This window comes from Panthera uncia (assembly GCF_023721935.1).
Source record: "Panthera uncia isolate 11264 chromosome A3 unlocalized genomic scaffold, Puncia_PCG_1.0 HiC_scaffold_11, whole genome shotgun sequence".
Taxonomy (NCBI): domain Eukaryota; kingdom Metazoa; phylum Chordata; class Mammalia; order Carnivora; family Felidae; genus Panthera; species Panthera uncia.
Window position 1 is genome coordinate 4,244,709 of NW_026057578.1, and position 63,953 is coordinate 4,308,661.

Here is a 63,953-nt window from a genome sequence, read left to right on the forward strand (position 1 = left end):
GAGTGGATCAGAATAAAGCACATTTAGTAAATGCCTACTGCCTCTTAAGCATCAAAGTATGCACCCGGAGGGCTCCTGGTAGATAAGACGCTCGCCATGTGAGGTGCTCCTGCACATGGGCCGACGTAACAGGCGTTTTCTGTGGCCCCTCATCTCCGTGCGTGTCGAGCTCCCCAGCACGGTGCACCGATGTCCTGCCTCACCGACACCGGCTTGATTAACATTCTTGTTCTTGAAGAATTCATGGGATCAAATAACGATGCCTTCCAGGCATCAGAAAAAGAAGCCCACTTTTTCAGTAGGGTACTTCTGAGCTGATGGGAGTTGCCCTTTGCTTGTTTCTGGAAGCTGGAAAGATGCCTTCAGCCTACGTGACCGAGTTTGTATTTAGGGTGTGCGGATTTCATCATGGTCATCGCCAGCTCGCGAGGCCCTTTCGTTTGCTTCTCGCAGTTCGTCACGTGCGGTATTAATCACTGAACGCTGGGCTCTGCTCTTTGCGAACCTGACCACGGAACTGTATTTCCTCAGCTCATCTTCCCCCGCCCTTACCTCTCCCCTTCACCTCCTCGAGAAAGAGATTTATGAACTCCTGATAGCAATTCCTTGTACTCAGCAGATTGCTGTGAAATTCCATTTATGCCGTGTTTTTCTTAAAGGTGGCGATATCAGGCACTATAGAAGATCAGGCCCTCTGTGACCAAGTAATAAGAAATGCCTCAACGCCTGAAATCAGCCTGTTTGGGAGAAGCCAGTAAGTGAAATCAGAGAAAAAGACCTTATTCTTCCAGTCTGGGCAACCGGGGGCAAGAAGGTTTGAAGGAGGTGATTTATCAAGGTGATTTGAAGGAGGTAGGATTTATCACCTGGCTAAAAACCTAGAGCGGGGTAAAAGGTAACGTTGAAGTTGCACCTTTCATTAATTAATGCATAACCCCCGCCCCCGGCCCCCCTGCCCCTCCCCCCCCCCCCCGCCACTGCCATCGACAGATCTTTATGCTCGGGATGCTGTGGTCTGTGCCCCAGACTGTTAACTGCCTTCCAGTTTGTCCTGAGCCCCCCTCCTCCAAGCTGTTCTTGGTCGTTACCACCCCTGGCTGCCAGGCCAGGGGAGTGGTTCTTTTTCTTACACAATAGAAGCGGGGGCCGGGGGGTGTTTGGAAACACCGCGCAAGACACCTCCCGTTGAGGGAGCCAACGTTTAAGCAGCAGACAAAGGGAGAGAAGATTGCAAAGAGGCCGAGAAGCCAGCGTGGGCTTCTAGGGTCTGGGTCTCAGGAGTTAAGCCGGAAGGAGGGGCCAAAGGCACAGGGACTGTCCATTTCCGAGGGCTGGGAGTGACAGAGTACAGGCGGCTGAAAACAACAGAAATGTGTGATCGCACATTCTGGGGACCCCCACGGCTCTGGGGGCCAGGAGTGTGCAATCCAGACTTGGCACTAACACGCCCCCTCCGAAACCTGTAGGGCAGAGCCCCTCCTTGCCTCTTGGAGCTTTGGGATTTGTTGAGAGTGCTTGGCCTTCCTTGGCTTGTGGGTGCAGCCCTGCAACATCCTCCTCCGTCCTCCCCTGGCTTCTTCTCCCCACACCTCTAGTTCACACGGCGTGACCTGAACGACCTCGTCTTAACCTGAGGACATCTGCAAAGACCCTCTTTCCAAATAAGGTCACATCCCTAGGTACAGGGAGGCTAGGACTTTCCCCAGCCTGTTGAGAAGACACATTTCAACCCATAACATGTACTTGGGGGGGAGGGGGGGGAGGATGGAACCGGGTTGAAGTGAGCCAGGCACTCACCCGGGCACAACATGTAAAGGGGCCCCAAACCTTCAGTAAACGAAGTAAAGAGTAGTCGAAGGAAGTATATTTGAAAATGAAAACTAATGCAAGAAATAATCCGTGCTGAACAAAACATCACCCTTTGAAAGGCAGGGTCGGTATCATCGATTTGATTTTTTCATGCAGCCACAGGGTCCAGTGTAACTGCACGACTACCGACCAGCTGGGTCGCCGGAGCTGGTAGGAAAAAGGCCAGGACCTGCCAGTGGCCATTTTTGCCACAACACAGAGAGCACAGACTGAGGAAGTCTAACAGAGATCAGGAAGAACCAAGAGGTAAAAAGCAGCAACTCTGGTGCCAGGTTGGGGCTCCTAGCGTTTCGTTTGTGATTATAGGGACGTATCCCCTTTGCCCTATACGATTAGATAAACTGTGTGGATCGGCTAATGGCAAGAAGCTGACCACTGATTATCATATGTTCTGTAAGAAATTAAAAACCCTTGTGAGTACCCTGTAGGGAAATAGCCCATTTCTGCTTGGGGGACCACTCATACCTTCCCACTGTGCCATTTAATTTTACTTTGTCAGGCTTTGTACCATCGTGAACTTCCTTTGTCCACCCTCTTTTTCGTGTCTATTCTTCCTTGAAGGTGCAGCTGCATGAACATCCACCCCCACCCCCCGCGTGGCCTCACGACAGGTGCAAGGACCTTTTGTTTGCTCGGAAAATGGCTGCGCATATAAATCTTTCCATCCATTTAGCCCTTAACTACGTAATTTTCTAATCTTTGCAAGCAGACTAAAAACGAATTCCATAAATTCACTAAGGTCAAAGTTTATGTCTTAGTATGTTTTTTTTTCCCCAGAGCACCAGAATGAGAACTGGACGTCTGGCGGCTTCTCAGTAAAGCTTTTGTTTGATTAGTATTTGGAGCTTTGATTTTTTTTGCAAGATATGTGCTCTAAACCAATGCAAGCAAACGTGTATAAACCAAACCGTTTATAAGGGAATCCCAAAGCCCTGTTGTTAAAGTGAATAACCACCCTTTAGCTTATATTTTATGCATATCTAAGTGTCCGTACTGTGTTACGTTAGGAGCTTTATACCTGTGTTGGAGTGACTTCCCCAAATGATTTAGACATTTTTAAAACTGTAAATACCTAATTGAAGTATGTAGATCAGAAGACTTTATTCTTTGTTCTCACTGGTAATCTGTTTTCATCAAATATTTTAACTGAACATGTTTTTGAAAAGCAGGTCTGGGAGCACCTGGGTGGCTCAGTCGGTTAAGCGTCCGGCTTCAGCTCAGGTCGTGATCTCACAGTCTGTGAGTTTGAGCCCCGCATCGGGCCCTGTGCTGACAGCTCAGAGCCTGGAGCCTGCTTCCGATTCTGTGTCTCCCTCTCTCTCTGCCGCTCCCCTGCTCATGCTCTGCCTCTGTCTCAAAAATAAATAAAAACATTTAAAATTTAAAAAAAAAAGAAAGAAAAGCAGGTTTGGTTTCCTTAAAATGTTTTGGAAAGGAGCTCCCCAAACATTTACTTCCTCATTTTATTATCTGGGATATTCAAATGAAAAGCCGAAGGTTTCCCCCATATTCTGGGCTTCTTCTGGACACTTCCCCTGGTGAATGCTCTTGAAAATATTGGTAGAAAAAGAAAATCACCTGCAACCATTCTTGTTTTATCTTTTAGGGGGAAAAAAAAGCCTCTTTGGGAAAATTATAATTTTTGAACAGGAGGCTATGAGAAGTTGGTTCAGGTGGGAGTTTGACAGTTCTTGATTCATTTGTTATTTGGGAAAAATAAGCTATGTGTCACATGGGGGGAGCTGGAGAGTGCATGGAGGGTAGAAAGGCATCACTGAGGGGGCCCATTACCAAGAGGGAGCCCAGGGCCCTCCACAGGTGCGGTGAAGGAAAGGGGAGAAAGATCTGTGGCCTTTGATGACTTCGGATGCTCTTAAGAACCCAATGATCTGGAAAGGGCACGAGAACCTTCTAGGGGATGATGTTTATGGCATTTCACTTTAGATCAGGAGGGATGCTTCCATCTCCTGGGGCTGCCATCAGAAAATACACAAACGGGGTGGCTCAAATGACAGAAACTTATTGTCTCACAAATCCTAGAGGCAGGAAGACCAAAATGAAGATGTCAGCAGGGCCACGCTCCCTTGAAGGCACTCGGGAAGGGTCCTTTCCAGGCCTCCTCTTGATTATGTACAAAAGAAAAAAAAAAAAACAATTTCCAAATCAGGTCACGTTCCTGGGAGGAAGGGGCATCATTGAATCCCGATCAGCGGGCAACCTTTTTCTCTAAAAGGCCAAATAGCAGATATGTTAGATCCCGAAGTCCTAGAACTTCGCTGCTCCTTGGGTTATGGAGGCGGCCATAGGGTCTCAGCTACGACGACCCCGCCGTGCTGTTACAGCATGAACGTGGCCATGCTCCATATGGGTGCTACCATATGTCCCAATAATGTTTTGTTTATGGACGAGATTTGAATTTCATGTAATTTTCACGTGTCACAAAGTATTACTGCTCTTTCGATTTTTCCCAGCCATTTAATAATATAGCAGCCCTCCCTTAGCCCTTGGGCTGCACCAGAAAGGCAGCTGCCTGGATTTGGCCTTGGGACCCTGGTTTGTCCACCCATGTCTCCGAGCGTCAGCGTGCCTTTCCCCCCCACCCCACCCCCCGCCACCCCCCGACCCCCACCAGGGGTTGTGACAGGGAAGTTTATTGATTCCAAAACATGCCTGTGGCAAATCAGGAAGCAAGAATCTAATCTCTGTCTGTCGTGTGCCAGCAAAACAACACTCAGAGACAGTCCTGGGCTGGCAGCAGCCTTGACAACCTTTTAAGAAGGGAGAATCAGTAGAAGCCTCTGAATGCTCAGAAAATTGAAACGCTGGAGACAGCCCTGAAAACCAAGGGAATAAACACCCCACTCAGGTTAAAAGAATGGTTCATCATGTTTCCCGTCAGGTAGCAGAAAATGTTTGGGGGGAAACGCATGATATCTTCCATTTAAATGCTGCTCCCAGACAGCAGTGTCTGCAATGAAGAGGAAATTGAAACTAGCGATGAAACGGCCATCAGAAATCTTTTATGTGAAAAGAATTGTTGCAAGTTTGATATCCTGTGCTGGCGCCTCTAATGAAAGCAATAAATGAAGAGCTTCATTGCTCTTGGGGTCACGGGGGTGAGAGATGAAGACACCCCCCTGTCTGGGTTTGCTGGCACTTTGCCTCCTCTGGGTTCTAGTCCAGGCCGAGCCAGGAAGGAGACTGAGTCACCCGTCACTGCCTGACACCCCCGGGGCCAGCCCCTTCTCCCATTTTCAGTCACGGCCGTTACTAAGCTGGTTGCTGACATAAGTAACGGCCTGGATGTGCAGCAGAGATTTTAACAAGTCTGTATTCCTTGATCCACCCGGATAGCTCACTGAATATTTGACTTGTATCACGTTTGGCATCGTGGTGAGACCAGAAACCAACTGCCAGATTTCGAAACGATAACATTTCAATAAAAATATCTTGATCAGAATAATTTTCCATCAGTTTTGAGGTTTCCAAGCAATTACTTCCCGTTTCGTTTACAGCCGATGTCAGGAATAATTTAGGGAGACCATCGGGATCCTAATGCCGCAGTTCTCAGTGACTGAAAAGAGATTAGACTGAGCATTTTGGCATTTTTTTTTTTTTTTTAAGTACAAGATAGAGGTCAGACTCTTTGGGAACAATTTGACATCCAAATAAGAATATCTCCTAAGAAATGTATCTTTTTATTGAGATATAACTTACAGGCAGTACAGTGACTTTAAAGGCACAGCTACAAAAACCCTTTAGTCGACATCATTGCTAAGGCTCGGTAAGGCTAGGAGCAAGATGCCTCGACGACCAGGACCACACTGGTCAGCACTGCGCTGGGACCATAGCCAGTCCTATCGGCTTTTTGATCCAGGCTAATTCATTCTTTTCAATATTTATTATTTACTTTTGAGAGAGAGAGAGAGAGAGGTGGGGGGAGCGCAAGCTGGGAGGGGCAGAGAGAGAGGGAGACACGGAATCCGAAGCAGGCTCCAGGCTCCGAGCTGTCAGCACAGAGCCCGACGCGGGGCTCGAACTCACAAACTTCGAGATCGTGACCTGAGCCGAAGTCGGACGCTCAACCGACTGAGCCACCCAGGCGCCCCGATTTTAATTCATTTTTAAATACCTCATCTTTTCACCCATTTGGTCCACATTTGTCTCTGTGTTCTTTAAGCATATTAAGCATAGTGACTTTGAAGTACTTTTTGTTCACTCCGGTACCTGGATACCCTCTGTCTACTTGTCCTGTTTCTCTGATGTTCCTATTTTTCAGTCACGTTTCTTGTCTTTCCTTTCACGGGGTTATTTTTTAGCATATGCCAGATATTGCGGGCAATCCATTGCAGGGTCTCTGGGTTATGTTATTTTCTTCTAAAGGATGTCTCTTAAAATATCTCCAATTAACATTTTATAATGATGAAGGCAAAAGCATGATTCTGTCATGGAGGTAGGATATTTAACTTGTTATTTATTCTGAATATCCTTGCTGTTTATCCTTTGGTGATATTAAAGGTTGAAGTTTTTCACCTAATAGATAGAATCAATTGTTCAAAAGAGCTTGGGAAGAAAGCAAGCCTGTTTTTGTTTTTGTTTTTTAACATCTCCTTTTTAAATCATTCTAATTCATTGCAGACTCCAACTTGTTCCAATAGAATAGCTGTCTATTTATCATAAATATGTTTTATGCTTCCGAATCCCTTTAAAAGAAAAGGGCAATGACGCTCTTCTACAGTGTGACACAGAATGTGACTTCCCTCTGAGAAGTCATGAGATCTCATTTGAAAAAACAATTATCTTTTTCATCCCCCTAGACCGTTATAAATGAGCATGGCGGTAATTAGAAAATTAGAGTCATAATGTCCAGTTATACAGTCAGATTCTTCACCTCCCCCAATACCCAAATAATTGTCTTTAAAAAATGTAATGCAATCTCAAGTTTTTTATTTCATACTCATTTCATGAGCCCAGCCAAGGTTTTCTTCATATATTTCGTGCCTCTATCTATATAGATGGAGCTGGATTTTTTCCTGCAACCATTTGTTACCAGCCCTTATTGCTCTAAATTATTCCAATGGTACCCAACAGCACAAATTAATACTTGCAGCTATACCTCATGTGCAAGTCGCTGATAGCACTAAGTGCAACGGGAGAAAATCAGAGGTAAAACAAAACACGTTTATTTTCTGCATCCCTTCGCCAGTATAATATTTAATTCTACACTGATGTTTCATCATGTGGATAAAATGTACCTGAAACGAAGGGGGGCTTGGGGGGGGGGGGGTGAGTAGAAATCCAGAGGGCCTCGTTCAAACCTGCCCTCCACCTAGAGCTCACAATTTATGGCAACATCTTGATAATATGTAAAGACTAACAACAGAAATTGAAAGTAACTTTTTTGTTTTTGTTGTAAAGTTGCTTCAGATTATTTTTTATACGCCCTCTAGCCTCCTGTACTATCATTTAAAAAAAATAGAGCTAGCTAATTGTATCAAGAAACTAAAATTTGAAACTCTCCTTTAAAGCAATATGGTGTTTAATTATGGGCCTTGCTTTGTTTTTATAAATAGAACATTTTTTATCCAGTGGGTAAATCCTATAATCACTAAAAAAAGGCAAAAAAAAAAAAAAAAAAAAAAAAACCCACACTAATTCCCACAGGTGATTGTTTTTATTATTAATGTTACAGAATTGATTTTTGAATTTAGAGCCACTGATGCGGTCTGACTCGTTATTTGGAATTTATTAAATGCCAGCTGCGTGCCCGGCTTTAGTGCCGTTGAAATATTACTCTTGTGATTCTATGCTCGTACAGAAGCATCCGCTTAAGAACTTAGCGGCCTCATCACGGAGAATGCACCGAGACTTTCCTTGGGGCGGGGAGGTTATTTGAAGTCGTTGACTAATATATTTCTATTTTCCATCCAAAGAAGAAAACCAATTAAGTTAATGAAAGCTGGCAAAGCTCGGGGCCGACTGAATATCCAGCAGGGGAGGCATGTCCGAAATGAACCACCAGGGCGGCCCAGTCTGGGCACCTTACGTGGTCCCAAAACCTAGATCCCTTTGTGTTTGGGGTTGAGCAAAGAAGGCGCTGCCGTCCGTACCCCCGGATCCCCATCCTACGAGCAGGGGCCGGATGTTTTACGCGTCCTAAGGCAGAAACCGGCCGCCCCACCTGCTCGGGGCACCGCGATGGGGAAGGGGGCCAGGCCTCCTCGCCCTTCCCCTCCCCCGAGCCCCTCCCTTGGCCCGTGACTGCACACAACGTGGCCGGTTCACCCCGACTGCTTCTCCTGAGTTTCCGGACACCTCAGGCGCTTGGGTCTGTTTCCATCTGTAACTTCGGCGCGGCCCCAGGTCGAGGACAAATTACTTGCAGGAAACCAGTAAGACCTTGCGCCGCCCGCCTATTTTCTCCCCATCGGATCATCTTTGATTCACAGAGCATTTCACTATTTTTAAAGTCTGGCTCGCGTCCTGACGTCAGGGTCCCTGACCCGCGCCCCTCCCGCGCCGGTGACTCAGCCCCAGCGCCCGCCCCCGCCGGCGGAGGGGGGTCTGCGGAAGCGCCCGGAGAGGCCTGGAGAGACACGAGTCCCCCCCCCCCCCCACAGTCACCCACCGGAAGGGAAAGCGGGGACGCTGGGGCGGGCGGCAGTGTTTGTGGCTGGGGATCTGGGGGGCTGCGGGGCATCCGCGCCTGGGGGAAACTGAGGCAGGGACGGACAGACACCCACCCACCCCCGCCCCCTCCCCCTGCGCTTCCCGGGCGGGTCCGGTCTTTTCCCACCCAAACTGGGGAGGGGGGGGGGCACAATGCAGAGTCCTAGCTCCAGTGGGATTTTTCCGTGTCACTTTGTGTATCTTGCTGCAGAGACAAGGGAGGTTATATGCCTATTACCTGGGTGGTGTCAGATTTGCAGTTATGCATATTATATGTAATCATTCCAGAGCGATTTTCTTCCATTTGGGCCTTTTAGTGTAAAAGGGGAAGGGGAAAAAAAAAAAAAAAAAAAAAACAAACCTGCTCACATTGTTTGCCTTGGGAAATCTGTCAACTTCCCAATTCCATCTAAAAATGCGAGCGCGATTCTCTGCAGATTTCACACGGTCTAACGTCGCATCTTCCCCGTTAGAAACACGGCGATAGCTTTCTGCAAAATAGTATTATTGTCTGTTAGTTTTCCCTGCACCACTCACGGGTATACAGCAAAGCCCTTCTTCCTGTTTAGAACTACCCAGTTGTAATGTTCTAGGAGTGGATCTGGGTGGAGGTTACACAGATGTACGGGTGTGTGAAGATTCACTGAGGGTACGCTCCAGTGCGCTTTGTACGTTACACTTCAGCACAAAAAGTGAATACAGTCACCTATTCGTTCTCTCTGTACAACAACCATTTTCTCTCCCCTTATTTCATTGCATACCTAATGTTTCAAGCCGTTAAAGGAATTTTTTTTAGTTCACCCAGAATCCCCGCTACTGTAATAAAAGTGTTTGTTCTCAGTATCTGCTTTCACGTGGAGACATAGTTGTAATTGGGAAGTATATGCTGCTTTGTATTCTGCTTATGTTCCCCATGTAATATTATATCCAATACGTCTCTGTCTTTCGTGATCCTCATAATTTTCCATTTTAATGGCTGCAGACTCTTCTGCTGAATGATTGCAACACCGTTTGCTCAGCCACTCGTCTTCTGTTGGGCATTTAGGGGACTTCAGATTATTCATTAAAATAATTACCTTCCTGTAAACATGTATGCATGCATTTGCCCCTCCATCCAATTGGTGGAACATTAATTTGAGCCCCCGTTCTATGCAGAGGACGCAAATAAGGATTGCAAATGCGAGATCTCCTTGGAGGAGCTCTGAGTGCACCACACTCCCAGAACGGCTAATGATAGCACGTTTGTGTTTGTTGAGACCCACAGCATGATCACCACCGGACAAGCTTGTCCCTGGACTCAAGTCCAGTTGGATCACCCCAGTGCGGCCAGCACCTAGGTCAGCACCCCCATGACTACTGGATCCTGGCGGTTGAATGAAAGAATGCGTGCATTATCCCAAGGAACTCGCGAAATAGGTATCATCGTCCCCATGTGACAGATAAGGAAACTGAGGCTTGTGGACAAAGGTGCAAAGTGTCACGGAAATGCAGCACTTTTCAATTTCCATGCACACCATTGCATTTAACCCTCCCTGCAATCCTCTGAGATACATATGATAATTTCACCTTTGCAAATGAGGAAACTGAGGAGGAAAAAGTAAACAGCATTCCCAGGATCACGCAGCTTGAAAATACTAGAATCCAGATTCAAACCTAAAATTCCCGACTCAACATTCCATATCCTCTTCGTGAACTGTGATTTTTCTCAGAGGTAGGATTATAAAGAGGCAGAAACATTTTTATTATTCTATTTTTCATATTGCAAATATATTCCTTTTATTTCTGTTTGAAAGAAAACTATTACATGTAACGTACACAGTTGCCAGTGTAACTGCAGCTGTACCAGCAATAGGCATTATCTTTTTTTTAAGATTTTTTTTTTTTTTTAAGTAATCTCTACACCCGGCCTGGGGCTGGGACTCACAACCCCAAGATCCAGAGTAGCAAGCTCCACTTACCAAAACAGCCAGACGCCCCAAAGATTTTATTTTTGAGTAATCTATACCCCCAATGTGAGACTGGAACTCACAACCCCAAGATCTAGAGTCACACGCTCTACCGACTAAGCCAGCCAGGCACCCAATCTTTTAAAACATTTTGCTGGGGCACCTGAGTGGCTCAGTCGGTTAAGGGTCAGACTCTTGGTTTCAGCTCAGGTCACGATCTGCAGGTTTGTGGGTTTGAGCCCCGCAACAGGCTCTGCGCTGACAGTGCAGAACCTGCTTGGGATTCTGTCTCCCTCTCTCTCTCCCCTCGCCCCCCATGTGCTCTCTGTCTCTCTCTCAAAATAAATACTCTTAAAAGAAAAACATCTTTGCTGATGTGAACTGTTTTAACAGCACCTATAGCTCTCTTGCTTAGCATTTCTTTCATTCGTGTGGAAGGCCAACACCTTTTCGTACGTTTGCTTCATCTCCACACTTGGGTATATTGCTCACTTATGAACTCGGTCTCTTTGGTTTGGTTTGTTTTTTACTTGTTTATGTTTATTTATTTTTGAGAGAGAGACAGACAGAGCACGAGCAAGGGAGGGACAGAGAGAGAGGGAGACACAATCCACAAAGCAAGCTCTAAGATGTCAGCACAGAGCCCGACGTGGGCTCGAACCCATGAACCGTGGGACCATGACCTGAGCTGAAGTCAGACGCTCAACCGACTGAGCCACCCAGGCGCCCCCGAACTGTGTCTCTTTGTTCATTGGACTCTTCATTGTATTGACGTATTTAAGTGGCTTCTTTCAACATTAACCCTTTGTTATATTTGCCTCCCACGTTTTTTCCCAGGTAACTGTTTCCTTTTTTATTTCATTAATTTTCATTTTATGAAAGTGGCATACAATCCAATAGTCACATGTTCAGTTTCCTGTTTTGCTCAGCCCTTAGAAAGTTGTATCCCTCTTCTCAATAACTAGTTAGAAGCCAAACCTCAGGGCGCCTGGGTGGCTCAGTCGGTTAAGCATCTGACTTCGGCTCAGGTCATGATCTCCACAGTTAGTGAGCTCAAGTCTTCATTGGGCTCTCCGCTGTCAGCACAGAACCCACTCTGTATCCTGTCACCCTCTTTCTCTGCCCCTCCCCCACTCTCTCTCAAAAATAACTAAACATTTTTTAAAAAGGAAAAAGAAGAACCCAAACCTTATGTTTAATGTGCTAATACATCCAGAGTTCAACATAGTATGGAATATGGATCTAAAGTGTATTTTTCCCAATTTCCTAATTTAAGACAGAGCTAAATCAAGTTCACACCCACCTGTAGAGTGACACCGGGTGGGAATGGCCAACATGTGTTCTCATGCACATCCCATACTGTTGCCAATATTTTGGCCATCACCTGAGTTGTTACCCAACACCTTATATTAAATTATTCATCCGCTCATCACATTTTTGTGACACTTTCTCATATAGCTAAAATTTACATATCAGTGGACTAATTTCTAGCTTTTTCTTTTTCCCATTCTACTGATTTGTTTTTCTACCCTACTTGGGTAAACTTTTAATTATTGTAGATTTATAACATAATATTTTATCTGGCATGGTAGAATGAAATATTGTGGCATCTTCTACAATTTGAGGGAGCTTAACCAATTTGGAGGATAGAGAAATATAAGGGAAATACACTTACTTTTGTAAAATTTACAGAAACTATAAGAACTTAACTTTCATTAGCTTCGTGGTAAATCTACTTCTGCCAGCTGGACTAGTTACCACTTATTTAAATTGTTTATATTTTTTGTGGTCTTTTTTTTCCCTTCTTTTCTTTTCTTCTATTTATTTGTTTATTTATTTTATTTTATTTTATTTTATTTTAATATGAAATTTATTGTCAAATTGGTTTCCATACAACACCCAGTGCTCATCCCAACAGGTGCCCTCCTTAATACCCATCACCCACCCACCCCTCCCTCCTACCCCCCATCAACCTCAGTTTATTCTCAGTTTTTAAGAGTCTCTTATGTTTTGGCTCCCTCCCTCTCTAACCTCTTTTTTTTTTTCTTCCCCTCCCCCATGGTCTTCTGTTAAGTTTCTCAGGATCCACATAAGAGTGAAAACATATGGTATTGTGGTCTTTTTATCCTCATGAATTTTATAATTATTTTCTTTGGTGGTTTTCATTTGTTTGTTCTGCTTAACATTATCTAGGGATTTTTATTCAACTTGGGGAGAATTATCATCCTTGGAAAATTTCTTCTCTTCTAGAACACAGCGTTGGTCTACATCCCATTGTCTGTACTTTCCAGGAAATTGTTCATTGCTTTCCATAGTCTGTTTTCCTAAGTAAGAAATGCATAATTTTCTTGTTGTAATTTCTTTCTTGTTATAATTAATGAGATGTTAATGCTGGAACATTAGAATACTATTGATTTTAAACATTCCGTGTATCTGACAACATGACACAGCTTATTTACAGTTTTTATCACCTGACATTGAATATTTTGTCTCTATGGGCCCAACATGAATTCTTCTTATGTCTTAATTTTGGTGCTTAATTTATTGAACAGACATTCCAAAACAATGTTAAATTAGGCAGCACCTTAATTTTATTCTGCTTTTAAAGAAATGGCTCTAGGGTTGTCCATGGACTAAATCATTGTCACTTAAAATTATTTTAAAAAATAATTTCATAATATATTAATAAAATATAATTTTAGGGGTGCCTGGCTGGCTCAATCACTAGAGCATGTGACTCCTGATCTCAGGGTTGTGAGTTCCATCCCCATGTTGGGTATAGAGATTATTTTAAAAATAAAATCTTTAAAAAAAATAAGAAAGAAAGAAAGAAAGAAAGAAAGAAAGAAAGAAAGGCTTTTAATCCTCTTGAAAAAAAGTGTGTACTTGGACTATGTGTTGAATTTTTTTAATTACTTTTTAGCATCTATGGAAATGCCTATATATATGGATTTTTATTTAATTCACTGATGTCTTATAAGATGTTGCAATTGAACCATCCTTGCATTTCAGGGATACATTTAACTTTATATTGCAATGCCCACTTTACAGGTTTTATTTAAGATTTTCCCCTCTATATTCATTGCATTTACTAGTTGTTTGGGGTGTTTGTACTTATCAGAAGTTTATTCTCTGCAGGAATACTCTTTGTAACATAGTATTATCTATTTCCTAAAATATTTTTTAAAATTGCCTCAGAATTCAGAGTTTTTTCCTTGACATTGTAATATTTTTTTATGACTTTCTGATTTTTCCCCTCTCATCAATCTATGAAGATTTTCTTTGTTTTGGATCAACTTTAGGAATTTTTATTTTGAATGAAATTACCCATTTCTTTTAGAGTTACAAGTACAATAGCATACTTACAGATAGTTATTTCTTACAGTTATTTCAATACATTTCTATTTGTGTTCTAATTTCTATTTTTATGTGTTGTTTAGTTTTTTCCTGTTAGGCTTATCAGAAGCTTGTCCATATTAATAAAAGTTAAGGAATCATCTGTTGCTTTTGTTGACTTTATTTTTTACTTTCCAATTTATGACTTTATCTTTTTATTTCTTTTATTGTGTCTTTTATTCTCTGAGATACTAAGTTGAATAATTTATTTACTTTCTTTTCAATTTAACAATAAAACATTTAAAACTTTCACTAACATTTTCTCTAACCACTGATTTTGGTATGTAGTGTATTATTATTATTTTCTAAATCGTTACTGAGTTCTTGACTTTCCCATTGTCCCAGTGGCTCTTCAGGAGATTATTTCAAAGTATCAGAATAACTTACAATTTTGTTTGTTTATTCTTAAGACTTCTAATTTCAATTTTTAATTGTATTTTGGTTAGAATGTAGCCTATAAAACCTCTGGTGAAGTTTATTCACTCAATTTTATATAAACTAGCAAGGGATAAGATTAATAAGTGTTCTTCAAGTAATTCTGAAGACACTTTACCTCATGTATAGACTACAGAATTTTGTCTACTTTACTTGTTCTGGTCTTGATTATAAGGAACTTAATGCTCCGCTGTAACTGAATTTTTCCTAGTTTCTACAGGAAGTTCTTACATTCTTTGCTTTGTGTGTTTTGTTGCTATGTTATTAGGTGCATATAAATTGACAATTATTATTTCCTAAGTATTGACTTAAGTGTTTATCTTTCTATAACTACCCATTTATTTCACTTAATAGTTTTTATCATGAATTATTTGATATGGTTATTGCAAGCTTTGCTTTCCTGTATTTATTATCATTGCCATATCTTTATGAAAATTTTTGATTTTAGGTTGTCTGTACAACTTTTTATAAGTATGTCATTCTTGAACTGCACAATGTTGAAATATCTTTTAGAATCCCCTTTGAGCATCTTTGCCTTTTAGAGAAATTTCCACACAGTGTTTGTCTTCTTATTTTAGTTTTATTCTTTTTCCTTCTACAAAAGTTTTTTGACTTTTGGTTGAATTTGATGCATCTGAATAATCATTTCCATTGCGATTTTTTCCTTTCTTCTAAACCACATTGTTAGTATTTTAAGAGAATTAAAGGGGAGAGGATCCCTGGTCCTCCATATAGCATCATTCCAAAAGATCACAGCATTGTCTAATGAAATGTAAGCATCTTTAAGTTTCCAAACTTCCCATCACTACAAATAGCTCTTTTTCTACTTGGGTTGTGTTTTCTTGAGTTCTATACCTGGTCATTTGTCTTCCATCAAATGCTGATTTCTATTTCTTAGGTTTTGATATCAACACTAATTATTCTGGTACAGTATTTTTAGTTATCATCTTCCTATTATAAATTTACCATTCAAGTTCCTTTCTGTCCCCAAAAATGCCATATACAAAATCATCTTACTTTCCCCTCAATTCTTCTACACAACTCCACAGTTTTCTGTCCTTTTTTTTTTAATTTCAATAAACCATAGCATTTTATTAATTCTGTTTCATGAAGAACTTTAAGGGGAAAAAATGTTCCAAAAGCCAAATCTTTCTTGTTAATGAACCCTTTGTAAAATATCCATTCTCTAAAGGTCACTATTATTCTTGCTCCAATTATAGTATTAGTGTTACCATAAATCATCAAATTATCGCCTCCATTTTTTTCTAGTCCTTTCTCACCTATTCTGATGGAAAATTTGTCCTGAGTAAATGACAAGCACAATTTAAGCCCTCCTCCTTTTACCACAATTTCTTAAAAATGTCACATTTACTTTTAACAACTGTAATAAGTAACAATATTAGATTAACTCTTTTTAAAACCAGTTTCATAACTGGTTGTTTTGAGGCATTACATATCCACTAGCAGTGTGCGTGACAGCGAGAAATGAAAAATTGTGGGGGATAGTTAGCAAGGAGAAGGGTGCAAAGGAGGTAAATAGCACCCAGGATGAAAAACCATTAAGATTAATAAACAAGCATTATTCTTTATTAGTATTGGAATTTCCAGCATTGGTGCACCCCCTACTGACTGAAGTCCAAATGAGTCTGTTTTAAAATATCATTTAAAGCATGTCATAAAAAAAATGAATCAATCCAGTTACTCAGGAAGAATCTTTATTACTTTTCTTCCTAAGAAACCCTGCTGGATCTTCATTGGCTCTAGAGTAACCCCAGAGCTCAATAACATGTAACTCAAAGCCACTCAAGATCTGAAAGAAATCTATTTATTTATTAACTTACAGACGTTTATTCAGCACCTAGTAGAAACTGGGGAGGACGTATAAATGACCAACACAGAATCCCTGCACCTTAAATTCTCATGGGGGAGGTGGACAACTCCAGAGGAGCTTCTGAGCCTCACTTTCTCCCACTCCCCCTACAAGCCCCACCTCAGCCATGTCCAAGCACGCTGCCATCTCCAAATTGGCCACACAGTGAATTTTCACACACCCATGTGAAAATTTCACACACACCTCACCCATGCTCTTCTTTTTCCTGGAACTTTCTTTCACCTCCTCCCTCCCCTCGAAAGACTACTTCTTTTCCTTCATGACCCAACCGGTAAATCCTTCTCTGAGCACTCGAGTTTTTCCAGTTTTACATTACTGCAAATAATTCTGAGATCTAGATCTTTGTCCAGATCCCTGGATATTTGGCTACAGTAGATTTCTGCCTCGGGAATCACCAGGGCAAAGAGGAATGCTTAAGGTTCGGGATAAGATTGCTAAATTGCTCTCCAGAAGGATTGTACCAATTTGCACTTGCAACAGGAGTGTATAAAAGTGCCTTTCTCACTTCACACTCACCAACTCTGAACAAGAGCTATATTTTAGTTGTTGCTAATTTAATAGGCCAAACATTTACATGTGTTGGATCACCAATACAGTTGAGCATTTTTCAGACCTATTAACCATTTGCACCTCTTCTATGAATTGTCTGTGCATGGTATTCTTATTTTCTAAAGAGTTTTGAGTGACTTTTTAATAGTTCTATGGGTTTTTAATGCATTAGGAAAATTAGCTCTTCATCATATTTGTGATAAATATTTTCCTACATTTTCTTCCTAATTTTGTTTTTGATGCTTTTCGGTGTTTGTGAATCAGTCCTATTTATTCAGTTGAATCTGTATGAATAATTCGATTTTTAACATTTATCTCTTTAGTTCATCTAGAATTGGTTTAGGTATGTAGCCTGAGATGATACAATTTTCTGGGTTTGTTTTTTTTTTCGCCCAAATACTTAAGGGACTATCCTACCACAATTTATTTGCTAATCTATCCTGTCCCCTTGGATTTGAAGTGCTAATTTAAATCAAATGACTAAGTATCATATATCCCAAGATTAATTTTAGGACTATCCATTTCCTTCTCTCCATTTTTTTCCAGTATCTACTTTTTAGGTACTTTTATACTTTTACATTCTATTTTCCCAGTATACTATTTTAGCTACCGCAGCTGGATAATGTGTTGTAATATTTGGTAGATCAAGTTTTCCTCTTTTCCTTTTCAAACCTTCTTGGATATTCTCACATATTTATTGTTGCAAGTGAACATTGGAATCACTCTATGAGGTGTGATTGTGGCAAAAAAGCATCCTGTTGGGATTTTGATTGCAATTCCACTAAACTAATTTGAGGGAAATTGACATCAAAACATTCCGTCTTCCAACTCAAGAGCACGGTCTTCCTTTATTCAAGTTTCCTGTTATATTCCTCTAAATGTTTATGATTCTCTTCATATAGGTCCTATATACCTCTTGTTAAGGTTTCTTCCTAGGGGGGCACCTGGGTGGCTCAGTCAGTTAACCTTCTGACTCTTGACTTCAGCTCAGGTCATGATCTCACTGTTAGCAGCATGGAGCCTGCCCGGGATTCTCTCTCTCCCCCTCTCTCTCTCTCTCTCTCTGCCCCTTCTCTGCTCTCTCTCTCTTTCTCTCTCTCAAAATAAATAAACATTTTTTAAGAATTCTTCCTGGGTATCCCATATTTGGGGTAATTTTGAGTGAAAATTCTCCATTATTGCTTATAAATGATCTTTGCTTGTGTGAAGGAAAGCTGTTGATTTTTGTATTTTTCAATTAATTTTAGGTAAAACTTAAAAGGGTCTGTATTAGGTTTTCAGGGTATTGCCCAAAGTAAAATTTTAGTGGATATACAACCAGTGCTATGTGCTGATAACTCCTGTTAAAAATGTAAATATCTGAATGTGCTGAGACACCAGTTGGCTGATGTAAATAACTGAAACGATTTGAGGATTTTGTCTTATTCAGAGCTATAGTCGATGCCATTTGAAGAAACAGGAAACTTCTGAAGTGACCTCTCACAGAAGGCTTTTTCAACACTATTACTCTCAGTGATGAGACAGCTCAGAAAAGGAAAAAGCCTGGATACACAGATAGGGTTTTCCTTCACCGCATCCCCAAAATGGTCAACACATGAGTTCTGGTGCCTCTGTTTCCTCATCTGCTAGGTGTCTGAAATGTTTGGAAGAAAGGCCAACATGAATTGCAGGGGCTGACTGGCCACCTTCTCATTGATCATTCGGGCACATCGCACTGATTTACTAAGGACATATGGCTCGGCGGTTTTTCCCCAGCCTTAGGTCCAGGCAAACAGCTGTTCTTTCAAATGAAGGCAGTTTCGGCTGTGGGCACATCCCTCCCTCCAGACCTGCTCTGAGCCACCAGCTGGGCTCCTGCCCCTGCTTCTCTCTGCTCTGGCCTCCAAGACCAGTCTCCGAGACTGACCCATAGCGCTGCTGGGGGTACTGCTCAGACTGAGGCACTCGCTCAGTACCCTTGTGTTCTTTCTGGCTTACGGACCTTCAGGTTGTGCCTTGCGAGTTCCCAATTCTGTTTTATAAGTCTATCTATACTTGCGTTGGCCCCATTGATAAATAAGACATTGAATCATGGCTTCCTATCATCCCTTTATGTCAACAAATGCTTACTGAACAGCGAAGCGATGTCTGGCACGGTGCTTGGTCGTAGGCACTGGAGATTCAGCTGTGACTGACACAGGCCATCTCTTCAGAATGCTCCTTCGGTCCGGTGCTCTCACCAGAACCAAGATCAAACCCCTGCATTCTTGCAAGCCTCTGGCCCCCTCCCATCCTAAGTACTGGGGTTTGGTCTGCTTCATCGTCTACATTGGTATGCGTTCATCTCATACTTCATGGAAAACTCACTTGGCAAATTTCCAACATGATGCTGGAGCATCGAGATGCGAATAGACCTTCTGTTCTCTCAGTCGGTCAAGAAGCAGCCATCAAAATAGAAAGGACACGCGCTTTTGTTTTGTCTGGTTTTGTTTGGTTTTGTCTGGGAGGCGGCAGAACATACGATAGGAATGGAAGTCGATATGTCATCTCTCCCTAAAGGTTTTCCAACATGGTACTCAGCTGCATAGACGCTATGCCTACACACTGCCGGCAAGCCTGGCCCCAGTGTTCTGGTTTCCATCTTGGATGCCAATAATCCAGTTCAGTCATCCTGTCATTAACTGCCTGAAGTAACCAGTCTGGGTATTGTGGCATCACAAAAGGCAACAGACTGACAGGTGAGTAGAGGAGGGGCCCCTGCTGGGCCCATAGGTACTTGCTGTTTGTATTGTTGACCCCCAAGGCTTTGTTAAAGTACCATCTGAATATTCCCGTTGGAGCCACATTCAAGAACCTTCTACCCGCGTGCTCTCAAGCTCTTCAGCGCACCCCACAGCATTATGCTACCTTCCTGTACCAGGAACTGAGCCTTGATAATGAAATCATGTATTCTTTTTTTTTTGAAAGGGCCAGATCAGCGCTTACGAGACGGTTCATGGCAAACCACTGACTTCTCTGCCGCCTTTCCATCCTGTTGTGCTTGATTTTCATTACAATTTTTACAATATACACGTAACGTCACATTGCTGCAGAACGGACCTCTTAAGACCACAATAAAGGAAAAGTTGCCTCTCCCCCCCTTGCTCTGCATAGAATCCACGGGGTATTTCGTGCACTTCTGCTCAGGTTTACAACATTCGAGCGCAGCCACCTTCTCACAGCGGGAATGAGGGTGACCTGGGCACGTCGTATTCTGACTGCAAACGTTTGTGCTCTCCCGTGGCCGGACCCAGACAATGAGGAAGTGCGGTACACAAGTTTTGTCCCCACGCCGTAATGTAACGACGAGAGAGTCGGGCTGGGGAGAAGAAGGCACCTGTGACGGGACAGACGGGGCTGTCTCTCGGCTTCCATCTCCCAGCTGGAACAATGGCCCCTGTCTCCTCCCCGCGCAAGGTGTCACCCTGGCCAGTGAGAGAATACGTGTGATGTGCCCTAAGCTCAGAGCTTGGAGAAAGGCCTTGGAGAAAGACCAGATATTTCTTCAACCTTGCAATACGGCCTGGCACTCATTATTGAAAGGGACGGACCCCAGGGGGCTGGTCTTTTGAAACCGTAGGCAGCTGAATGGCTTTCAGGAATTGGACTCTGGCTGTAATCGTTCTCTCCCTCGGTGTTCACGCTGCTGGCCACCGAAACGTTACATCTGAAAGGCCATCGAGATGAAGTCAAGCCAGAATAAGCCGCACAAAAAAAGGAGCTGTCTGAATCCGATCCCAGCCAATATGCAGCTGCATTTGTAATTCCTTGCTTCCCGGGGTCCCCTGTGGATGGGGGGACTTGGCAGGGGAGCCCCCTACAGGGCCTCATCTGTCTCTGGATTGGTCCATTGGCCTCCAGCAAAGCTAGAGAACTAATTGGCCTCCAGCAAAACGCGGGAGATTGCCAAGCTCCGCAGACAACAGAAAGCCAGGCTGTCTCCCTTCGCAAACCTAATCATGCCTCTCAGAGAGACTGTGCCCCTCAGCACAGGCCGTAGCCCCTCTCCCTTTCTGATACAACAGGCGAGGAATTGTTTTGCCATTTTTGTCGTGGTCATCAAATGACAGACCACCGTCTGGGTGACTTCAGATAAAAAAAGGTCCTTCATGAGGGTTAAAAAAAAAAAAAAAGGAAAAAGCTCGTAAGTCTGCCCGTGAAGATGCTACTTTGGGGCTTCTTTGGTCTCCAGAACCTCGACTCGTGGCCAGCGCACCCCCCCCCCCACCTTCCCGTCTCCCAGTGTGGTAACAGGGACCAAACAAAGTACATCTGGCGAATGCCAAAGGACTGCAGAAGCTGCTTGTGTCCGGGCACACGTGCGATGGTGACATTTCTGTTCTCCCGGGAAGGACCCCGGGCCAGGCTTTAGACCTCTGTGCGAGGGTCTGTGCAAGGAAGTCTCTCCAAGGCAGAGGTGCTGCGCACGGAGTGATGCTCATTTCGATAGGGACTGCCTGGTGAGGGGACGACCGCAAAGAGGACAAATCGATTCAGCTTGAAGAAATGACCTTTAATTTCTCAGGATGAGGAGTTACTGGAATAGTCAAAGTCCTCCTGGGAGAGATTCATTTCTTATGAGAGATTCATTTCTTGTGCTAGGAATGTAGGCAGAGCTCAGCGAGACACTGGGGTAAATAAGAGGCGGGGGTGAATCACGTGGGTAGGAAGTTCAGAGCAATTACCCGAAATCTTCAGTCGCTAATGGGAATGCAATTGAATTTGACTCGAGACACTTGTCCAATTACAAGTAACGTGAGATCCCTGAAGGGGAGGAGGGTGCTGGGCTCCTCCTGCTTTCTCTCCTCTCCCTTTCCAGCGCCAGGGGAACCATCAACCCCACCCCCCAACACCTAACCCTGCACCGGAGAGGCCGCGGGACATCGAAGTCTTCAGCTTGAGCTTTGCAGGCCACATGCAGACCCTGGCTCTCCGTTTTGTGAGGGTTGTTCAGGTCACTACATGGAAAGCTGAGCGTCTGTGCAAGGCCTCGGGCAACAGCACTTCCCCAAAATGCCACCCGCCCCACCCCACCTCTGCCCCCGCTGCTTGTCACCCCGTGGACTTCTGCATCTTTCTCCTAGCCACACCTCTCTGTCAGACCCAGACCTGAGGGTTTAAGAAAGCTCTCCTTTTTAGTGTATAATTGGTGCCTAATAAGCCCACTGACTCCACTTAAAACCAACACCAAATTTCATAGTAACTAATGAAAAACGAAGTGTGTGGCTGAGACTTCATCCTGAAAAATGAAATATAAAATGATGAAAGCAAGTTTTTACACATACACACATGCACATGCATATATGCAATGATACATATACATATGATTATATATTCATATGTGAGATATATATACACACACATATACACATGCATATATGCGGTGATATATATATACATATGATTATATATTCATATATGATATATATACATACATGCATACATGTATGTGGTGATACATATACATATGATTATATATTCATAGATGAGATATATATACACACATATACACATGCATATATGCGGTGATATATATATACATAGGATTATATATTCACAGATGAAATATACATATACACATGCATATATGCGGTGATATATATATATACATATGATTATACATTCATATATGAGATACACACATATACACATGCATATATGCAGTGATACTTATATGTATGATTATATATTCATAGATGAGAAACACACACATATACACATGCATATATGTGGTGATACATATACATATGATTATACATTCATATATGAAATACATACACACACACACAACTTAGGCTAAAATTGTGAGTCCATGCAAATTCTTATTGCACAGAATGAATCAAGTGCTAGTTTTTGCCACAATCTTCCCCACCAAACGGTAAGAGCACTAGCCAGTCCATCCGGACTTCACAGCTCAATCACAGGAACGGAGCTCTTGGCAGAAACAGTCAATGAGTTGATTAGCTTCCCCAGGGGTGTCTCCCGGGCTCTAGCTCTTTAAGTTACTCCCTTAGGATGTGCTTTTGCTTTGAGTTCCATCCCTCGTCAGCTCTCTCTTCTCGGTTGTTAGCTGCCTTCATTCACATGAAGTCGTCCCTTGGCGGTTTCATGTATGATGGAGGAGGGAGTCTCAAGCATCGCCCTCTGCTATCTGCTGAGACCATGCATATCCTCCAAGAGTTTCCGTTGTACTTTCCAGTCACTTGTGGTACACTTTTAGCCATGGACAGCCAGTGAGAGACTGACCAGCAAACCCTGGGGCCCAACAGGTGGGGGTCCAGGCTAGTGTTTTCACACGGCATCACGTCTGTAAGTACTTGGTTTGGTAGTGAACATTTTCATGTTTTGATGATTCTTGCTTCCGTCTGCAGCCACGTTACAGCAAGTACTCAAAAAATGGAAAGTTAAATAAGAGGTTCCCAGTCCCTCTAACACAGAAATTACTATAGTTTGAATGGTTGTATCCCCCCAAAATTCGCGTGCTGAAATCTTTTTTTTTTTTTAATGTTTTTTATTTATTTTTGAAAGAGACGGAGACAGAGCACAAGCCAGGGAGGGGCAGAGAGAGAGGGAGACCCAGAATCCGAAGCAGGCTCCGAGCTGTCAGCACAGAGCCTGACGCGGGGCTCGAACTCACGAACGGCGAGATCATGACTTAAGATTGTGAGCGGGAGTCGGACGCTCAACCACCCAGGCGCCCCTCGTGTGTTGAAATCTTAATGCCCAGTGTGATGGTGTGAGGAGGTGGGCCTTCGGGAGCTGCTTACATCACGAGTCCTTGGGAATGGGATTAGCGCTCTTACAAAAGAGACCCAAGAGACCTCCCTTGCCTCTTCCACCGCTGGAGGACACAGCAAGAAGTCAGCGACCGGAACCCGCTGACGTCTGGTCTCGAACTTCCGGAGAACTGTGAGAATAAACTGTTGTCTATAAGCCACCCACTCTGTGCTACTTTGTTCCAGCAGCCCGAACAGACTAAGTTGTAGACACACACACACACACACACACACACACACACACTACAATCTAAGCTGCCTGTGCCAACAGGAACCCCAAAGCAGAAGCAAAGCTCTGTGCTGAGCCAGGGAAGAGGCATATCAGTGAGGGCCTCGGGGCAGTGGAGTATTTGCACAGTCTCAAGACGTGAGTAAGACTCTTCAGGACAGGCAGGGGAAAAGTGCATTGTGGACAGAGAACACCGTGCACAAAGTTCAAGGGTGTGGAAATGCATGGCCTGCTGTGAACAGCAAGGAACGGACGCAGCCACAGGGTTCGGTGGAGTTGAGGGATGGAAGGACAAAAGATTGAGTCCAGACGGGAAGCCTGGGCCAGATTCTAAGAGCCTGTTAGGGACGCCGCAGGCTTTCCACACTGCAACACTGTGGACATTTGGGGCCAGCTACTTCTTTGTTGCAGGGCACTGTCTCCGTCCTGGGCACTGTAGGGTCTTAGCAGCATCCCTGGCCTCTACCCACTAGCTGCCAGTGGCAGCCCCTCCCTGTATGTGACAACCAATAAGGTCTCCAGACATTGTCACACATCTCCTGGAGGAAATCGCCCCTGGTAGAGAACCCGCTGATGTAGGATAAACTCCGCCTGGATAGGGATGGCCTCCAATGGGTGATCTGGGGCTATTTGTTAAATGAATAAAGGAAGGGAGCAAAGGCAAAACAATTAGAGAGAGAAAGAATACATTCGGAGTCCAGAAGACATACGGAAGAACACAAACCATTTTAAAGAGAAGTGGAGGAAAGCGACAGGAGCTCTCGTTGAATTCAGAGATAAAGGTCATTGCTGAGAGGTTCAGAAGAAAAGGTGGGTTTGGAGTTTTCAGAGGATGGATGAGAGTCACAAAAGTATAGAGAAAGCTTTAAGGGAGACACACCCAATCCTGGGATGTATGAAAGACAGCAGGAGCCCACAGGCTTACTGTTTTACATTAATAGTTAGGCGTTTAGTGTAGATGTTAAAAAATACCCATTTTCTGTTGACAGTAGTAGCCATTCAAGGTTTCGTTTAAATGTACTCGCAAAGAAGCTGATATAAAACATTAAGTCATCATGGGACAGGTTAGGCAGGCAAACTGTGAAGATGGCACCGTGAAGGACTGAGGTTTGGAAGGACATCAAAGGAGCTGGGGCCCAGCCGAAGCTGAGATGTGTGACTTCATCCACTTGTCCTGCCGGCCTTGTCTCTGCGTGCCCACACCACCAGTCCCCAGGAGCCTCGTGCTCTGCCCACCGTCCTCCACGACGCCTGCCCCAGGGACTGCGGTTCACGGCCACGATCTCTTCGCTCCGAACTCCTGACCTTCACTTTAGGTATCTTCCAGTCATCTCTTGACTTGTGTTTTGGATCCTCAGCCAGAAGTACCTTGACGGTTGGAATGACACCCACATTCCTCCCTCCCTCGGCCCACCCTCCAGCCCCAGACACAGGGAAGGGTGTGGAGACCTGGGGATTGGCTGTCACCCCGGGGCAACTGCCGTGAGGGCCAGTCACCTACTTAATTTCAAGTTAAAGTTATGACCTGCTAATAGTTTCCCTGTTTCTGTGACAGGCACAGTCAGTGATGCAATTCTTAGGTATCTAAAAACCAATCATTTGTTTCCTCTGGGGAGATAATACGTGTAAAGGTCTTGCTCTCTAAATCCAAGTACAAGGTGATATTATTTCTACCTTGGGGAAGCGCACAGAAAAGACAATCGGGTCCTAAAGTCCCACTCTCCCATGCCCCTGTCCCCATAACTCACTCCAGAGGCAGCAAGTAACATCAATAGACTGATACCGTGTGAGTGGGAGATAGGTGTCCATTAATTTCCTAACTTTGAAAAACAGAAATCTCGAACGAGGGGGAAGAATGGTGTTCTTTAAAATGAACAGAATAGGGATCCTGGATGGCGAAGAGCTCCGTGGAGCTCCAGGAATAGCAGGGACAGGTTGTTCTGTGCTCTCGGGTCCTGAACCAGTGTTTTAAACACCCGGCAACATTAACTTCGCATCTTAATCAAGGTTGAGCCACTCTGGGCCGCCTTTAAAGCATTCCCTCCCCAAGAATTCACTCCAAGTACCAGAGAGCTTTTTTTTTTACGTCCTAGGTACCACAAATTGCACTTAGCAACTACCCAACCATATTATTTCCTTCCTGCCTAATGTAATTTTTCCGTTTTTCTATATAAAGGACTTGAGCTATTTTTAAAAAATTATCCTCCCTCCTAAATTAACCTGGCTTTTATTTGTTTTTAACAATCAAACGAGCTAAGAACAAGAATGAGGCAGTGCTTCCAACTGGCTTCTAAGTAACCAGATGTAAAGATTTTGTCCACAGCCATCATTTAAAATGGCAAGCTGTACCTTTAGGGACAGGGGCAGAAGGGGCAGGGGGGAAGGGAGGGCTTAGCCTGAAACCTAGGCCTGGCACTTTGTTCACTGGACAAGGCTCACCTGTGTATGACATCACAGGCCATTCCCGCCTGGCCCTTGCTTCTTAGTGACTCACTCACTTAGGCAGCCAATAATTATTACGTAGGGATGAGGGAATCATGGAACGAGTCTGGCAAGAGCCTCACCCTCAAGGGCTTACAGTCTAGTGGAAGTTAAACAGATACACCCGATGATCTCAGTAATTCGTTCATTCCACAAATTATTATTTCATTTTTCAATAAATAATCATTGAACCTTTACTATATACGAGGTGCTGAGAATCATTTATTGGGCAAAACAGGCAAGATCCTTGCCTTCAAGGGCTTGCATTCAAGTGGGAGTTAAACAAATAAGACAGTCTCATAGAGTGATGCATGCTAAGAAAAATGTAGTGGGATGTTGTGACGGAGGAACTAAGGGTTGGAGGATGTCTAAGGAACGGTGATGAGAGAAGGTGTCCCTCAGGGGTGACATCTGAGATAAGACCCATCTATAAACCCAGGGCCATGAAGTTTTCCCATCTGTTCCAACTAGGACCCATTCTTCCTAAATGCACCTTTCATTTGGGCATCAATCACACTGTCTGATGTTAGTTTCTCCGTGTCTATATATCTTCTGCCCACCCGGGGTCCTAACCGCGTGGAGGGCAAGAAGCATAAGCACAGAGCTGATTGGCTGGTGGGTTGGTGGGATTACTTTGGGGCCCCCACAGTCCGGGTAGAGACAGGAGGTGGCTGGTTGTTTGGTTGGATGACTTTGGAGACCCACAGTCCGGGTTAAGAGAGGAGTTGGTTGGAACTTTCTAACGAGGTGCCATGACAATTTGCTCACGCGCACACCACAGGACCGTCCGCGTGTGCGGGTTTACTGGACCCGTCTACAGGCCTGGCAGCATAAGGCGAGCCAGGAGCCGGGCGGGAAACTGCAGGCGAGGCGGGCAGGGCCAGGGCGCCCAGGCACCCGCTGGGCCCGGCCCAACTCTGTCCAGAGGTCAGCGCTCCCGGCGACGCCCGCGAGGGGGCAGCCGGCCGGTCGCACGCCGCGCCTGCGCAGCACAGCGCCTACGCCGGCGGCCCCGGGCGCTGCCCCCGGAACTGCGCCGGCGCGTTGCGCCCGGCGCTAAGGGGCGGGGTTTCGTTGCGCCGCGCGCAAGACTGGGGCAAAACCCGGGCCGGGATAGGGCGTGGGGCAGCGCGTCGGGACGTCCCTCGCGTCGGGCCCGACGGCGCGTGCGCGCTGCGCGGCCGGCGGGGAGGCCTGGGGGGCGGGGCGGGGGCAAGTGTGGCTTTTTTGCCTCATTGTCCCCTAGCGCCGCCCGGACATCGCGCAGGCTGCCGGCACCATGAAGATCTGGACTTCAGAGCACGTCTTTGAGTAAGTTTGAGTAAACTGGGCGGGTCGGCGGGGCGCACGGGGCAACTGCAGGGTGGGAGGGCAGGTTGGGCCGGGAGTGGTGGCGAGGCCGGGGCTCCCCTCAGGAAGCTTCCAGGCGTCGGGCCTAGTTGGGGGAGCTGGGCCCGAGCCCCGAGGGGCCCCGGGGGCGGGGACTCTCGGTCTGCCGTCCCGGAGCGGGTCCCCCGAGGAGGGAGCCCTCGGACGTCCGGTCCCAGCGGCCGCCCGGGCTGTGGGGGAGGCCCGGGACCGGCACTAGCGGCCCGCCCCCCAGGGAGGCCCCCTCCCCCCCAGGCTGGTGGGGGCGTCGCCCGGCACGAAGTCGTCGACCGCACTCGGGTGGCAGAGGGCCCTGCTTGTCACATCGGCCTTGCCAGACCCGGTGGGACGGGTCCCCCCACCCCGGCGGAACCCAGCGGGAAGGCGTGGGCGAGTCTCCTCGCCGGGCCACCTCGCCCGGCCACCTTTCGGGAGGAGGATGGTACCGGGTGAGGTCGGACGACCAGGAGGCGAAACTTTTCCGGCAGCTCGAGACCTGAGGAACAGAGCCTGAAAATTGGAGTCCAAGGTCCAGCTCTGGTTCCCGCAAACTGCGTGACCTTGGGTTCCCGTTTGCACCGGAGACACGGAAGACGACGGTGCCGTCAGGGCCTGCCCAAGAGATGTCTTTGAGGCCACGCTCAGGGACATCTCTCGGTTGGAAAAAGTTCTTAGTAACAAAATAGGCCTTGACCCCACGCGGATGTTGGGAATGAAATTCCCTTTTGGTCCCGCGATTCCATATACAAACGAAGCAGGCGTTTAAGCAGTATTATCATTTTTTGGGAAAAGAAACAATCCTAATAGTTAATCCAGGGAAGCACTCCTCAGTGGGCTAATGCGTCTTCTTGTCACTCTTCTGCAATGCCACCGTTGTCCCGCACACTGTTGTGATTTTACATTTGAATCCACTGCTGAGCTCTCTGCTCTCTGTTCCTCTGATCTTGTTATTGCCGCCACACTGTTTTAATTTTTATGGCTTCGAAGTATGTTTTAGTGCAGCCATTTGATTGTTTAAACCATGGTTCCGAGGGCAGTTTTAAAAGAAGTTGTAAACTTTTTGCGTCCTCGGTGACCCACACCCATCCAAGAGTCCACCGGGTCCTGGAATGGATAGGATGTTAGAATCAGAGGGAAGATTTCCTCTTTCCCCAGTGCTGGCTCTCCTTCTGGGTAAAAAAGACCCTAGATTTGTGGTCTTTCTGCTGCTCCCTACCTGGTCACAGCCTGTACTACTCTGTCTCAGCCCTTGGGATCACGGATGGTGATCGTTTGACGGTCTGCTTCTGGATGTCAGTGCTTCAGAAGTTCTTTGAAATTTGGAGGCACTGCGTCTCCTTAGAGCTTTCTCTTCTCTGTCTTCCCTAACACTCCTCTCTGCTACCCTGTCTCTACTCTTTCTGCTCTTCTCGTCAGTGTTTCCCCCTCGTCCCCTAAATGTTCAAGGAGATTCTGTTATTGGCCTTCTCGTCTCGCCATTTCAGTGATTCTAATCTTTGTGCCACAGACCTCTCTGAGATTTGATGAGAGTGCTGGGGCTCTCCTCCCAGAAGATAGACGTGTGCAAATAAAGGCTGTACGTGTCCTGGGAGCAGCAGCCCTGTCCCTGATTCTCCCCAAATAATCCGGGCTTTTCAAAAGGTCAGGGTCCCAGCCGATACCTCCATACTTGGGACGCCCAGATCTGTACCTTGGGCTCCAGTCTCTCTGAAACCTCAAATCCTCATTTTCAGGTCTTCACCAGGCATCTCTGCTCACACGTCCTGTGGGCTCGCCAAACTCCGCCCTGAAATGGAAGTTACCATCTTCCCGCCCAGATCTTACGTTGCCGTGTTTCCCACCTTAAGGGCTCTACTGTCTACAGTATCGAAAGTCATCATGCCATGACTTGCCCATGTTTGTCCAGCACTTCCTTCTGACACTTCACCTATAGTTGGCATCCAGGTGAAGCCATCCACTGACTCCTTCAACAGATAGGAATGTCTGCTATGTGCCTGGGCTGTTCTTTGCTTACATTTTGGTAGATGAATCAAGACATCGTTGCTGCCTGGCTGGAGTTTTGTGTGTCCTTAAGTGTCTGCCCACCTCATTTTATAGGTGAAGGACCTGGGCAGGTGGGTAAGCTTCTTCCTGCCCTCTGGTGCCATTCTGAGTGTCTTTTCACATAATTACATTGGTAGGGTTCAGATTAGTTGCTGGAAGACTGCTAACATGCATCCTTTGTAATGTTTGAGCTGATTATGTTCCATAAAGCAGTCTCAGTTCAAGTTAAGTCAACACCGATGTTTCCAGGTTGGCTCACGGAAGAGAAGGACTATATTACAAATAATATGTAACCACCCTGAAGCCATGCAATTATTAATTTTTTGGAGGGAATCAGGGGGGAAGAGATAAGTGCAAGGAAGCCAGCTAACTGTGGTATATGACTAGATGGAGACAGGGACAGGGTTCATCTGATTTTCATTTTAGATAGTTGCCTTGGTAACCATCTGAGTGCTCGGCCTGTATCACTTCTATGTGTGCGGACCGTTGAGATTTATGAAGTAGCTCCCCTTATATACCTGCACTGTTTGCCAAATACAGCTTGAGATTAAAAACAGAGTGCGGTTCGTTTATACAATGGCAAAGATGAAAACATTAGAAGTAATGTCACCGGTTGTCCAGGGTTCTGGGAAATGCATGGTATTGACATTTCCCTTCTGTTGGCAAGGAGGCGGCATCAGGCTTAGTTCTCTGAAAAGCTGAACCAGATTAATGGCCTCCCTCCCTCTTCTGCTTTTAGAAAGAGAAAAAGTAATGCTGTGTGGTTTATGGGTAAATGTGGCGAGACATCATCTCCAGACCTCTTTTTCCTTTCAGCGAAGACAAGCGCACAGATAGGGTAGCATCAGACTGCCGGTGGGCCCGGTCACCTCTCACCCACCCCCCCTTGTCCTTAATAAGGGGCTCCTTGGAGGAGGATGGCTCCTGTAGCAGCATCGCCTTCGTACAGGTTGTGAAGCGAACACGTGTACACACATTTTGAATCATCCAAGCACGTGTGCTTTTTCAAGAAGACAATAACTGAGAGAATATTAGAAGAGAGTGTGTTAGGAGTACCTTAAAAACACTTTGTGGTATTGTGTGACCTTTTCAAAACAAATCAGAATCACTCCTTTGAGGAAGGCAATAAAGAAAGATTGACTGGAGGGGCCACTATTTTTTATTACCTTAATCTAGAGAAGAATACGTTTTTTTAATATTACGGTATTCAAATCCATAAAGCTCTGGATCTTCTTGTAATCCCTAAAAGAATTTATGGCGTCTATAAGTTCGTTAACTTTTGTTAACTTCTTTATAACTTTAGGGACTTGGGACCAGGCAAAAGAATAAATGGTATGATAACAATTTTTGCTGCTTGTTTTCATAGAACACATTTTGTAAATACATTGTTATGAATCGGTGGTTCTCAGCAACGAGATTCGCATGTGAAAGTGAACATGGGTAAATAGGAAAGATTGTGTGCGAAACTGTACTGTAATGCATCATCGGCTCTGTTTATCTTTATGGACATCACTTGTACCATGTAGCAGCCCGTGTGCTCAAAAAATACTGATTTCCGTACATGTTTAAAATGTAGATTGAGCTCCCCAAATCATCTTTCGCTCAGTGTTTCAGAAAATAATTTTCCCTAGTTAAATTAATTAAACTTCAACTGTAAAGAATGATTTGCTGGGTTATGAAAATGGTTTAGCTTATATGCATATGTTTTCAAGCATTTGTTTTTCTTGGTTCCTGTCCACAGCCACCCTTGGGAAACCGTTACAACAGCTGCAATGCAGAAATACCCAAACCCTATGAACCCGAGTGTGGTTGGGGTGGACGTACTGGACAGACATATAGATCCCTCTGGAAAGTTGCACAGCCATAGACTTCTCAGCACAGAGTGGGGACTGCCTTCCATTGTGAAATCTGTAAGTGCGTCTTTATTCCTGTGGAAATGTGACTGCTGTAGAGAAGTTTTCTAAACCACATTATAATTTCAAATAGGTTGTGGGAGCCGATTCTGAGTGTCATTTTCGCATCAGTTCAAATTGTATTATAATAAACTTGAGTTATGAGTGTATAATGAATTGGAAATATTATTACAGTCTTCATGAAGGCACCCGATAAAACCTTCTGAAGGAAGCCGGCTAATGCTCTGTAATCTAAAAGGAGTTCTGCTCTGCTCCTCCTGCATTGGCCGGCAGCTCCAGACCCGTAGTAAGGTCTGGAAGCAGTGGGCTGGTGGTGGTGGTTAGCTGTGGTCGCCGTGGTCAGTGGTGGCTCGTGCACGTTGAGCGAAGAGCCTATCCTCAGACTTTGCTCTCGCCACCTTTCTTCCAAGGTCTGACACTCCTCCCCGTATGTTTAAAAACAGAATTCTATTCCTTTACATGTGAGCAGGCTTTCAGTAAGAAACCGGAATGCCAGATCGTTACAGTGTGAAAGAGTTCTGGCATAATAAATGGACTCTGTGTCCTTTAGAGTTTCTCCTTATGGAAGATAGATCCACTCAGAAAACCGAAGGACACATTTTTCAACAGGAATGTACTGATGGCTTCCTTGGTACGAACCACCGTGTTCGGTAGTGAGGACACAGAAATGAGCAAGGTCGGGGGGTGGTCTGGGGTCTCAGCCCAGTGGGTGATGTCTGATGTGATGCATTATCCTCCGTCACGAAATGGCCATTTTTCTCCCTGGAGAACCAAGCCACGGCACCGTCTCCCTCAGACTGCTCTAGCAAAGCCTCGACAGAGACTCTTGAGCTCTCGTGTTTCTAGACGCCGTGTTTACCCAGATATTCTGATTTCCATGTTTCGGGCTTAGTGCTCCGTTGTCACACCTTGGTGGTTTCGGGGTCTGCTTTATACTGCGTGCCTCCTCCCTGGGCTGGTCGCTAATTGCCTCTGGGAACGGTTTTGTGTGTCTGTTCGTCCCCTCTCATTCATGGCGCATGAACTCTCGTGACCCTCAAACGGGCCTCCTTTCTGACCTTTGTCTGATTCCTCCTGTTGTTTAGGAAGCAGATTTTTCAGTTCAAGATGTTAACAGGTCTCTGCCTTGAAATAAAACATCGGTTTACTTGTTAAGAAACCCTTCCTCCTCTGATTACTAATTGTGAATGTTCTTTTTAGCTTATTGGTGCAGCAAGAACAAAAACGTACGTGCAAGAACATTCTGTAGTTGATCCCGTAGACAGAACAATGGAACTTAAATCTACTAATGTAAGTTTGAGCTCCCTTTTAATTTAAAACTATTCGGCTTAATGTGGGGGTGGGGGGTGGTCTCTGTCATAGTTGATACACAGGCGCACGTATACTCTTCAACAGGAAGTCTGTGCTCATGTGCTGCATTGTCTTTCCTGTTTGCAGCCTCGAGCTTTCCTGCTCCCGTGAGCCCACTGATTATTTCTAGGGGTCAGCACTCAATAAATTGAATTCGGGATCATGTGCATATTGTGACGATAATACTTTTGTTATATTATTTTTTTAATAAAAAGAAAGCAGTGAATGGTGAAATTTAAGTTCCGGATTTGCAGTATATCAAAGTGGTTTATTTGGGTATTTACCTAGCAAGATTTGGACTTGTGAGTTAATTTGGGGAATGTTTTTAATCTTGGTTTCCAAAATGGTTTGATTTTTTTTCTTTTTCATTCTGTAGATTTCATTTACAAATATGGTTTCAGTAGATGAGAGACTTATATACAAACCACATCCTCAGGACCCAGGAAAGTGAGTAAAAAAATGTTTTGACAAACTTATTTTACAGGGTGTTTGAATTTTTTATTCAAGTCATATATTTCTTTGAAAAATGCAAGGTCATTCTGAAGCTGTGTGGATGTGTTTTGTTCCAGAACTGTTTTGACTCAAGAAGCCATAATCACCGTGAAAGGAGTCAGTCTCAGCAGTTACCTTGAAGGACTAATGGCGAGTACGATATCTTCAAATGCTAATAAAGTAAGTCAGGCTCCTCCCTAGTTGCTGTTACTCCTGGGTTTGGGTTTCCTTTCTTGGAAGAGCTTGGTACCGAACGTGTGTCTGTCCTGGAAAACGGATTCTGAACCATGATGCGGTGAGAATCCGTAAAGGCCGTTTTTTGCGCAGTAGGGTCTAGCCCCACTGGGTTTACGTGCAGGCTGTAACTCTTACCAGCCTTTCAACCTTGGACAGTTAGGTTAACCTTCCCGTGCCTCAGTTTCCCATCTGTGAAGTGGAGGTCAGTTAGCCATCTTAACCGGGTTGGGCATGAAGAGTAAATGAGATGAGACAACGTATGGAAAGCGCGTGTGGCCCAGGGCCCAGCGTGTGGGAAGTGCTTGATGATGTGTCACTGTGTGCCATTGTTTATAACACCCAATTCTCAACCCTTTTCGTTATTGTCTCCGCCCAACAACCCCCAGGTCCATCGCAGACCTTTTTTTCTCTAACAGCCACCAGCTCATGAAAGTATGTAACACTCAACACCATGGATAGATGGATATGCTTTGTACCTAAAAAGAGTGAGATTTTTCCACCTCCCCCAACCCCCAACTGATTTTTGCCCCTTGGAGAATGCATGATTTAAAACAAAATAAGTTTAGAGAAAGAGGTACATAATGCACTCTTCTATAACACATGTTTACTATACTTATTTGGCAGTCAAAAGATATTTCTAGCTGCATTCTCCGTGCCAGGCAGAGGGCTAGGCTAGACTAGGGATACAGCAGGGGACAAAACAAGTATGGTCCCTGCCCTCACGGAACTAAGAAGTCAACATTAATCACACGTCATTAGGAAAGGAAAGGTACAAAAAGACATGAGTATTTAATGAGTGTTGTGTTGAGTGCTGAAGGAGGGGCATGTTGGTTGTGAGGGGGATGCTAGGAAGCATTGCCAGCAGAAGAACTGCATGTGCAAAGGGCCTGAGACAGAGGAAGCATGAAGTGCCCCCTCTTTTTCTCAAGGAACTGTATCAAGCACCAGGAGAGAATGGTTGAAGAAAAAGTCAGGGACCAGCTCTTTCAGGGCCTCTTGCAGGATTTTGGTTTAAAATAATGGACATAAAAAGAAAAACCGAGTTTGACCTTTTGGCCCCCAAGAAAGGGACCGCTCTAATCAGAAATAAGTAAATCATCACTATCATTTAATTGTAGATTCTTTTGGGAACATCTTTTGCATGCAAAAGAAAAAGCAGTTTATAGATCAATCTAGTTGCCCAAAGCATTCAATAATTTGGTAAATAATATTAAAGAACAAAAAGTAAGGACAGGGGCGCCTGAGTGGCTCAGTCGCTTAAGCCTCCGGCTTCCGCTCAGGTCACGATCTCATGGTTCATGAGTTCGAGCTCCGCGTCAGGCTCTGCTGACAGCTCAGAGCCTGGAGCCTGCTTCGGATTCTGTGTCTCCCTCTCTTTCTGCCCCTCCCCTGTTCATGCTCTGTCTCTCTCTCTCCAGAATAAATAAACATTAAAAAAAAAAAAAAAAAAAAAGCAAGGACAAAAACGGTCCATCCCGGTGAGGTTTAGCTACATTTGTAATGCTCCTTGTTACTTCCTGATGTGCCATTTATGTGATACGTGCCTTCGCTCTCACTTGGTGAGAACAGATGTATTGAATTTTTTTTTAAGGGCCGAGAAGCGATGGAATGGGTGATACATAAGTTAAATGCCGAGATTGAAGAATTGGCGGCTTCGGCGAGAGGGAGCATAAGGACACCGATGGCAGCGGCGGCATTTGTAGAGAAGTGAGGATCGAAGCCCCCACGCCCCCCCCCAGGTGTCTGCCGGCCGGCAGTGTATTTATTTGTTATTTAAAAAAATAAAACTATATTTTAGGTAGGATTTTTTTTTTTTATTAAGGTGAAGGAAAGCTATGTGACTTTGGATCAAAACAAAGAGGTGCGGGGTTTCTAAATACAAGGGATCATCCAGAAGTGGTACGGTTTGAAGCGACCATCTAATTGTGAGGATTCTAGTATTTGTGTGAAAATTTCACAATTTTTGAAAAGTACTTGGAAAATCTCATGGGCGCGTTAAATCTCCCTTAAGGTAGTATTTTAAAGCTTTTCGTGCGTTGGAACTCTACCTAGCTTTGGACCAACCCCAGAACAAACGGAGCCGTCTAAGTTCACGCGGTTACCCCGCTGCGGTAAACTTCGCGAGCTGGCGCGAGGGGGTGCTCTTTAAAAGGAGAAATTACATAGTTTTAAAAGGACATGCTAATTTGTGTAAAATAACTTGCTCTGCTATAAACCACCATTAAAAAAATCACAGTGTTTGGTTTTGGTACTTAAATGACATTTTCGGAGTGAAAATTATCACTAAAAGAATACATGACTCCCAACAGCAACAGAAAGGATTTCATTGTATTAAAGAGTACTGTGTTAATTTGCCAAAGTTTTGTAACTTCGGGAAAGGTGTTACCTCCCTTGGATTTGTACTTTATGACTTAGCGTGCTATCCCGTGGGCTGGTGATGTTCACTGAAAAAAGAAAGTCATTGCCGAAATCCTGCAGCACTCCAAACTGACACACAACAGCTGTACGCATCTGCTAGCATTTCACATTTGCCTGACTTACAAATTGCCGTGTGTCAGAATCCTGGCTCCGTAATTGCTAAAGCATGATATGTCAGGTTATTTGAATATAATTACTTTTTGAAGTACTTGTGACCACAAGACGTCTTTTTTACACGAAGAGCTGTACGTCATTTGAAATTACTCAAACCGATGTCTTCCTGAAGCATAAATCCCGGGTACTCAGTGTTTTTAGTAATATGGTGGGGGCGGAGGGGAAGAAAAAAAGAATAATAATGAGAAAAGAAGCACTGACCTAAACCAACCACTATGTGAATTGCTTTGCAGCTTTTATCGATGGGAAATCCTTACTTTGGATACCACGGGGCAGCTGCAGTCTGAAAATGTATCTCCCATTTTGTAGGCGGGCAGTTACCAGCCAGTAAATAGTATCTTCGATACTTGCAGTTGTTGCATAGAGGATTTTTCTTGGAAGGTGATCAGCTCTTGTCTTTATTTTCAATGCTTAACGTAATAAACTCCTCAGGTTTCCTGGAAAAGAAACCAGTTAATATATGTACATAAACCACAGAAATACTATAGCAAATTATTTAAAAATTAGAGTTTTTCTACTTAAAGTATTGTTTAGCTTGAGACTTCTTAGGACTTTTGTAAAAGCAACTGAAATCCAATAAGGTTTTTGATTATTTTTTGTAACCGGAGATGATTTTTACAATTGAGATAACATTTCAGTTAAACAAAACATTGGAAAATATTGATATTTGATTTAAAAGTTGCCTTGTATAATTTCTGTAAATTATACTTGTAAAAAAGGTGTAATGCCCTAATGATAAAACGATTTCTGAACAAAATTTTTTCCTGTTTGCTTTTTTTTTTAACTCTGACCTAATGATAAAATTCTAGAAATTTTCATTTTCCAGTGTAGTTACTTTCAGTGAAATAGCTGGTAGTTTGTGGCTTTTACCTTTTAAAATACAAATATACAGCAAGTAGATGTGTTTGAGAGACTAAACTGGACGGTGTTCACAGATTAGACTCGGGGACCATGGAGCATCTTATCCTATTTAATATTAAAAATGGAAGTTATATTAAGAAAAACCTTTCTTCTTGAAAACTTTTAACCATGATGTGTTTCCTGATGATAATTTCTTTTTAATCACTGTGAAGTGCAAGAGAGATTTTGTTCCTCCTGCGAATGCACTGGGTCACCTGCCCCCCCCCCCCCCCCCCCCCGCCCCCCCCCCCCCCCCACCGTCCCCGCGCGCCGCCAGCAAGGCCCTGGCCCATCCTGTCCTGTCGCACGTCGGGGGACCACCCCGAAAGCCAAGGTTGTGTCAGGGCCGAGGTTTGCTTTTGATCCCTGCCTCTCGGGGGTGGGGGCTTAAGGGTTCCGTGCCGACGTCCGGGCGGGGCCGTGACCCCGGCGGGGAGGGGGGGGGGTTGTTGAGGTGGGGGCCGTGTCCCGCGCTGACCCCAGCTGCCCTCTTCACCCGGCCGCGTCGGCCGGGGCACTACGGAAGCCCGCGGGGAACACGCTCGGGACTCCCGCGGAGCCAATCGGGGGGCGCTGCCGGCCGTCCCGCCCGGGGATTGGCACGCGAGGCCCCGGCCGCGCGTCCCCATTGGCTCCCGGCGTCGGGGGGATTCCGCGGCGGGGCAGCAGGGGCTGCTCGGGCCGGCGGGCGGGGCAAGAGGAGGCGGGATTGGCAGGTCCGGAGTCCCGCCTCTTCCGGTTCACAGGCTTGACCTTCCTGCAGCTGGGCCGCGCACCGGGCCGACATTGAGGCGTCCTCGCGATTTGGCCCGACTCGCCCACTCTCGCGACATCATGGTGGCGTACTGGCGACAGGCTGGACTCAGGTAGGCCCGCGCCTGGGGGGGCGGGGGCCGGCGGCGCGGCCGGGGGTCGGAGGTCGCGCCAGCGCGGCGGGGGTCGCGGCCGGGGGAGCGCGGCTCCAAGATGGCGGCCGGGGCGGCCTCGAGCGTGCGGGGCGCGTGGCCTGTGCCGCGGGCCGAGCACCTACGCTCGTCCCCTTGGGGGTGCGGCCGCGCCCCCACGAGCGCCCCGGGTGAACGCGAGGCGCGCCGACGCCGGGACCCGCGTGCAGGGTCCTCGTGCCCCTCCCCGGCGCTGCCAGCGCCCCGGCCCTCTGCCCAGCACGCACATGCCTGTGCTTCCTGCCCGGTGCAAAGGGGGAAGGCCCCTGTACACTGGAGAGCGCTGCACGCAGGGGGGCGGTGCTCCTGCGAGGCTCACGTACTGACGCGACTGAAGACACGACCTCTAGTGACATGGGGGCACCAGCGGTGCGGCCTTCGCACCTGAGCTCTTTGTGCCCTCGATGGACCTAGCGCTTGTGACTTGCCCAGAGGGACACCTTCTAGTGGGCCCATGACTGGGACAGCTGAGCAGCCCAGCAGGTGCCTGACCTGGGGGGGGGTTGAGCACGGATCCGTGGCCTTGGAAGGATGATAGTCCCAGTAACGGGTGCCATTGAATCAAGCACCTACCCTGTGACAGGTGTGCTGGGCCCTGCCCTTCACACTTGTGTCTCTCCCATCCACCAGTGGGGCCAGTAATATTAGTCTTCTATTTTATTCTCGTTTCTACAGGTGGATAAAGTAGCCGGAAAGATTAAGCAGCCTGAAGGTCAACCCAGTTAGTCACATTGCAGACAGGCGTTGGAACGCCTGCTTCTGGCCCAGAAAACAAATCTGAAACATGAGAAAATAGACAGCAGCCCCCCCCCCCCCCCCCCGCCGCCTTCCTGTTTTCAAAAAGTATAAAGACTGAACTGACATCTTTTGGAAAATAAGATGTTGATGGGAGTCCATCTACCAAACAGGAAGCAGGCTGTTAGATCTTTTGTTAGAATTGATGATGTTCTCAAAGAGCTTTTAGGTTTAATTTAGAAACCTTGATTGGGAAGTGTCTTCAATGGCAGACTTAGGAAACAAAATCCAGTATTCTCCAGAAAACCTTTAAATAATTACTCCGAGGAAGAACTGTTGAATTCAAAATAGTTTTTCTCCTTTAATTTTATGTATTTTACCTTGTAAGAATAACATGCATAAAGAAAAAATCTCAAGTAGAGACATGGGGGGAAATGCCCCTTCTATCAGAGCCTCTCATAACATTTTAGTCTGTTTCCTCTGCTATAGGATTTTTTTAAATACCTGTGAGTCTTTTATTTTAAATGAACAGGTATTAAATTGGTACAAAGAAGAGAAACCAAGATTACCCATCCTAACACCAAGATTAAGACTTTAGTACATTTCTTTCTAGTCTTTTACTCTGTATAGATTCCTTCTGGCACTAGTGAATTTTAAATCCAGTTCCACTATACCGTACAGCCAAACCAAAAGTTAACGTACGGGAAGAAAAAAATCACAGTAACACAACCAGTCCGGCTGGATCATTGGTAATTAATTGTATGTTGTCTCTGATTTCCTCCCAGCTACATCCGATACTCCCAGATTTGTGCAAAAGCAGTGAGAGATGCGCTGAAGACAGAATTCAAAGCAAATGCCGAGAAGACTTCTGGCAGCACCGTAAAAATTGTGAAAGTGAAGAAGGAGTAATCTGTAAGTTACTGACTCATTAGAAGACCTGCACCTTAAGTTCTTAGAGCACTCGAAACACAAAGTAATTTTAGTTTTTCAGTTCTGCCCATTTTTTGTTCAGCCGGTACATTTAGGTGTTAGTTCGGGGGGTAGTAATTTAAAGCACAGAGTGATACGAGTGCCGCGGCATCATGAAAGAATCTCGTTTCAGGCCCTGACAAGCAGAAGTAATTGGCACATTGATTTTCAGCTCATTTAGCAATGCTTAGGTAGAGAGCCATCTTATTTTAATTAAACCTGTTTCATTTGTCTGCACAACATCAAATAATTCGGAGGATAAACTCCCCGCTTTTGTAATTGCCTTCAGAGTTATGTAACAGTTCAGGGGCATGACAAATTACAGTGCTCTGCGTCTTTATTTCCCTCACGTCTGCCAGTGTTCTCACAAAGGACTGCTTCCTGAACATCAGGGCTGCAAGTACAGGCCAGGGTCCTGCTAAGCTATCGAGCAGCAGAATCCAAGACCCTGCAGTGAAAACTGCTTTTGCTAAATGTATTATTCTTTCTGAGTGCTTGGTTCGTTTTACTTCTCCAGAGATGTCGGTCACGTAGAGTTACATCCTGTGCAGTAAAAGACAGTTTCGTACACTTGATAAGTTCTGACTCTTCGCTCCAAACTGCTAAAGCGACGTGATCTCTCAACCTTTTTCTTGACGTTATTTCAAAGATAAACAAGGCAAATAACCAGAGAGCTGTTTTTCAGACTTAATTTTCTTGTTTTGCTTTAAAAAAGGCTTCAGACCTGCAGTAGAAGAGAAATGTGATAAATATTCATCCTTTGGCAGCTTGTGGTTATGAGCAATTTCACTTATTGGAACTGTCTCCCCTAAGCACTTTTCATTTTCATTTTGAATTAGTAAATATTTTATCATGAGTCTGGAGATGCGGTGTTTTAGCCCTTCTTCTAAGCCCTTCTTCTAGGGGCTCTCTGTCTCCCCTCATAATTCTAAGTAATGAGACCTAGTCTTACGTTGGGTTGTTTTGTCTTAAAAGTGACCTGGCTGCCAAAGGCACTGAGCCTCTGCAGCATGGCCAAGCCACGCTGCGCATCGCACTCCCTTGACATTGCGGTGTCCTTGGGGTCAGAAAGTAGTGTCCAGATCCAGTAGAAGAAAACAGCTCTCCCGAGGTCCAGCAGGGGATGACCCCAGCCCATCAGCACAGGGGGCTTTTAGTGTCTTTTGAAAGGCCGAGTAGTTTCTTTATTGCCAGGAGAGAACTTGGTTCTACTTAGAAGGGAAGTTCCTGTGCAGCTGAGGCAGTGCACGTGAACCAGCACTTTCTACAGCCAAGAGCCAAGGGTCAGCATTAGCCACGTGAAGTGACGCCAGAGTTATCTTAGCTCATGACAAGGAAGTCACTGCCACGGTCGCGCCGGACAGTTAAAACACAAAGAACTCGCAACTGTTGCATTTTCTTTTTTCCTCCCAGACCCGCCCAGAGCTTGAAATGCTGCATTTTCAAGGTGAAGATGTGTGGGTATATGCTATGGCCGACTGGAAACCACCTCCCTTCGTCAAAAAACAAAACAAAAAAACCCCTGTCTTGTTCTAGATGGACAATGCCAATAAATTGAAGTATGGTCCACTCCTGCTGTTGGTGTTTGTTTTCCTTCAGGCTTTTTCTTCAGAGGAACTCTGCGTACCTGCAGCATATGAGCTTACGAGCCAGAGTCTCTTAAGTTGGGGCAAGCAGGTGTGGTATCTAGTGAGCTGAGGGATGCCGGAACCACGTTTTAAACGTCTCAGGATAGAAAGTTCTCTTTTTTGTGATGTCAGTTAACAAAAGGAGCCTCTTGGTGTGGCTTTCACCGTCCCTTATCTTTGAATTACGAAATCACGTCAGAGTGGCAGATGGGTTATAATGAAAATAATTGCTAAAAGCATAGATTAGAAGAGAAAACACTACAGTGTGGTCTTTTTTAAATTTTTTTATCGTACACTTAACACCTGTAGAGAAGAATTACTAATGTCGGGATTTAAGCAAGAAACGTGCTTCACGTGGTCTTGTGGGTGAATCTGTCCTGGGAGCACTTCGCACGGGGAGTGGGCCAGAGCCTTTCAGTAACTCGCTCCTCGGAGCTGAAGTTAAATCTTGTAAGATTCTTGCCTGCAGGTCTCGGGGCGCGGGGATGACGACAGCTCGGTGGCGTTTGCGTGGTGACTGGCTTACTCATTAAGTACTCAGGCATGAAGACTTGTTGCAAGTGTTTTGTTTTTATCTTCCTTTGAAACTTGGAAGCACTTGGCTGAGTAAAACACCCACTGCAAAGTTCATTGCTTGATTTTAACTGTTTTTGGAGAACGGAGAAATCAAAAGTGAACGGGAAATTTTGAAACACTGTTCAGCTTCTCTGCCAGGACCAGTTCTCACCACGGTACTTAAGCTGACAATAAGTTTTCGGGGCCACTGAGCAGGGCCGAGGAGGAGCCCAAGAAAATGTCTTTGTTCTCGGCCTTCTGGAGGCAGTTTCCTGCCCCCACCCCGGGACACTTGACCTGTAGGTTTTATTTCATTCTTGGCCCAGGGCACTCAAGGAAGAGCTCCAGGATGAATGGGGGGGGGGGGGGGGGGGGGAGGGGGGGGGGGGGGGGGAGAGCACCCCCCCGCCCCCCCCCCCCCCAATTCGTGAGCTTTTTCCCTCAGGGCTGTTGTGCTGTTCTACAGTCAGGGCACCCCAGTTCCCGGCGCTGAGGTCCCCAAGGTCAAGGCACTAGGAAGCATCTCTCATTACAGGGACAGGAATAAATGAATCTCAAGGCCATCAGGCCTTTTTCATAGACGAAGCTGATGGTCAAAGGGCTGAATTCTTTGCAGCTGAGTAACTAGAGAGAAGTCCTCGGTCAGCTTGGGAGGTAATGAAGGTGAGACTCGGGGCCAGGGCTGCTTCTAGGGAAAGGGGGAAAAGTAAAAATAGCCAGGTTACCACCCAGCAAAGATTCTTTGAGCCTCTTTCTCTGTAGTTAAAAATCCTGAACTGATCACCGTGATGAAGTAAACTTCCTGCATCCAGACCTGGGGGCTGGGGGTCAGCCGGCAGGACTACTGTGTCCAGATGACCAGGGCACCCTGATCAGACCTAGTGGTGGGTATTTCACTAACCATGTGAGTGATTTCTGAGGGACTCATCAGTCTCTGCTCGCGCAGCATTCTTGGGAGTGAAGTGAAGGAACCGGACAAGCTCTCAAATTCTGATCCCAGGTCTCTCGTCTCTGAGACCATTGTTGCCATGGCAACTGTACCACTGAAGGACTAGGCTCCTCCAAATCTGAGGGGACAGATTTCTTTTGGTTTCTGGTGGGCTTGTGTGTGTGTGTGTTGTGTGTGTGTTTTAATCTATTCCTACCATAGAAAAGAGTAGGATGGTGAGATACATTTTGAAATATTTTTAACTACTCAAATTAATTAGTCTGGGCGGTTAGGCTCCAAGAAAAGGAATTTATTTAGTCTGAAATAAAGCAATTTAGCCATTTAAAATTGAATTTCCTTGTATTTTAATGATTACTATTGAGCAACAAAAATCTTGACAGTAATATAAATCAGCAGGTTTTTTGGGTTTTGGTTTTTTTAATTTGGGTCTGTATCCTTCCTTGCATCTACTTGATTTCCCTTTCGGATTTGAGAAGGAAAGTGCTTGCTAGAGGAAGCATGTGTATCAATTCTTGTAAACTCAGAGGTCGTAAGTCTTTTCTGGCTTCTAAGAAGTTAGGAACTTCTGAGAGTGGATAGGTAACAGCTTATTAAATCTGCTTTTGTTTTTAGTGCTTGAACCACAAGGAGAAAGTGTATACAACTTTTTTTTTTTTAAGTTTTGTAAATAGAAGGCTTGTCATGATACTGACAGCAAGACTTAATTTTCTCTCCGTACGTGTCTTCGTTACTTCCTTACAATGCATATGGGAAGGAGTGAAGTTTTTCTGAAGGAGGTACTGTCATCCGTCCACCTGCTACTGTATTATTGCAGGTGACAAAAACGAATCGGGAGAGGAGAACCTGGTGGCCCGCAAGTAAATATTTCCTGCAGTGAAGGTCGGAGCATCTTCCCATTGCTGACTGACCACGGATCCTATAGTATAGCTCAGTGGTCGTTCCAGAAGGCCATTAAAGCCCTTATGGGCCCGGAAGGGATGGCTGTGCTGTATGTCAGAAATAGGTAAACCTTAATTAAAAAGTTATGGATGATTCGATTACACTCTCGTGTATTGCGTCCTGTTGTAATGTGAGCAGATCAAAATCGTGTAACGGTGAAAGCTGTCTCGTCGTGCCGACGTTGATGGCGACTTCGGCAAATTAATTTGAACTGTAAACGTTCCCTAATGAGACGGCGTCCTCCTGGAACCGAGAAGGACACCGGCCAGCCCGGTGCTGCCTCCTTCCTGCATGTGAATGGCCGCCCAGCGCACCGCGCCGTGTGCCCTTTCTGAAAGAGCAGAGGCCACAGAGCATTTTCAGAAGGTGATTACTGACTGAAAGTGAAAAGGGCATTTTGAAATAGCCTTTACCAGGGAAACCGAAGACAGTGATTCATGAATTCCCAGAACCCAGCACTAAGAAGGAACCGACAGTGTAACCGTGTGTGTTAAAAGCCAGCTGTGCAGCAGTAAAGAGCAGAGGTTTGGAGTTGGTGGGTTTTTGCTTGCTTGGGGGTGTCTTTGGCCAGGTGTCTCAGTGGATCAGGCACTGCCACTTGTTCTTGTCCTTCCCTTTTCCTTTTGTGGCTAGTACTCTGACAGGCACACACGAGGTCTGCGCTATTCGCTAGTGGATGCTGACTCACATTTTGCCTCGGCTGCAGAGCTCCCCACGCACCAATTAGTCACCTGGCTTTTCCGGAGGCCAGCAAGTACCAGGAGGTAGGGTGCTGGGCAGAGTGCATGGCAGAGAAGCCGAGGCGAGACACCTGGCGAGGATGCCGGGCAAGGGCTCCCGGGCGCCGATGGGCGGCCCGAGGGGGTCGAAGGCGAGCGTGGGCTGCAGAGGCCGCACACGAGACCCAGGCGGGGGGTCTCGATGCCTGGCACGGGCCGTGCGCCCAGGAACGGCCCAAAGGGAGCAATTCCCCACGAATTCGCTTTGCTATTTCAAACCAGCTAATAGAGGGTGGGTGCACTGAACGTCGGAGTCTGGAAGGTCAGCAGATGCCGGCGGAAGGCCCTGAGGTCCCTGCGGTCGCGCGGCCCCGGGGCGGCCCCCGGCGAGAGGGGGGCTCCCTGCGGCCGCGGCTCACACGGCCCCGCCAGGTGCCCGGGGCCCGTCTTCCGGTTCCATCTCTGCCTCCCCCACGACGTCTCCGTCTTCCTCGGGAACCGCTCTGGCGTCTTGAAGCTGCTGGTACTCGGACACCAGGTCGTGGATGTCGCTCTCGGCCTCGGCAAACTCGCCGACGTCCATGCCCTCGCAGGTGTACCAGTGCACGAACGCCCTCCTCCGGAACATGGCCGAGAAGTGCTCGGACACGCGGCCGAACAGCTCCTGCACCGCCGTGCTGTTGCCCACGAAGGTGGCGGCCATGCCGAGCCCCGGCGGCGGGATGTCGCAGACGGCCACCTTGACGTTGTTGGGGATCCAGTCCACGAAGCAGGCGCTGTGGCGCGTCTGCACGGCGAGCATCTGCTCGTCCACTTCCTTGGTGGACATGCGCCCGCGGAAGAAGCAGGCCACCGTCAGGTAGCGGCCGCGGCGCGGGTCGCAGGCGGCCATGGCGTTGCGCGCGTCGAACACCTGCTGCGTGAGCTCGGCCACCGTGAGCGCGCGGTACTGGCGGCCGTCGCGGCTGGTGAGCGGCGCGAAGCCGGGCGTGAAAAAGTGCAGGCGCGGGAAGGGCACCATGTTCACGGCCAGCTTGCGCAGGTCGGCGTTGAGCTGGCCCGGGAAGCGCAGGGACGTGGTGACGCCGCTCATGGTCAGGGACACCAGGTGGTTGAGGTCGCCGTAGCTGGGCGCGGCCAGCTTGAGCGTGCGGAAGCAGATGTCGTACAGGGCCTCGTTGTCGATGCAGAAGCAGGCGTCGGCGTGCCGCGCCAGCTGCCGCAGGGACAGCACGGCGTTGTAGGGCTCCACCACCGTGTCCGACACCTTGGGCGACGGCAGGACGCTGAAGGCGTTCAGGATGCGGTCGGGGAAGTCCTCGCGGATCCGGCTCAGCAGCAGCGTGCCCATGCCCGCGCCCGTGCCGCCGCCCAGCGAGTGCACCAGCTGGAAGCCTTGCAGGCAGTCGCAGGCCTCGCTGGCGCTGCGCACGGCGTCCAGCACGCTCTCGGCCAGCTCGGCGCCCTCCGTGTAGTGGCCCTTGGCCCAGTTGTTGCCGGCCCCAGAGTTACCTGTGCGGGGGGGGGGGGGGGGGGGGGGGGGGGGGGGGGGGGCGGGTCCCCGGCCCCCGGGGGGGGGGGGGCGGGGCGCCCGCCAGGGGGCACCCTCACGGGTCCCGGGGGCCTTGCAGGAAAACCTACCGTAGATGAAGCCGTCCGGGTGAAAGAGGGCTCCCAGTTGGCCGGAGCGGATGCTGTCCATCGTCCCCGGCTCCAGATCCACCAGCAGGGCCCGCGGCACGTACTTCCCACCTGTGGAGGAAGGTCGCAAGAAGTGGGCCGACTGCCGCGTTTCTAGAAGTTAATGTTCCGTCAAAATAGAACCCTGTGACACCGGCCAAAGGAAATGGCATTCTTCTAGAAGGTGTCTCTGGCAGAAAGACATTTGAAATAACGTCCTTGATGCCTACGGCGAGGGCACAGATCTCCCAAATACCTCAGAACTGCTTTTCCCATCGTGCTCTCTTTTGCCGTCTCGCCAACCACAGAGATGCTGTCCCTCGTGGAAGGGACTCCGGTTTTTATTTAAAAACTAAAAAGGAAACTTGGTGCTTAACCTGCTGGTGTTGAGACGCGCCCTTCCCCCCTCCCCCGCTACCCCCCCCCCCCCCCCCCCCCCCAGTGACTTCTTCCCGGGTCCTTGCCCTGCACAAGGCCTGGGGACCTGTCACCCTCGGGATCCTGCTGCTCTGCCCAGACCTTGCTGCGACCGTCCACCTGGGGCTGGTGACCACGGCCACCCGTGCACAGTGTCCTACCGTGGGCCTCGTTGTAGTACACGCTGATCCTCTCCAGCTGCAAGGCACAGTCACCAAAGTAGCCCCCCGCCGCGTCGATCCCATGCTCCTTGCCAATCACCTCCCAGAACTGAAAACGGCAGGAGGGGAGGTCAGTGTACGGAGGGACCCCAAGAAAGGTCCAGAGAGGCACCGGTGAGCCGGCAGATTGGCCAGAGACAGACAGTGAGCACCCCTGGGCCTGCTTGGTGGGGTCTGTCTGGCCGCCCTTTCTCTCCCCGGATGTTTTTGGGCCCGTTTTATGCCCGCTCCACCACTGTATAATTTCCTCTTGCCCCCACTAAACAGGAGTATGAAGACTGTGTTTTCTCCCCACCCGAACCCCTTAAATAAAATGCCAACACATAAAATATTAAAATGGATTTTGCTCCTATTAAGTGGAGGCCGTTGTATACATTAAAGCTGTTACTTTACAATTTCACGTCCGACAGTGAGCGTATCTCTAATTTCACCGTATAGTGCTTCAAGCTAGTAAAGTATAGATCCCATTAAATGAAAATAGACTGAATTCTTATCCGATTTCACAGTAATATCTCCTTTCACTTGGGGATTTATTTTCATGCAGTTTTCCCAAAAAGCCCATAACTAGGACATCTAGGCATGGTTTTTAGCAATGTGCATTTTTCACGATCAGGTATGCATACAATTCAAAATTACGTACAGCTCTTGTAACTGTTAGAAACATGACAATTTCAATCACATATACAGTATTTATTAATATAGGAACGCGCACAGCTCTTAATATGGAAACAGTTACTGAAATGGCCCCTTTCATTGCCCTGGAGAAGCACATATGTGCAATGAAAATATATTCATTTATGTTAAAATCCCCAAGGGTGTTTTCCCAGCCATGTCTTATAAGCGATGGCTCTGCTCGGGCCTTGGTCTCATTAACCAGACTCTATTTCGTAGTAAATTACCTGCACTGTTCTGGGTCTGAAAGCATAAATAAATTTAAGTCTCTTACAGTTCTTATGACCCCAAGTAATCAGTAGTCAGTGCGGCTAGAACTGCCAGACAACACGATTGTGGAGTAAGCACTCAGACCCTATCTGGACCCCGCAATTCCTCTCCCGAGCCTCCCTCCGGATTATCTCCCCATTTCAGAGCAGTGGGGCTGGGCCTCCCACCTCTCTGCGTGCTTGACTCAGGAACAGCTCATCGCTGTGGCATGGGAAGGTGGCAACTCCTTTCCAAGCAGTGATATTCTTTGCCCCAGGTTTTAAACACCCACATTAGAAGACTTTCATTTTTCGTAGCTGCATGACTCGCCATAGCCAAAGGCTGGAAACGACCCGTGAGTCCGTGGACGGATAACCGGATGAACCAAACGTGGTGTATCCACGCAATGGACTATTATTCGGCCTCAAAAAGGAAGGCGATTGTGGTTGAAGCCTGAAGACGTTACGCTGAGACAAATAAGCCAGACACAGAAGGGCAGATACGGTGTGATGTCACTTTTGTGAGGTCCCGAGAAGAGTTCAAATCCTTAGAGACGGAAAGTGGGAGGGTGGGTGCCAGGGGCTGGGGAAGGGGCTGTGGGGGGCTAGTATTTAATGGGGACCGAGCTTCAGTTTCGCAAAAGGAAAAGCATTTTGGAGAGTAGATGCACAACACGGTGAATATACTTAACACTATTGAACTGCGCACTCAAAAACGGTTAAGATGGATGGGGCGCCTGGGTGGCTCAGTCCGTTAAGTGTCTGACTTAGCTCGAGTCATGATCTCACGGCTCATGAGTTCGAGCCCCCGCATCGGGCTCTGTGCTGACAGCTCAGAGCCCGGAGCCTGCTTTGGGTTCTGTGTCTCCCTCTCTCTCTGACCCTCCCCCACTCATGCTCGCGCTCTCTCTCTCTCTCTCTCTCTCTCAAAAATAAACATTTAGGGACGCCTGGGTGGCTCAGTCGGTCGAGCCTCTGACTTCGGCTCAGGTCATGAGCTCACGGTTCTTGAGTTTGGGCCCCGCGTCGGGCTCTGTGCTGACAGCTCAGAGCCCGGAGCCTGCTTCCGATTCTGTGCCTCCCTCTCTCCCTGCCACTCACCCACTCGCACTCTGTCTCTCAAAAATAAATAAACATTAAAAAAAAATGTTTTTGAATGGTTAAGATGGATGGGGCCCCTGGGTGGTTCAGTGGGTCAAGCATCTGACTTCAGTTCAAGTCATGACCTCACAGTTGGTGAGCTTGAGCCACTTTGAGTGAGCCCTGCTTCTCCCTCTCTGTCGCTCTACCCCTCATGCGATTTTCTCCCTTTCTCTGTTTCTCTCGCCCTCACTCACTTGTGCCCTCTCAGACAGACAGTGCCAGAAAAAAAAAAAAAGTGGTTAAATGATAAAAAAAAAAAAAGTGGCTAGATAATAAATTGTACACTGTATTTTACCACAATTTTTAAATTTTTTTAATGTTTTATTTATTTTTGAGAGACAGAGCGTGAGCAGGGAAGGGGCAGAGAGAGAGGGAGACACAGAATCCGAAGCAGGCTGCAGGCTCCGAGCTGTCAGCAGAGAGCCCGGCACGGGGCTCGAACTCACAAACCGTGAGATCGTGACCTGAGCTGAAGTCAGATGCTCAACTAACTGAACCACCCAGGTGCCCCAGTTTTACCACAATTTTTTAAGAACTTCACGCTTAATGCAATTACATTTTTAATGCAGTTCATACTAGTGAAAGTAATTTCGGAATGGCAAAGGGAACAATCAGCTGTTACACAGTACAGTTGTGTAAAATTAGGATTCAAATTCAGGTTAGAGACCTGTTAGGCTGTATCATCTGTTTTCATAGTGTCAGCCATTGAACCAGGCACTTTGTACAAAAATTTAGGTGGGGAGAACAAACACGCGTTTGTATTCATTCCAGAGACTGTATTTTAATTGTTTCTGCTACTACACCCCAAAACTTCTAGGTTTGCCTCCTTAGTTTTCTATTTCATACTAAATCAAACATGTTGATTTTTTTTAAACTTTGTAATATAAACATGAGAGAAGGAAGGCATCTTAGTAATATGCTGTAAAAAGTTGCCCAACAAACTGGAAAACTGTTTTGAGAAAATTACTCTTTTTTTTTTTTTTTTTTTAATTCTGAGAGAGACAGACGTGAGCAGGGGAGAGGCAGAGAGACGGAGAGAGAATCCCAAGCAGGCTCTGCACCGTCAGCCCAGAGCCCGACGCGGGGCTCAGACTCATGAGCCGTGAGATCATAACCTGAGCTGAAACCAAGAGTCGGACGCTTAACCAAGTGAGCCCAGCGTTTTCATATCTTTAGATATGAAAAATTCATTGCTAAAGTCATAAAGGTAAACACGGGTGGCATGTAACTGATGACGAAATTAACATGAATTAAATTGACGCTTTAAGCCTTTACTACTTCCTGTGTCTCTTTAGCGAAGGGTGTGGTTTAAGGAGGCAAGTATTCAGCAAGTGCTTCCTTCCATCTGCTGACTTGTTGTCTCACCTGCTGACTTAAGATATTTCTTTGTCGGCTACACCTAGGGCAGTAGGCAAGCTGGTCCTAGGAATAGAACTTTCCTTACCTTGGCTCCGATCTGGTTACCACACTGGCCGATCTGAATGTGTACGATTTCACGCATCCTCGCTTCCCGTCCAAGTGTAAGATCTTCGCAGAACCTTCCGTCTCTGGAGCCGCCCTTCACTCGTGTGACCCCCACACACTCTGGGCACTGCGGTGATGGGACCAGCTGACCCAAGCCCGTCCCAGTGTGACTGCTCCAAGGGTGTGTCCAGCCCAGGGACCCAGCCCCCACTCTGCTATCATCCTGGTGAGAGGGGTGTTTCTTCCTCTCCCAACACAGAATATTACCCAGTCACTTCCTAGAGTTTAAGACCAGAGGCTCTTTGTGCACAGTGCCCGGTGGTCTAACAGCAGGTGTGGGTCTTGCCATGGTGGGCTCGGGGCACCAGCGCTGACCCCGGGCTCACGCTATGACAAGCTCCCAGCTCCCAGATCGGGGGGTGACCGGACCACCTGTAGGGAGCTTTCCCTGACCAAGCCAGTTGTGTTATTAAAAATCCTTTTGTCCAGGGGCTCCCCGGTGGCTCAGTTGGTGAAGCGCCCGACTTCGGCTCAGGTCATGATCTCGCGGCTCATGGGTTCAAGCCCCGCGTCGGGCTCTGTGCTGACAGCTCGGAGCCTGGAGCCTGCTTCGGATTCTGTGTCTCCGTCTCTCTCTGCCCCTCCCCTGCTCACGCTCTGTCTCTCTCAAAAAATAAAGCGTTAAAAAAAAAGAAAAGAGGGGCACCTGGGTGGCTCGGTCGGTTAAGCGTCCGACTTCGGCTCAGGTCATGATCTCACGGTCCGTGAGTTCGAGTCCCGCGTCGGGCTCTGTGCTGACAGCTCAGAGCCTGGAGCCTGTTTCCGATTCTGTGTCTCCCTCTCTCTCTGCCCCTCCCCTGTTCATGCTCTGTCTCTCTCTGTCTCAAAAATAAATAAACGTTAAAAAAAAAAAAAAGAAAAAAAGAAAGAAATCCTTTTGTCTAAGCCCATCACATGACAGATGAGGCCACAACATCCCAGAGCATGAAGTGACTTCACCGTAGCCACAGGACTGGTGAGACATGCCCCTACTTTGCCTTAGGAACTGGCCATGGCTCCCAGGCTCTTCAGCTGTGATTCCTAAGGACTGGTCTGACAGCCACTGGCAGCACAGAAGGGCCCTCGGGGGTGGAACACGAAGGGACAGTTTTTTATTCTTACTTTGTCTACTTTAATGTTAATAGAAAAAAACAACTAGTATTTATAATAGTAAAATGATAAGAAGAGAAATTGTCCTTTTGAACTTGGCCAAAGTTGTGAAGGCAACATGTGATTCTTCGGAGTTGGGGAAACTATCAAGAGATGAAATCTAAGGGCGCCTGGGTGGCTCAGTCGGTTAAGCATCCGACTCTTGGTTTTGGTTCAGGTCATAATCTCACGGTTTGTGGGATCGAGCCCCACATTGGGCAGAGCCTGTGCACCCATAGTGCAGAGCCTGGTTGGGATTTTCTCTTTCTCTCTCTGTCTCTCTGCCCCTCTCCCGCTTGCAATCTTTGTCTCTCTCTCTCTCTCCAAATACATAAATAAACTTTTTAAGAGAGAGAGAGAGATTAAATCGAAACTCCGTGGTTCTCCATCGAGGCCTTTCTCCACGTAGCCCCAAACTTCCTTTCCAGCCCCTTTCCTGGACTTCACTCCTTGGCAAGGATGCCGTCAGAGCTCTGGATGCCTCCACGTGGGGCCATCGGCTTTGTGGCCACCTCCCTCTCCCGCCACGCTGGTTCACACCCTGCCTTACACGCCAATCCCTGCCCTTCTGAGGACTGTAGAACTTCTCCCAGGCCGGAGCCTCTCTCCTCAAGCCCCCGGGAAGCAGGTAACCACACCGGGCGAGCACCTGCTTCTCCAGGCCTCTCTCCCATGGCCAGGCTCCCCAGGCCCCCATTCTCTGAACAGCTACAGACAGGGACCTGCCATATGCCGGGCACACATTGGGAACCAGGGATATGGAAATGACGGAGACAGATGTGGGCAGTCCCTGAACTGGTGGAGGAACTCTCCATGGAAGCCACAGGCCCGTGGACGTGAATTCAAAGGCAGAACTGAAAACCGGTCCCCGGGCCCTCCTGCCCCTGCCCCTGCCCCTGCCCCTGCCCCTGCCCCTGCCTCTGACAGGTGACCTTGACCGAGGGGTCTGCCTTGCCTCGGCCCAAGCCCCACCCTGACGGTCAGCTCCTAAACCCTGTGCACTTTCTACGCGCCAGGTGAGGCCCAAGAAGGGAGGTCAGTAATACGGACGGGGAAGTCATTAACTGATTTTTCGTGGCCTTTTTGCTGGAAAATAGCTTCTCCTTCTCCCAAGGAATTCAGCCACAAAGTAAGAGCAGCTGAACAGCACCCTAGGAGAGAAAACCCACATGGGAAACAAGGACTTTGTCCTGAGGATGCCGGCACTGCACTCCTGTCCTCCGCTGTCCAGTGACCTCGCAGGCAACGTGCCAGCCAAGAGCACCCAGTGCCCCTGGGTCTGGTCTCGGGCCAGGAGAGAAGTTACCGTAAGGGACGGTCCCAGGACAACTATGAGATTTGAATACAGACTGTGTGGCTTGGAGAATCACAGTGTATCCGTGTTACAGGTCCTGAATTTGATCATGGCCAGGGTTACACAAATGAAAATTCTTGCTTTCAAAAGATACTATGTAATATTCAGGGTCCAGGGTCTTCTCACACAGTTGGGCAACAACAGTAACAATGTGGTAAATGGAGAGAGACAGGTTCAGCGCCTGCGGCCAAATGTTAACGGTCGGTGAATCTTTGCAAACCGAGTGCAAGATGAATACTCTTGCAACATTTCTAAGTTTGGAATCTTTTCCTACTCAAATCCGAATGACCACCTGATTACGGACGCTTCTGGTCCAAACCCCGCCAGCCGCAAACAGAAGAAGTGTGGTGCAGAGAAGTACAGAGAAGAAAGTGTAAATTCAAGAGGAGGAAATTTGCATGGAATTAGCAGTCTTTTTTCACAAGGTACAAAATGCAGGCAGAATGAGCCTTTCAGCTCCCATAGAAGTCACCCCCCACCCCCCCGCCGGCCCGAGTTTGCCTTTGCTCGACCCTTTGCTTTTCCTGGTGACCCCTCACCTGCCTTCCCCGCCCTCCCCCTGTTCATCAGAGCACAAAAGCCCAAGGCAGCCCGTGGACTGTGCCCCAGGAGCCCGTCATCCCTCTCGCAGCTCCCTGGGTCAGGGACCCCGCGGCCTCGCCAGCACTGAGCGGACAGTGTCCGCACGTGGCTGTGTTTGCTAATTACTTATGCCCCTGCCTCATCTCCCCGCCGGCCCGGGAGCTGGACCTGTCACCTCACCTCTGAGTCCCCAGAGTGCCCGATCCATGAGGGGGCCTCAGTAAATGTTAGAGCGCACACCGACGGCTGGGCAGGGCTGAGGCCATGCTCAGAATGGCAAGTTTCCTTTTTTCCTTTTTTTAATTTTTTTTTTTTTTTTAATGTTTGTTCACTTCTGAGAGAGACAGAGACAGAGCACGCGCGGGGGAGGGGCAGAGAGAGGGAGACACGGAATCCGAAGCAGGCTCCAGGCTCGGAGCTGTCGGCACAGAGCCCGACGCGGGGCTCGAACTCAGAGTTGCAAGATCATGACCTGAGCCGAAGTCAGATGCTTCACCCACCGAGCCACCCAGGCGCCCCAGAATGGCAAATTTTCTTAAAGCCCATGATGTATTTATTCACCAGTATGTCCTGATGGGCCAGGTGGGGGCGTGGTGCCTGAGGACCTCTCTCTCTGGCCCCTAAGAGGTGGTCCAGACTGAGAGTAGAGACTGTTCCAAGAAAACTGGGTGCCAGGAGCAGATCGTAGAAGGAGCGACCGCACGAGCTATTACGGGAAGCAGAGGCCGGCAGGGCTGCTGAAAGAGCCCGTGTTGGCTGCCGCAGGGACCGCTGGGCCGGGCCAGGGGGGCATTTTTGATCTTCCTGTGTTCATTCTTTGCTGTATGAGCAGGAGCCAGTGTGTTGGGGTCCCCCCCCCCCGCCCCCCGCCGCCAAACCTACACCCTGGAGCACATTCCCCTTGGTCATCTCAGTTTGCTCAGGGAGGGAAAAGGCCAGCTTTCCAGATGGGCGCTTAAAAGGTTTTTCTGTTAATGGGGCAGTTGGCAAAAAGGGGAGGGGGGCAGAGGAGCCCTGTTTGCTTTGATTCTGGGCTCCACCGGGAGTGTTGACTCAGTCTGGGTGGCTGTCTGAGCTTCGGATGCTGTGAGGGGCAGGGCAGATCTGGACAGGGACACTTTGCGGCCAGGGGTAGGGGGAGGGACGGGCCCTGCCGCTCGAAAGGGGGGCCCACCTCCTCCCCAGATCTGAATTTTCTCAGCTGTGAAATGGGATGATGGTCCTGAGTCCCAGGTTTGCAAGGAAGACGGAGTAGGCAGGGGCGGCCCCCCAACGCCCCTTTGCAGGCAGTGTTTTTCACACGGGCGTCACAGGCTGGAGGCAGATGCGTGGACGACGCCCTTCATTCGGCACCTAGGAACTGCGTGCCTACTGTGTGTCAGGGGCACAGACAGAGGGCTCCGTGCTGGACTTGAACCGTGTGGAGGGAGCCCAGGGGAAAGCGGTAGGTCTGATGCACAGACCCCACCGCCTCCGCTCTGGTGTCCTTCTTTACCAAGGTACCTGTTCCCCCGAGGAAAGAGCTCTTCTCGGACGCCCGCTTAGCAAAAAGCCAGGGAAATGGCGGATGTGTGTGCCTTTCTCAGACTAACAGAAATGGTCCCTTCCCGGGACGCAGGTGAACAGTGGCCCTTGAGAGGCCACCATTCCCCGTGGTCCGTTCTCCAGCCCGGCTGAAGGCACCCCCCACCCCCAGCCCTGAACAGCAGCAGGGATTCAGAGCGACGGTCTGTGATGAAGGAGAAAGTCATTTTCTGCCCACGAAGAAGGGCTGTGGCAGAGGCTGGTTAGAGCTCCGCCCGAGAAGGCAGAGGGCAGGAGCAAAAGCCTCCCTACGACTGCACGGTGGGTGATGCCACAGGACAGGGACGCCGAGAGGGCAAAGTACGACCAGGCCAGCCCTGAGCCGTGACACCTTCTCCCTGGCAGGCCGAGGCCATCAGTCCACGAGAAGAGGCGGTGGTAGCCGGCCTTTTCCTGGATGACACTTGACTCTATTATGGGAACAGCCCTAAGACGATAAGGAAAACCAAGTGTCACCCAGAAACCCCCAATCGGCCGCTTCCAGACTTCCCCGGGACATGCCCCTCAGTGGTCAGATCCAGCCCCACCCCCACCCCCGCCTCCATCTGGCGAACAAAGTCGAGTTAAGAGAAAAAAGCATGGTACTCAGAGATTTCATCGATTTCATCCACCCCTGATCCTTCCACCTCTGAGTGCATTGAAGTTCCTTGAATAACTCAGAGAAGATTGTTGAATTATAGTGTTTGCTTGTGATTCAGAAGCAGAAATTTTTCCAAATGTCTTCGCAAGAAACTGACATCTGAGGGGCCATTATGAGTGAGTCAGCGGGTGTGGGCAGATCATCAGATGAACTGAGTTCTACTTTTCTTGTACTCCGCTTCTCTGCGTGTTCTCTTACTGTGAAACAAAGTTCTGGGAGGATGAATAAGTCAGTAGAAGAGAAGAGAACCGGGAAGACATCGCTGGTTTCCACCAAAGCCGGGCTGCCCCGCTGCACGGAGGAGGGCAGCCCGTCGCCCCCACCGCCGCACCTCGTGGGACTCGCCGGGCTGCCCTCCACCCCCGTCCAGCCTCTGGGCCCGGGTAGAGTCAATGCTGAGCTGCGGGTTTGCAGGAGGAGACACACGCGCAGGTGCACGCACATCACGTCCCCTGGGCCGCGGTGACCCTGGAGGTGGGTGGCCACGCTGACCTCAGCTGAATGTCTCCCGTCTCCCAAGGCGTGCAGCTCCTGGTCAGCATGCCGTGGCAGGAGCAGAGATAAGCACCGTGTGTATGGCCCAGTGCCCGGAGCCGAAATCGAACAAGAACACGTACTGCTCAAGGCCCCATATTTGCCCAAGAAACCTCTGCTGTAAAGTCTCAGAAATCCATCCGTTTACCCAACAAATATTGGCCGAGCACCACGTGGGGGCTTGAGGGACCTCCGGGAAGAGGAAGGTTTGGGCCCCACACCCCGGAGACGGCACAGCACCGCCCCCTTCCCGCTGGCCTTTGCCCAGCTCTCTGGCATCTCGGGCCCGCCTTTGAGCAAGGCACTCTCCACATGCGGTAGAAACAGGCTTGGAGAGGGAGCCTCCCAGGAGAACATGGCAGAAACGGGGATGGGGCCCGGGTCTTCGGACCCTGACGTCCAGGGATACGCTTCGAGGTCAGGAAGGAGGCCGGCTGGGGCGCCTGCGTGGCTCCGTCGGTTATGTGTCCGACTCTCGATTTCAGCTCAGGTCACGATCTCACAGTCGGTGGGTTCAAGCCCCACGCTGGGCTCTGTGCGAACAGTGCGCAGCCTGCTTGGGAATTCTCCCTCTCCTTCTCTGTCTGCTCCTCCCCTGCTTGTGCTCTCTCTCTCAAAATAAATAAACATTAAAAAAAGAAGAAGAAGAAGAAGAAGGCGGCTGGCCAGACGGCCTCCAGCTGGGCATCTGAGGCATCTGGACCATTCAGCTCAGCTCACCTTCCTCCTCGCCTCTGGTCGGTAAGTGGGTCTGTCCACCTCCCGGGTGCGTGGTCCTATGCGTCCACTGTCACCACCTCTCCGGGAGCACCCACCCCCAATCGCCACCCGCTCTACCCTCCACGACCACAGGACCCCTGGACCTCCCCATCCCCCCCGTTCCTGCCTCCTTCCTTTCACCCTCCCCATGGTCACAAGATCTCATAAAACAGAAATCAAACCTCGCCCACTGCCTTCCGGGAAACTAGCAGCAACCAGCGTAAAACCAACCTTCTTCACCCTCGTGCCACGGTTGATGTGTCGTCATTCTGATCCCTGATGGGAGACACCTGTCAGGGGCATGTGGGGGGAGCCGGAGCAGAGCCAGGTGCAGGCCTGCCCTGAGAGGGGGGCAGAACCGGGCAGCCTCTTGTGGGAGCATCGCCTGGGGTGCAAGGTCGAAGCTGGGGTCCCTGTGGCTGTGACGTCTGGGAGGTGCGCAGAGGGTCCCGTTTGCTCTCCGGTGACTCCACCCCTGCCTACCTCCGGGCCACTCATGACCCCCACTGCATTCTTCCAGTTGGTCACGCTTGCCAGTGTGTTTGTATTTCAAGGCCTTTGCATACATCCTTCTGTTTTAAGAGTCCAGCACTTTCCATGGCTATGTCCTCATCGTTCAATCCCAACAACCCCTTAGATAGTCAAAAGAACCGTCCCAGACCAAACTCCCCAGAGGACCCCTGTCTCCAGCTTGCCCCCAGGACTTTACCTCTGCTGTATCCCCAGGGCTGGGACAGTGACCTGCCACAAACCGCTGACGGCCTGACTGTAGAGAGGCCACAGCCTTGATCAGTCCTTGAGTGTCCAGGACCCCTCTGGTCACGGGCCAGCTCCCGAGTGGGCTCTATGTGGCCTGCCCAGCTGTGCCCCGTGCATTCTGAAGGTGATGCTGGGGGTCAGCCTGCCGGTGGGGCCCCAGGGAGCCGCGTTCCCTCCCGAGCGGGCGGGTGCAGCCAGGAAGAGGGTGTGGCGACGAAGGCACTTGGGGGCAGGGGCAGGATGGCCTGTGCACCTGGCCGCCCCTCGGAAAGGCCTTCGCTGCAAAGGTGCCTGGGAAGTGAACGCGAGTGTGGATGTGCAAGGAGGCCGCGGTGCCCCGCAAAGCCAGACTTGCCTACTGAGCACCGAGCACCGTCGGCACCCAGCAAAACAGACGCCGGGAGCCAGGATGTGGCCACACTCGGGAACGTGGAATGATGGGAAATGTCCGCAGCTCGGCGGGCGGGAACCAGACGACGCGGCACAAAAGAAGGAGGAAAGAAAGGATTTTGAGGCAACCCCAGATTAAACGAAAGCTCATCCTGTGTCCTTCAGGTTGCGAGGGCAGGCCAGCCCGGGCCTAACTGTAAGGTTGCGTGCTATTCTTCACAATGAGGGGGGGGGAAATCCCCCTTATTTTTAGAAATGAGCAGGCTTTTGTGTTGGGGCCTTGGGTCACGTGTTTGCCAGGAGATTTTTTTTTTTTTTTAATGGGGTTAAAAAAAAAAAACAAAAAGGGTTCTCAAACCGGCCAGCAACAGGCCTCACGCTGACCGTGCGTCTCTCGACCTCCTGGAGCCCATCTTCCCACCTGTGAAATGGGACGATGGCCTCTGACCCCCACCTCCCCGAACTGTGCCAAGAATCAAGTGAGGACAGACACTTCCCAAACTGCAGAGTCTTCTAGAATGCCAGCACCTCTGCCTTTAAGCACCAACCGGGGGAACAGGTATGACTCTGGTCTCATCCAGGAAGAAGGGCCTTGGGCGCCCAGTCAGTTCCCAGGAAGGCCACTTTGTAGCGGTTTCAGGGGAGGCTCTGAGCTCTCACATAGCTTCTAGATGCTGCCCCAGACTCCTTGCCGGTGGCTTAACCATAGCTGAGAGGGCAGCGACCAGAGCCAAGCCCAGGCAGCGGGGGGCCCAGAGATGAGCTGGGCTTGGGGCCCTGCCCTGAGCCTCCTCCAGCCCAGGCGGGTAGAGTAGAGGAGTCATTATCCTCGATGATGCCCTCAGGCAAGCCGAGCGGAGTCGGGAACCAGCCGAGTGGAGTCGAAACCGAGTGGAGTCCGGTTTGCCGAGTCCCCAAAGCTGCTGGTCCGGTGTCTCTGCTCTGAAGAGAGCAGATCCTGAGGGTAGATTCCACCGGGACCCGGGGCAGCCACTGGGGGAGGTGGCCAGTTCAGGCAGGTGCCTTCCTCTGGGTCCCAGGCACCGTCCAAGTTGATCTGCGTGCCCTTCCGAGGGCTCCGGGGCCAAACCCGCTTCACCAGCAGCAGCTCATCCCAACACTGCTCTCGGCACAGCCGCTGGGCCGAAATCGGGTTCGCTTGTGTCCACAGCCACCCCCTCAATGGAACGTGTTTTGGAAGTGTCGGCGGAAAGGAGTCCCCCACCCAGTGGCTGTAGGATTCAGTGGGCAGAGAGGGAAAGATTAGGGCCTGAGGTCCCTGGCGGGAGTGGGGGAGGGGGAAGACACCTATCTTGGAACTTAAGAATGGAACAGACCCCACTTGCTCCCCTCCCCCCAGGTTGCCCTCGGGAATTTGACAAAAGACCTAAGTAGGGCCACGGACCACCCTTTGTACAATGGAAACCAATGGAGCCAATCGGGAAGGACAATCCAGTGCCCAGAGCTGTCAAGCCAGTAAGGGTAGAACCTGAGAAGGAACCAGGAGGCAGGGAAGGGGGTGCTGACCAGAACGTTATAAAACGAGGACCCTGGGTGGCTCATTGTTTTGGGCGTCTGACTTCGGCTCGGGTCATGCTCTCACGGCTCATGAGTTCAAGCCCCGCATCAGGCTCTGTGCTGACTGCTCAGAACCTGGAGCTGCTTCGGATTCTGTGTCTCCCTCTCTCTCTGCCCCTCCCCTGCTCACGCTCTGTCTCTGAAAAATGAATAAACCTTAAAAAATAAAAAAATAAAAAAAGAAGGACCCTCGCCTATAGTCGTCAGGCATTCACTTTCGGAACGTCCCTCCTCTGTAGAGAGAGCTTTCCTGCTATTCTGTTTCTGATCTTACAGTCTAAGAAACTTCTGGCTGCTGCTGTTCACCTCTTCCTTCTTCGAAGCAGCAATGAATCCCGGGTATTGTGGTAAAAAATCCTGCCACACCAGTAACCCCCAAAGTGACGCAGCCAGCCTGCTCTGATAGCGGTCAGCCAGGCACACAGGCGCCCACAGACCACAGCCAAGTTCAGAGGTGAGAGAGAGCCCCACGTCTGCTTGGCTCCCCGGGTTTGAAACATCACAGGGGCCGAGGCGACAGGGTGATCACATGAGACCTCACTTCCTTCTCCTTGCCTTGAAACTTGTGGTTTTAATTTTTTTGAATGTTTTAGTTATTTTTGAGAGCGAGAGATAAAGAGAGAGAGACAGAGTGTGAGTGGGAGGGGCAGAGAGAGGGGGACACACAGAACCCAAAGCAGGCTCCAGGCTCCGAGCCGTCAGCACAGAGGCCCACGCGGGGCTCGAACCCACGAGTCTCGAGATCATAACCTGAGCCGAAGTCGGACGCTTCACCGACTGAGCCACCCAGGCGGCCCGAAAGTTGTGATTTGAAATGTCCGAACTCCCTCCCCCTCCTCCTGTCCGGTTTTCCGTCATTTTCTGAGCGTGAGCTGCTTCTTTGTCAGGAAGATCCTGGGGTGTCCCAACTTGCCACCTCCAGAGGTCCTGTTCGTTACCCCGCCCCTCCCTGCAACCTGCCTTCCACAGGGCTGATGCTTCCAGACCTTTCCACCTGACTTTCCACCTGCAATGTCGTGATTTGTAGGAACTTCATATTTGGTCACTTGGATGACCAAAATCTGTTTCTCCCAGGTATTCGGTCTTTGTCCACAGTTTCTTTTTTTTTTTTTTATTTTATTTTTTTTAATTTTTTTTTTTAACATTTATTTATTTTTGAGACAGAGAGAGACAGAGTATGAACAGGGGAGGGGCAGAGAGAGAGGGAGACACAGAATCTGAAGCAGGCTCCAGGCTCTGAGCTGTCAGCACAGAGCCCGACGCGGGGCTCAAACCCACGGACCGTGAGATCATGACCTGAGCGGAAGTCGGACGCTCAACCAACCGAGCCACCCAGGTGCCCCTGTCCACAGTTTCTAGCTCACAGCAATCTAAAGCCTTGGAATTTTGAAAGCGTTCAGGGCGATAAAAGTCTTTTGTTATGTTAATGGAATGGCGGGGCAGGGAGGGAGGCCTCTGGAGGGGACCTGGAAGCCCCGCCCCCTTCCTGGGTACCTCGCCCTCCGTATCTCTTCATCTGGCCATTGATTCTTATCCTTTAATAAGCTGGTAAATGTAAGCATTTCCCCGAGGGCTGTGAGCTGCTCTGGCAAATTAATCGAATGTAAGGGGGGGGGGGGGCGGTCTTTGGAACCTCCAATCTGTAGTCGATCGGCCAGAAGCACAGGTGACAGCCTGGGGCTCACAAGTGGCCTCTGAAGGGGGCGGGGGGGGGGGGCAGTCTTGTAGGACTGGAATCCGGCACCAGACCATGTCAGGATTTGAACTGAAAAATCAGACACCCAACTGGTGTCTGAGAACTGCTTGGTGTTTGGGGGGGTAGCGGGAAGGGGACCCACGTCTCAGGCTAGAATTGGGTCAGGGAACCTTAAAACACCACCCCTCTGTCTGACCCTGACCACCCCGAGAGGCCTAGTGAGCAGTCAGGCCCAGCAAAGAATTTGCAGGGCCTGGAGCAAAATAAAACCCGGGCCTGGTGCAAAAGCCAGTGTCAGACCGAGCGGGGCACCGGCTGAGCACGGGGGTCACACGCTTGCGTCCGCAGTGTCTACACCCAGAGCATCTTCAGAGCAGCCAGCTCGCCCACTGCGGTATGAGTGATGCTGGGGAGCAAGAACTCGCGTCCCCTTTGGGGCACCCGGGTGGCTCAGTCGGTTAAGCATCTGGCTTCGGCTCAGCTCATGATCTCGCGGTTCGTGAGCTCGAGCCCCGAGTCCGGCTCTATGCTGACGGCTCGGAGCCTGGAGCCTGCTCCGGATTCTGTGTCTCCCTCTCTCTCTGCCCCTCCCCTGCTCACTCTCTGTCTCTCTTTCCCTCAAAAGTAAATAAACATTAAAAAAAAAAAAAAAAGGATTCCGGTCCCCTTCAAAGGTTGTTCTAGCTGGAGTAAGAATCGAATTGACACGAGGCAGAGTAACAGGAGAAAATCACATTTAATGGCGTGCGTACCGGGAATCCACGCAGACAGAAACTCCAACGACAGGCAAAATGAGGCATACGTGACCTGAACTAGGGGGACGGGGTCTGGGACTTGAGAGGGAAGGAGTGCCCTTCACACGGAGATAAGAAGAGCAGAGCAGGGAACTAGACGTCGTGGGTCCTGCCACACAGATGGGTCGCCCAGATAAAATGTATCTCGCCAGTAACCTTTCTTCCGGGAAAGACCCGCAATTTAGATTCTTTGATGGAGTTAAGGGAGGGGCAGATGTTCCTTCTGAGCCCGCGGGGTCTCAGCTGCCTTCCGCTGAGAGTAACCTTCACGCCAAAGCGGCCACTTCGGGTGACCTGCCCTCAGCCCCTGCGGTGGAGAAACTTACAGGTCAGCACATTTTCACCCATTATTAGGGATGAGGCCTCAGACCTCACAGCCCAGCCATCAGAGGGGAAGCACTGAGTGAGCCTTCCCCATCCTGGACCTTGGGATCTCATGTTGTAAAACACGTGACTGGCGTCTGGACCGTGACCGTCTGTCGCGATAAGGGTCTCCACGATATTTGTCACCCTCCATGTTGTGAGCACTCTGGCTGTCCCGAAGCAGTGATGAACTTCTAGCTTTCTCTTTAGAAGGTACCAGAAGTCCACCTTTCAGGAATACCCCACCCGGTGACATGGCAGGGACAGCCACTGGCTTTCTTCCCCCATGTGGGTGACCTGATTCACCTTAGTGCATGTGACGCGGCAGGGGAAGCCTGTGCGACACATTTCCTACCCAGAGTGGAGCAAAGGGCTCTGAGGCCAGGCCTCGGGACACGTGCTGGGGCAAACCAGCATCTGGAGGCCGGGTTTCAGTTGCCCCCTCCCCCCAGTGCAGTCTTGAGCGTGAGCAGAACCAGGAGGCAGCCCCATCCCACCCCCCCCCCCCCCCCCAACCAGGAGCCGACTTCGCCAGAAGCTAAAGGACACGTCAGTGGTTAGAGCCCAGGTCCGCACTGTGCCTCAGCGAACGGCTTTTCGGGAGCAGGGACTAAACTTCTGGACGGGTAAAGCGGGGCCGGACGTTGCCTCTGTGGCCCGCCGGGCTCCAGCAGGCTCTGCCAGACAGGCTTCCCCGCTCTGCCGGGATGCCCCGACCACCTCAGCGCTTCCGAGGGTGGTCTGGGAAGTTGCTGGAAGCCCACGAGGCACGCGTGTTCACGTCTGATGGCCAGCCAGGCGCGGGCAGAGGGAGGGGCCGCGGGGAGGCCACGGAATGCCCATTCGAGCCCTGCAAGAGCGGCGTGAGCTCGTCCGTGGCCCCCACGGCCCGTGAGGCCCCTGGCATGAAGCGCCCGGACCTCTTCTTCCCGGAGGAAGGCGGCCGCCAGGGGGTCTGCTCAAGGGACTGCCACCCACGAGGAGCAGGAGGGAGGGAGGCAACTGTTAAGTCGTAAAACCAGGGCCTCGGGGACCCACTTCTGCTTTCGGTTCCCCTGTGACCTATGACGCGTTTTGTTAGCAGGAAAGCTTTTCAAGCAACTTTGGAAGTTGGAATGTAGAGGTAATGATTTCTGGGCCGGGTGGAATTTCTCCTTGGGGGGGGGGGGGGGGCGGGGATCTTCTAGAAGGATCTCTCCTTCCTTCTCTGCATACGGGGAGCGCCTCTCCGGGGAGAGCCCGGGGCCTCTGGGGAACGGGGCCGGGAAGGCCAGGCCCGGGGCGCAGACCTGGGG

The 63,953-nt window shown here is 48.6% G+C and overlaps 3 protein-coding genes across 6 annotated transcripts; 2 read left to right on the forward strand and 1 right to left on the reverse strand.

The window, feature by feature from the left end:
- The first annotated feature begins 27,434 nt into the window (after positions 1-27,434).
- On the forward strand, positions 27,435-37,022 carry PRELID3B (PRELI domain containing 3B). 3 transcript variants are annotated; one of them, XM_049650534.1, is made up of 7 exons: positions 27,435-27,570; positions 31,412-31,580; positions 32,784-32,873; positions 33,310-33,380; positions 33,503-33,605; positions 35,254-35,369; positions 36,488-37,022. In XM_049650534.1, exons 1-7 carry the CDS (start codon positions 27,539-27,541, stop codon positions 36,561-36,563), a joined length of 657 nt encoding a protein of 218 aa, XP_049506491.1. In that variant the 5' UTR covers positions 27,435-27,538; the 3' UTR covers positions 36,564-37,022. The 3 variants fall into 3 exon arrangements, with proteins under 3 accessions (XP_049506491.1, XP_049506493.1, XP_049506492.1); XM_049650535.1 differs by lacking the exon at positions 27,435-27,570 and adding an exon at positions 28,878-29,741; XM_049650536.1 differs by lacking the exon at positions 36,488-37,022 and having other exon boundaries at positions 27,437-27,570; positions 35,254-36,313.
- An 856-nt stretch (positions 37,023-37,878) lies between these two features.
- Positions 37,879-41,371, forward strand: ATP5F1E (ATP synthase F1 subunit epsilon). Its single transcript, XM_049650539.1, has 3 exons — positions 37,879-38,020; positions 39,619-39,745; positions 41,216-41,371. Exons 1-2 carry the CDS (start codon positions 37,989-37,991, stop codon positions 39,740-39,742), a joined length of 156 nt encoding a protein of 51 aa, XP_049506496.1. The 5' UTR covers positions 37,879-37,988; the 3' UTR covers positions 39,743-39,745; positions 41,216-41,371.
- Positions 41,372-43,267: 1,896 nt separating this feature from the next.
- TUBB1 (tubulin beta 1 class VI) lies at positions 43,268-50,619 on the reverse strand. Of its 2 annotated transcripts, none has more exons than XM_049650537.1 (4): positions 50,418-50,619; positions 46,851-46,959; positions 46,234-46,344; positions 43,268-46,104 (listed from the first exon to the last, which is right to left on the reverse strand). In XM_049650537.1, exons 1-4 carry the CDS (start codon positions 50,472-50,474, stop codon positions 45,008-45,010), a joined length of 1,374 nt encoding a protein of 457 aa, XP_049506494.1. In that variant the 5' UTR covers positions 50,475-50,619; the 3' UTR covers positions 43,268-45,007. The 2 variants fall into 2 exon arrangements, with proteins under 2 accessions (XP_049506494.1, XP_049506495.1); XM_049650538.1 differs by lacking the exon at positions 50,418-50,619 and adding an exon at positions 48,020-48,112.
- Between the last annotated feature and the right edge of the window lie 13,334 nt (positions 50,620-63,953).

Bases quoted from the DNA above. Each gene is read 5' to 3' on its own strand.
- PRELID3B (XM_049650534.1), top strand. From the start codon at position 27,539: ATGAAGATCTGGACTTCAGAGCACGTCTTTGA. The intron at 33,381-33,502 runs GTGAGTAAAAAA...GTTTTGTTCCAG, and splicing joins CATCCTCAGGACCCAGGAAA to AACTGTTTTGACTCAAGAAG. The intron at 33,606-35,253 runs GTAAGTCAGGCT...TTTTTTTTTAAG, and splicing joins TATCTTCAAATGCTAATAAA to GGCCGAGAAGCGATGGAATG.
- TUBB1 (XM_049650537.1), bottom strand. From the start codon at position 50,474: ATGCGTGAAATCGTACACATTCAGATCGGCCAGTGTGGTAACCAGATC. The intron at 46,345-46,850 runs GTAGGACACTGT...CTTCCTCCACAG, and splicing joins GTACTACAACGAGGCCCACG to GTGGGAAGTACGTGCCGCGG. The intron at 46,105-46,233 runs GTAGGTTTTCCT...CCCCCCGCACAG, and splicing joins CCCGGACGGCTTCATCTACG to GTAACTCTGGGGCCGGCAAC.
- ATP5F1E (XM_049650539.1), top strand. From the start codon at position 37,989: ATGGTGGCGTACTGGCGACAGGCTGGACTCAG. The intron at 38,021-39,618 runs GTAGGCCCGCGC...ATTTCCTCCCAG, and splicing joins TGGCGACAGGCTGGACTCAG to CTACATCCGATACTCCCAGA.